Here is a 72,089-nt window from a genome sequence, read left to right on the forward strand (position 1 = left end):
ACTGCCAAATTTTACTGAGCAGAGCCTTCAAAACTGTATAGGGATCCTATATACATCATAGGACCCCGATTTGCATAGATTTACGTGGGCACGTAAGGCCAGAGTTAATCAAATGGCAGTAGAAGGTGTTAAAATCCTCCTATTAACTCACAAACATAACATAAGAACATAAGAAATAGGAGCAGGAGTAGGCCATTTGGCCCCTCAAGCCTGCTCCACCATTCAATAGGATCATGGCTGATCTTCTACCTGATCTCCACTTTCCTGCACTATCCCCATATCCCTTGATCCCCTTAATATCCAAAAATCTATCGAGCTCTGTCTCAATGACTGAGCCTCCACAGCCCTCTGGGGTAGAGAATTCCAAAGATTCACCACCCTCTGAGTGAAGAAATTTCTCCTCATCTCAGTCCTAAATGGCCGACCCCTTATTCTGAGACTGTGACCCCTGGTTCTAGACTCCCCAGCCAGGGGAAACATCCTCCCTGCATCTACCCTGTCAAGCCCTGTAAGAATTTTGCATGTTTCAATGAGATAACCTCTCATTCTTCTAAACTCTAGAGAATATAGGCCTAGTCTACTCAATCTCTCCTCATAAGACAATCCCCCCATCCCAGGAATCAGTCTGGTGAACCTTCGTTGCTCTCCCTCTATGGCAAGTATATCCTTCCTTAGGTAAGGAGACCAAAACTGTACACAATACTCCAGGTGTGGTCTCACCAGGGCCCTATGTAATTGCAGTAAGACGTCTTTACTCTTATACTCAAATCCAGGAGTTAAAATCCTCCTATTAACTCACAAACCAGTTAGGCAATATTCAACATCATTGAATCCTGGAATACAACAAGATTATTGCAGAAAATAAAACCAGTTTCACAACCAAATGCTCCACAGGCCATGACTTTCATGGGCACAATGCATACTTGGTCCTGATATTGAGCTGGTATCGTAACCCAAACACTCCACAACAGATAGCCTTCTACAGTTACTTCATTCTTCATGCAGTAAATGGCTTTCACCTTCACTGTCAGGTCATTCTGATTGGGCTGGCGTTCGGGTGCAAAATGCAAAATTAGTGGCAAAACTTCATTTCTGAGTGCCACTTGGATAATTTCACTTGACATCACCAGCGGTATCTGTAAATGGGTCCGGTATCACTAAGTCAATAGCCTCCATGACACAATTACTACTGTTCTCAGATTTTTCTGCCTCTCAAGGATAACCAAGATAATCTATCAGCGTTAAGATTTTGTTGACTGGATCCATAGCTAATGCAGTCACAATAAACCACCAAATGTACAGCCCAGCTTTGCAGCCTGGAAGTTTCTGAAATGCCTCTTTTTTGGCCCAAGGACCAACATACGTGGCTTATGGTCTGTCATGAAAATAAACTTCTGACCATATAGATATTGGTGGCATTTCTGTAGACAAGTAGTGCTTCGTTTTCAATCTGAGAATAATTTCTTTCTGCCGAGATCAATAACAAATAAGCACTGCTGAAAGTATGGGAAATGGCAGCACCCAATCCATAATACAAACCACCTACTGCCAGAGTAATTGCTTCAGTATAATCATAGTGATCCAGAACATTGGCTGATACGAGAATCTGTTTTAACAGTTGAGAAACAACTTTACACATGCTAGTCCAATTCCAGGGCACATCTGTATAAAGGACTGGCCGTGGTTCAGAAATTAACTTTCTGTAGAAATTCACTAGCCCAAAAAAAGACTAATTCAGTCGCATTTTTAAGTGGATATGTTTCCAAGATAACCTTAACCTTCTTGGGATATGGATAGGAGGCTTTTACTAATAACAATGAATCCCAGAGAGTGAATAGAGGTTTTTTTTTTTTATTCGTTTATGGGATGTGGGCATCGCTGGCAAAGCCAGCATTTATTGCCCATACCTAACTGCCCTTGAGAAGGTGGTGGTGAGCCGCCTTCTTGAACTGCTGCAGTCCATGAGGTGAAGGTACTCCCACAGTGCTGTTAAGTAAGGAGTTCCAGGGTTTTGACCCAGCGACGATGAAGGATCGGCTATATACTTCTAAGTCAGGATGGGGTGTGATTTGGAGGGGAACTTGGAAGTGCTGATGTTCCCATGCGCCTGCTGCCCTTGTCCTTCTAGGTGGAAGAGGTCGCGGGTTTGGGAGGTGCTGCCGAAGAAGCCTTGGCGAGTTTCTGCAGTGCATCTTGTAGATGGTACGCATTGCAACCATGGTACGCTGGTGGTGGAGGGAGTGAATGTTTAAGGTGGTGGATGGGGTGCCAATCAAGCGGGCTGCTTTGTCCTGGATGGTGTCGAGCTTCTTGAGTGTTGTTGGAGCTGCACTCATCCAGGCAAGTGGAGAGTATTCCATCACACTCCTTACTTGTGCCTTGCCTTGTAGATAGTGGAAAGGCTTTGGGGAGTCAGGAGGTGAAACACTCGCCACAGAATACCCAGCCTCTGACCTACTCTTGTTGCCATAAGTGGCTGGTCCAGTTAAGTTTCTGGTCAATGGTGAGTCCCCAGGATGTTGATGGTGGGGGATTCGGTGATGTTAATGCCGTTGAATGTCAAGGGGTGGTGGTTAGACTCTCGCTTGTTGGAAATAGTTATTGCCTGGTGTTAGATCCGTGATTCTGAGAGTATGATGTTTTTTCAATAACTACACGGATGCTGTAACTTAACAATCAACAGGTGTTTACTGGAGTAGGGTAGTCTCAAGACTGGGGGTACAGAGGCATGCTCAAGGCTTATATACAGGTGTGGTCACTGCCGGTACTACAGTATACAGGAGCTGTAAAATAGTTCTCTCTTAAAGGTACATACACTACAATTCCTCCCCTTTTAGATTAGCAGTACCCATAATATTCAAATAACAATTAACACTTTAACATGTACATTAAACAACAATAGTCCATTTATAGATTCAGTCTTTGGGGCGGCTTCCTGATCCTTTTGGGATAGCGCCTTTCCTGAGGTTCTTGTTCTTGGTGCGGAGGCGATTCTGGCCCCTTTTCGTCGGTTAGTTCATCGGTTTCCACTGCTACTGGTTCTGAGGTAGATGCTACCGGTATGTCGGGTTCATCCCCAGGTACGCGAGACATGGGGTTGACTCGTTCCTGTGACGCTAAGATCTGATCGACGTAGCGTCTCACAATGTTCTCCCCGACATCCATTGTGTACATTAATGGCCCCTGCCTTGTGCATATCGTTCCGGGTTGCCATTTCTCTGTTCGGTAGTCACAGGCCAAAACTGGTTGTCCTACGTTGAAGCTCCTGTCGGCTTCTCATTGATGTGCTGGAATTGTTTCTCCTCAACATTTCTTCGCACATTTGGTCTGAGCAAATCCAGATGAGATCTCAACCTTCGGTTAAAGAACATCATGGCCGGGGTCTGGTTGGTAACTGCATGTGTCGCATTTCTGTAGGCTAATAAGAAATTGTCCACCTTATGCTGTAGTGGAATTTCATCGTCACACATGGCCTTTATCACCTTTTTAAAGGTTGGTACGAACTTCTCAGCCAATCCATTTGTGGCTGGATGATACGGGGCGGATGTGGAATGCCTTACCCCATTCCTTCTCATAAATTTCCGAAACTCTTTGGACACAAACTGTGGTCTATTATCAGAGCAAATCTGCTCTGGCAAGCCGTTCCTGGCAAATATGGTCCGTAGGACTGCAATCGTTTTCTCTGTAGTGGTTGAGGACATTTTTATCACCTCAGGCCATTTCGAGTGAGCATCCACTGCTATTAAGAACATTGAGTCCATGAATGGACCAGCAAAATCAATATGCACCCGTTGCCATGGAGAGGAGGGCCACTCCCATGGGTGTAGAGGGGCATGTGGTGGTGCATTTTGGACCTTCTGGCATCCTGAGCAGCTCTTGGTTAGGTCCTCGATTTGTTGATCGATTCCCGGCCACCACACATAAGCCCTAGCAAGGCTTTTCATTTTCACCCCTCCCAGATGACCTTCATGAAGCTCATTTAGCACTCTCTCCCTTAACTTGGGTGGAATCACCACTCTGGATCCACACATCACTGTCCCCTGGCATACTGACAGCTGTTCTCTTCTGGATGAGAATGCTGGCAACAGTGAGTCACCATGTGTTGGCCATCCCCTCACCGTCAAATCATATACCCGAGACAGCGTCGGATCATTGCGGGTCTCCTTCTCTATATCCGCGTTCGTTACTGGCAATCGTTCAATTATTGACGAATAAAATATCTCAATAGGGTCCACTGCTGGTGCTTCCTCCACAGTAGGCAGTGGTAGGCGTGATAGCCCATCAGCATTTCCATGCTGTTTCGTGCCTTTATATTCTATTTCATATTGATTCGCCCCTAGAAACAGGGACCATCTTTGTAACCGTTGTGCAGTCATCACTGGAACGCCCTTCTTTGGATTAAAGATGGAGACAACTGGTTGGTGGTCAGTCAGCAAGGTGAACTTCTGCCCATGCAGATAGTGGTTGAATTTTTTTACTCCCCATACTAGGCTGAGGGCCTCCCTGTCAATCTGGGCATAGTTGCGCTCGGCTGAGGTTAGTGACCGAGACGCAAAGGCTACTGGCCTCTCCAACCTGTCTGGGAATTTGTGCAACAGCACTGCTCCAATACCATAGGGTGATGCATCACATGCCAAACGAATTGGTAGTGCTGGGTTGAAATGGGCCAACACCTCTTTTGATGTGATCAATTCTTTGTACTTCTGGAAAGCTCGTTTACGTTCGTCATTCCCCTTCCATGGTACCCCTGTTTGCAGTAGGGTGTTCAGTGGGTGTAATACCGTAGACAAATTTGGTAAGAACTTATTGTAGTAGTTTACCAGCCCGAGGAACGACCTCAGTTGTGACACATTTTCCGGTGCTGGAGCATTGACTACTGCCTCAATCTTTTCAGGGGACTTATGTAACCCCTCTTCATCGATAACGTGGCCACAATACGAGATCTGCTTCTGGAAAAACTCGCACTTGTGGCGGTTAGCTCGTAGCCCATATTCCTTTAATCTGGTGAGCACCTTCTCCAGGTTGGCGAGGTGATCACTGTCATTTCGCCCGTGACCAGGATGTCGTCCAAATAACACTGGGTCCCTGGAATCCCTTGCAGGACTTGATCCATCGCCCTTTGCCAAATAGCCGGAGCTGATGCTACCCCGAACACCAGCCGGTTGTATTGGTAGAGACTTTTATAAGTGTTGATCGTGAGGTATTGTTTCGAGGCTTCTTCTACCTCCATTTGCATGTACGCCTGGGCTAGATCAATTTTGGTGAAGCGTTTATATCCAGATAGCGAGGCGAAAATATCCTCAATTCGTGGAAGCAGATATTGTACCGTGTGAAGGACTGGGTTCACTGTCACCTTAAAATACCCACAGATGCGGACCTTCTTTGGTTCCCCTGGCGTATTACTCAACGACCTCTTCATTTCAGGAACGATGGGTGTAGCCCACTCGCTCCAGTCTACTTTGGACAGTACTCCTGAATGTTCCAACCCTTCCAGCTCTGCTTCGACGGCTGGTCTGATCACATAAGGCACTGGTCTGGCCGTAAGAAACTTTGGGCTTGCGTTTTCCTCTATTTTAATCATTGCTGTTATGCCTTTTAGTGTTCCGAGTCCCTCCTGGAACACTTCTTTTGCGTCAGTTAGCATTTTTGACAGTCGTCCAGGTGTGACGTCGTCATCCTTTTTGGCCTCAACCTTCAGTGCCTGTGTGGAATGCCAATCTAATTGTATCTTCCGGATCCATTCACGTCCTAGCAGTGGTGGTCCTCCATCTGGCAATACATATAAGTCAATTTTAGGTATTTCCTGGCCTTTGTATATCACTTTCACCCTTATTTTTCCTTTGGGGTAGACTTTTTGCCCCGTGTACGTCTTCAAGACAATCTCTGTAGCTTTCAAGGGTATATGTGAAAATAGCCGCTTGTAGTCCCTTTGGTTTATGACTGTTAGGGCTGATCCTGTGTCCAATTCCATTTTCACTTGGACTCCGTCTATCTTGAGTGTAACCCAGATAGTCTGGTGATCCTCCATTTTGGTTACCTTATGTAGTTTCAGACAACCCAGCTCCTTGCTTCCGGAGTCTGTATCACTTTTCTGTTCGTCTGAACTACTGTCCATCACCTTATGTACCTTTTTGTACTTCTCCTATGGAGATTTCTTGCTGTTGGTTTTCTTCCCAGACCTGCAGACTCTTGCTATGTGTCCTGCTTTCCCACACTGTCTGCACACTTGGTCCTTGAACCAACAATCCTTCTGGTCGTGTGTTGTTCTGCCGCAGCGATAACACTTCCCTGTTCCATAGGACATTTCATTGGTGCCATATTCTTGCGGTCTCCATTGTATCTCTGCTGCGCCCCTTGCGGCTGCTTCGTGTGATACTGCCATGCTGAAAGCCTTGTCCAGCGTAAGATCCTTTTCTGATAGAAGCCGTTTCTGGGTTCCTTCACTTTGAAGCCCACACGCAAACTTGTCCCTTAACGTATCTGCTAGTCCCACTCCAAACTGGCAGTGTTTCGATAGCTTGCGCAGTTCCGTTAAGTACTCAGCATTGCTTTCTTCTTTATGTTGGTTCCTTTTATGGAACTTAAATCTTTCTGCTATCAGCAGTGGTGTGGGGTTTAAGTGGTCCTGTAGGATTTCTACTATGCTTTCAAAATTCTTATTCACAGGCTTCTCTGGGGTTATTAGGTTTCGCAGTAACCCATAAGTTTTTGCACCCATGGAATTTAACAAAACCAGTGCTTTCTTAGCATCTGGCACTTCATTTGCCCTGCAGTACACCTCAATACGTTCCACATATGTCGCCCAATCTTCAACTTCATTGTCGAACGTAGAGATACTGCCACTCTTCGGCATCCCTGGGTGTGATTTAACTGTCAAAAATGGCGTCTCCCGCACTCTCCCTTCTTCTCCGCTGGCACAAAATGGCGTCTCCCGCGCTTTCCTTTCTTCCCACGCTCGCCCTTCTTCTCCGCTGCGGCTTCTAAAAATGGCATCTCCCGCGCTCTTCCTTCTCCGCGGCTCAATGGCGTCTCCCGCGCTCTCCCTTCTTCTCCCCATGGACACTGTTCAGCCCTTGAGCCCTGGCTGTGCTCTGCGCATTTTTTTTTTTCTGTGCGCCTTTCCCGTTTCCGTCGCTCAGTCCTGAACCCGGCTGTTGCTTTACCCTCTCTCTCTCCATTTTGTTTTTCCTCGACGCCGCTCGGTTTTCAACCCCCGGCTGCATGCTGTGCGCTTCACCCTCTCTCTTACCCCGTCGACGCTGCTCGGCTTTTTCTCTGCCGTCGGTCGGCTCCAGCCGCCGCTGTCCGGGAAGGGTCTGCGCTGTACCTGTCGTCAGTCTGTTGCTGATCGTCGTGGCTGGGGAACCAAGCCCGGCTCTCCAAAGCCTCCCCTGCGATGTTCACTCTCTGCTGGATGACTGGGCGGTTGCTCGTGGTCGACGCCCGTGCTTCTGGCCTCGACTTTCTTCCACCGCCCTCCCGGAGCGAATCCTCAACAGGAAATGCAGAGTTGCAGGTAGATTCGAATCGACACTCGTCGCCACTGTTAGATCCATGATTCTGAGAGTATGATGTTTTTTTAATAACTACACGGATGCTGTAACTTAACAATCAACAGGTGTTTACTGGAGTAGGGTAGTCTCAAGACTGGGGGTACAGAGGCATGCTCAAGGCTTATATACAGGTGTGGTCACTGCCGGTACTACAGTATACAGGAGCTGTAAAAGTAGTTCTCTCTTAAAGGTACATACACTACACCTGGCACTTCTGTGGCCCAAATGTTACCTGCTACTTATCAGCCCAAGCCTGAACGTCGTCCAGGTCTTGTTGCATGTGGGCATGGACTGCTTCATTATCTGAGGAGTTGTGAATGGCACTGAACACTGTGCAGTCATCAGCGAACATCCCCATTTCTGACCTTATGTTGGAGGGAAGGTCATTGATGAAGCAGCTGAAGATGGTTGGGCCTAGGACACTGCCCTGAGGAACTCCTGCAGCGATGTCCTGGGGCTGTGATAATTGACCTTCAACCACCACAACCATCTTCCTTTGTGCTAGGTATGACTACAGTAAGTGGAGAGTTTTCCCCCCGATTCCCATTGACTTCAGTTTTACTAGGGCTCATTGATGCTACACTCAGTCAAATGCTGCCTTGATGTCAAGGGCAGTCACTCTCACCTCACCTCTGGAATTTAGCTCCTTTGTCCATGTTTCGACCAAGACTGTAATGAGGTCGGGGGCTGAGTGGTCCTGGCGGAACCCAAACTGGGCATCAGTGAGCAGGTTATTGGTGAGTAAGTGCTGCTTGATAGCACTGTCGATGGCACCGTCCATCACTTTGCTGATGATTGAGAGTAGACTGACGGGGTGGTAATTTGTCGGATTGGATTTGTCCTGCTCTTTGTGGACAGGACATACCTGGGCAGTTTTCCACATTGTCAGATAGATGCCAGTGTTGTTGCTGCACTGGAACAGCTTGGTTAGAGGCACGGCTAGTTCTGGAGCGCAAGTCTTCAGCACGATAGCCGGGATGTTGCCTTTGCTATATCCAGTGCACTCAGCCGTTGCATGAAAGAACACTTTGATCTTTTAAGTGTTAAGTCATAACTGTCTAAACACTGAATAATATCCATTCCTAGCTACATCATCCAGATAACATCCTGCAGGTTCACTTCTGCTGTATTCTGAGAGAACATGACTACAATTTAAAAGGATTACGTCCTGCAGGTAATCCTTTTAAATTGTAGTCATGTTCTCTCAGAATACAGCAGAAGTGAATGCAATACTAAATCTATGCTCCAGCCATTTCTACTTCTCTGCTTCCAGAATTGCCATAAGTTTTGCAATTTAACGATAAAAATATAAAATCAAAATGTTGTATAAAAATAAAGACAAATTATGCCTGCTCCTTCTCGTCCAATTATACCCAGCACTCTAACCCCCATTTCACCTGATGACTCCACTTGGTCTTGACTCCCCATGTGCAAGGTTTAGGCCTAGAAATTGAGTGGACTTAGCGCCCAATTAGTGGCGCTAGAGGGCCTTGCGCCGGACTTATAGCCGTTTTGCAAATTGACTTGGGCCTTACCATCAGCGTTAGCCGGTAGCGCTGCGCCGGCACCGATGACATCATCGGTGTGCGCAGCGTCCCGGTTGCCGTGGTAACCCGGCCCCAAGCCCAAATTCAGTTGCGCCCGCCTCGCCCGTGGCAGGCGCAACTAATGAATGTGAAAAGTGTTCTTACACGCCTTTGCGCCGGCGCATAAAGGTGGAGCGGCGGCCGGCCGCGTTCCCGGCGGCCGCCTGCCCGCACCTCCCTTCCCGGACTCCTGCATCACCCCCCCCCCGTGGCCCTGATGAGTGTGTGCTGCGAGCCCGGCACTTCCCCGAGGTGCGGGCTCAGATGTCGGGGGAATCCGCCGGACAGTTGTCGGCTGCAGGCAGCTCCTCCTTAACAGAAGGAGGAGGCCTGCAGTTCCCCAGCCTGCCGCACCTCATCGGGTGCCGCAGCGGGGGATTAGCGCCGGGAAACCCAATTCAACGCCCGTTTTCAGGCGCTAAAACCCTCCTTTAGCGCCCGCCGCCCTCTGGGGCCGGCGCAACCGAATTTTCGTCGGGCGCTGCCGCATTAACGCTGGCGCAAAATTTCTGGCGCTACAGCCCTGGCGAGCCCACAACCCAATTTCTAGGCCTTAATCTATAAAGTGAATTTTGCAAGCTTGTGCTGCTGCTGTGGATCCTCACTCAGTGGTCAAGGAAATTGGATGCAGAGGTTAATGTCCATCATTTATGCCTCCCTAATTTTCTGCTGAAAATTAGGAGTGCCACGATTCAGTCATTGACCTGTGGGCCTAATTCATCAATCTGGACTTCTGTCCAGTGAGGCTCTGTGTCGACAGTGGTGCCTAAAAAACACGATAATACGCTTCGCATATATTTAATAATATGTCACAAAATTTGCTCTTATGTACCGTATTATGCATTATAGTGATCTTATCATCACTTTTACTTCTTCAATTCAAAATGGTACATGTGGCAGCTAGTTGTTGTTATAAGGAGTATGTGTGCTGCTGGAAGAGCGTATGTTTGAGTTTATTGGACTTGCAACACTCAGGAATTCGGCAGGTGTGGGTGGGGTTGGGGGGTTTATCAAGCACAATCCTGTATGGGTTCAAATAGCAGTAGTGTCTGATCAGAAGACAGCTGATCTACTCAGCCTTCAGAAGCATGCAGGCTCTGTTTCTGCATCAACAGAATTGTTATGACCACAAGTACAGTGGAGCGTGAATGCCACAGATTATTTTTTTCCCTTGTGTTCTGGATACACTGAGTGCAGAAGCCATCAAGGCCTTTTTAATCTCTGGGGGAAAGAGTGGAGAGCCTCAGGGGATTTTAGGAGCTGGTGCAGCCAGAAAGATCCTTGCTAACGAAGACCTAAGCACTGTCTGAGCCCCGTGTCCTCTAGTTTGCAAGGCAGTGCTTGATTACAGGATGTTACAGGAATGTCTAGTTCCTATCCAAAAGACTGAGGTCCACTCAGGCGATCAAATAAACGAGGTTTAATGAAAACTAACAGAGTTTAACGGATAACTACAGGAGAATATCGAATATAGGTCTAGTCAGTTCAGAGGTTCCACGAGGACTGCTTGGGCGGTCCCGTGGCTGACGTCATGACGTCATGACGTTTTTCCCGCCGGTGGGGGATCACGTGATGAACGGCGTGACGTCATCGCGTTTACCCGCGCTATTAAAGTGATCGTGCTCTGTACATGTAAACAGTAAAAACAAAGATAAAGACTCAGGCTGTAGCTAACATATTATTAAAGGGAATTATATACAATTGATCGGAGTCCCTTAGTGGCTCTGCCACATGCGCCCCCCCCCAGAATTGTCTTTAATAGCAAAAGTAAAACGGCGAGGAGGCCTGACAAGCCTGTCAGATCGACTTCTGTAGCCTTGAAGTGGAAGCTGATGGATGGCGGGCGAGCTGGCGGGCGGTTGCATTTGATCTGGCATGGCGACTGTGGGTGGTGGGCCACGTCTCGGCGGTTGTGCAATCTCAACTGGGCGGTCAAGGTCCAAGTGAGCCGGCTTCAACCGGTCAACCGAAATGTGGTCCGGTTTACCTCCGACATCGACCGAAAAAGATTTGTCTCCCGGCTCTATCACGCGGAAAGGACCAGTGTAAGGGGGTTTGAGCGGATCCCAATGAGCGTCGTGGCGGATAAACACATAGTCGGCGTTCTTCAGCTCAGCTGGGACGTGGGAACTCTGCAAGCCGTGATGTGACGTAGGAACTGGAGCGAAACTTCTGGCCGCCTCCTGGTGGCTAATGAGCTGCTGGGATGCAGACCATGGCTCTGTTGGAGTCGGAAGGAAATCCCCTGGTACGCGTAGCGGCTGGCCATATACGAGCTCCGCCAAGGATGATTGAAGATCTTCTTTAGGCGCCGTACGAAGACCCAAGAGGACCCATGGAAGCCTGTCCACCCAGCCCATGCCTTGAAGGCTGGCTCACAGTGCGGCCTTCAGCGACCTGTGGAATCGTTCGCACAGGCCGTTCGCCTGTGGATGGTAGGCAGTGGTGCAATGTAGCTTGATGCCGAGCCCCTGAGCCACAGCGTTCCAGAGCTCAGAAGAAAACTGCGGCCCACGATCAGACGAGATGTCCGCCGGTACCCCAAAACGGGCAACCCAAGAGGAGATGAATGCCCTGGCGACGTCTGCGGAAGTGGTGGATGACAATGGAACCGCCTCCGGCCATCGAGTGGTGCAGTCCACCATTGTAAGAAGATGAGTAAACCCGTGCGAAGGCGGAAGTGGCCCCACCAGGTCCACATGCACATGATCAAACCTACGTTCCGGAACAGCGAAAGTGGCCAATGGAGCCTTGACGTGGCGCTGCACCTTGGCCTTTTGGCAGGCCCAGTCACGAACATCCATGTGCATGCCCCGCCACACGAATTTGGACGACATCAGCCGTTGCGAGGCCTTCATGCCAGGGTGCGAACAACCCATGTATGGCGTCAAAAACTTTTCGGTGCCAGGCGACCAGCACGATAGGGTGAGGATCTCCTACGGAGACGTCGCAGAGTAGCGTAGTGCCCGCGGCATGGAATTTGACGTCGGCCGCTTGGAGGCTAGAGGGGTTGGTTCTGTAAGATTGGACTTCCGGATCCGAGGCTTGATCCGCAGCCATGAGGGCATAGTCGATGCCGAGCTGGACTGCATGAACGGTCGCACGGGAGAGGCAATCCGCCACCAGGTTGTCTTTACCGGACACATGCTGAATGTCAGTGGTGAATTCTGAGATAAATGTCAACTGACGTTGTTGCCGAGCTGACCACGGTTCGGCGGTCTTGGCCATAGCGAACGTTAGTGGCTTATGGTCCACAAAAGCCGTGAACGGACGTCCCTCTAGCAAGTACCGGAAATGGCGGATGGCCAGAAAAAGGGCCAGCAACTCCCGGTCAAACGTGCTGTACATCCATTCGTTTCGCCGTAGTTGACGGCTGAACAATGCCAGCGGTTGCCACGTCCCATGCACCCACTGTTCCTGCACTGCGCCGATGGCGTAGTCTGATGCGCCGGTGGTAAGGGCGATGATGGCACCTGGCAGCGGGTGCGCCAGCATGGTTGCGTTGGCTAAAGCACCTTTTGTGTCGACGAACGCCCGATCCATGTCAACCGTCCAGCTAATCGGATCCTTGCCGGACTTGCCCTTGAGGGCCTCGTACAGGGGCTGCATTAGCAGAGCTGCATTAGGGACGAACCGGTGATAAAAATTTACCATCCCGAGGAACTCCTGCAGGGCCTTGACGATCTGCTGGCGTGGGAACCAAGTAACTGCCTCCGCCTTCGTTTGCAGGGGAATTGCGCCGTCCGATGTGATGCGATGGCCTAAGAAATCAATCTGCTGCAGGCCGAACTGGCACTTGGCCGGGTTGATGATCAAGCCGTGTTGACTGAGGCGTCTAAAGAGGGTGCGCAAATGGCAGATGTGCTCCTCTTTATTAGGGCTGGCGATGAGGATGTTGTCGAGGTAGGCGAATAGAAGCTTGAGATCCTGAAGCACGGAATCCATCAAGCGCTGGAAAGCCTGTGCAGCATTCTTCAATCCAAACGGCATCTGCAGAAATTAAAACAAGCCGAATGGGGTGATGACTGCAGTTTTCGGGACGTCTTGCAAGCGTACGGGGACCTGGTGGTAGCCACGGACAAGGTCGACTTTTGAAAAAATTGTATTTCCCGTCAAATGGGCAGAGAAATCCTGAATATGAGGGATCGGGTACTGATCAGGAGTAGTGGCATCGTACAGGCATCGGTAGTCGCCGCAAGGCCGCCATCCGCCGCCAGGTTTCGGAACAATGTGGAGAGGTGAAGACATGGGGCTATTCGACCGGCGAATAATCCCTAGCCGCTCCATCGTGTCGAACTCCGCTTTCGCAGCTGCGAGCTTGCCAGGTTCGAGGCGCCGGGCCCGTGCGTAGGCCGGGGAGCCAGTAGTGGTGATGTGATGTTCGACACCATGTTTCGTGGCCGTGGAAGAGAAAGTGGGTCTGGTCAGGTCTGGGAAATCTCCGAGGAAGCGAGTGAAGTCATCTGGAAGTGGGAACGCACAGGAGACAGTGCGCGCCACGGTGTTACTGCAGTGGCATGGGATGGAGTGAAAAGTGGCCGCAATGATCAACTGGCGGTGCCATACATCCACCAGGAGGCCGTTGGCGCACAAAAAATCCGCCCCGAGGATGGCTTGAGAGCCTTTGGCCATGATGAAATCCCAGTAAAACCGCTGGCCGCTGAAGCACACCTGGACCCGCCGTCTTCCTAAGGTCCGAATGGCCCCGCCATTAGCCGCCTCGAGGGAGGGGCCATGCCCCCCGGCTTGTAGATCAAGATTTGACGCGGGTAGGATGCTACACTGCGCCCTGGTGTCGCAGAGGAAATGTCGACCAGATAGGGAGTCGGTGATGAAGAGGAGTTTTCCCGAATTACCGATTGCCATTGCAGCCGTGGGGCGCTCGTTATACCCAGTCCTCTTTCGACAGGGTGGCAGCTGTTTTTTTTTGAGCGAAAAGTTGCAGGGAGGGCGGCAGCATCTTGCTTTCGCGCCAAAACGGGCGTGGTAGAAGCAGAACCCTGCAGGTTGAGGAGCTGGAGGAGCGTCTGTGGGGGATGGGCGCCTCGTGGCAGCGCAGTACTGCTGTGTCACCGCGAAGATCTTGTCTGCGCAGTCTGTGACTTCCGACCTGGCTAGGGCAGCCTGAACTTGCTCCGGTAGCTGGCTGAGGAATAGCTCCCTGAAGAGGAAGCATTCCGGTTCGGAGCCCAGGAGCATGAGCATTTGGCTCATGAGCTCGGACGGCTTGGGGTCCCCAAGGCCGGGCATATTGAGCAACCGGCGAGCGCGCTCCGACTTCGTGAGCCCGAAGACCTGTAACAACCGCGCCTTTATCCTTTCATACTGGCGATCTTCTGGTGGATTACCAAGCAGGTTGACGATCCGCGAGGCTGTGGCGCTGTCGTGGGCGGAGACCACGTAATAGTAACGGGTCTGATCAGCAACGATGTTCCTGATTGCGAACTGGGCTTCAGCCTGGATGAACCACGCGGCTGGCTGTTGCTCCCAGAACTGTGGTAGCTTCAAAGCAACGGCGTTCGATTCCATGTTCAGTAACTTCTGCGAAAACCGTTCGCAAAAGTCGGGGTCACCAATGTAGGAATGTTTAGTTCCTATCCAAAAGACTGAGGTCCACTCAGGCGATCAAATAAACGAGGTTTAATGAAAACTAACAGAGTTTAACGGATAACTACAGGAGAACATCGAATATAGGTCTAGTCAGTTCGGAGGCACCACAAGGACTGCTTGGGTGGTCCCGTGGCTGACGTCATGACATCATCACGTTTTTCCCGCTGGTGGGGGATCACGTGATGAACGGCGTGACGTCATCGCGTTTACCCGCGCTATTAAAGTGATCGCGCTCTGTACATGTAAACAGTGAAAACAAAGATACAGACTCAGGCTGTAGCTAACATATTATTAAAGGGAATTATATACAATTGATCGGAGTCCCTTAGTGGCTCCGCCACAATGTCACTGTTGGACACTCTCACTGGTGAGACACCTGTCTGCCCACAGTGTTCTGAGGAAGTGTCTGGTTTGCACAACACTAAATCCTTGCAATGAGGGACAGCATCTCTGACCAGTCCTGGGATAAATGCAAAGCTTTCAAGGTTCTTTACATTCAGAGACATCCAGGGCTGCAAAAATATGGCAGTATCTGTATTCATACTTACTGGTTGGGAAACATTTTGTGGTAGAGGTAAAGACAGGAATGCCTGTAAGAAGTTATACAGGTCACAGAAGGTGAGCACAGATTGATACTTCACATTAAATGCATTTTACCTTGAGCACTTGGTGTCCTTAACACACACTAGTACCTGTATTTCCTCTTTAACCACCATGAATGATAAACTGCATGCTGGTTTCATGGATGAGATAGATAGGGATTCATTGACCCTCACAGTCAGCAAGAAAGATAGCCCTTTACAAGGCAACTAGCAGACAATGAAATCTGTGCCATCCCACAGGAATGTTACCTTTGATTGTTCGTAAGCACCTGGCAGCCATCACCTCCAGTGAAGGACTATAACTTTCCTACAAGCTGTAGGCTTGCAACAGAGAAGCAAAGGGAAAGCAGAAGGGACAGTCACCATTGCCTTTATGACACTTCAGCAGCAACAATATTGAAACCGGCTGAAGAATGTGGCAATTATCTGCTGACACCACTGGCTACCCAATAACAGTGTCTCATCCACAGCAGCCACATCCTTGGGTCCTTCTTTGTGCTGCTCACCCCATGAAGGCTACAGTTGATCAATACCAGACATGCCGATGATTATCTTAATTCCAATAATGTGGAACCTGTAGTGCATCATCACTACCGTGTCATCTTCTCTAACAAGCAGTCTCACTCCACTTCATTATGGCGTCAGTTTGACCCTTTGACACCTGACTTACATGTCACAAATTTGAAGTTCATGCAAACTTGAAGCCACTTTGCATGGACGCTAAACTTGCAGCGTGAATGCACCATATAACAAACAGACCACCGACAATGCACCAACTATTCTACCAACCAATAGGACCAAAGTAAATTTTTAGTAACAGGAAAAGGATACTAGGCTGATAATTCTACCCCTGTGGAATATCAGCCCTCTCTTCTCAATTTCTCATCATATCTCTAGGGCTAGAAATTCGGTACCTTAGTTCCTCCTGTTAGCGCCCACGTGGGGCGCTAATGGGGTGCTAAGGGCTTATCGCCCGGGCGCGGCGATTCCAATGCCGCCTGCAAAATTCAGTCGGCATTTAGCGCCAGCGCTAACACTTAGGGCCTGGCCCTCTAGCACCACTCAGACCGTGAGGTCAATGAGTGTGCAATGCCCCATTAGCGCCCTGGATGCAAAATGCAGTCGCTTCCCCTGACTTACCGCCTGGCGCTGAGAACAACAGAAATAGCAGGCGTTGATACCTGGGATTGCCGCTCCTGGGGCGCTATTTAAAGGGATCACTTACCGGTTCATTTGAAGGACAAGCAGCAATGATCAGAGTGAGGCTGTGCAGCATGATTAAACCTCCCCTTTAAGAACTGGAAGGCACCAGTCTGTCTGACGACTTTCTAATTAACAGCGCCGGAACTTGATTAGCATTCTGAAGGTAGCGCCCCGCTCTCCGACGTTAGCACCCTAAGAGAAGTGTGTAGTGCCCAGGCGATGGTAGCGCCACAAAATGGTCAATACCGAATTTTTCACCCTAAATCTCCTCTCTCTCTCTCACCAGAAACACATAGGGGCCTAAACTCAACATCACTGCACTCATTTTATTTGTGATGTGTAAGCTCCAACTAGTATTTCCAGGTCTTGAGTTGCATTTTTTAAAGTGACTGCTGGAGGCCGATCAAATAAAGTACCAAAAATTTATTTTTTTGTTGAGGAGGAGGAGTGCTTCTCCTGGTTCCACAAAACAACTGCAGGCCGTTGCCCGCCCACCCTCACCCCCCTCCCTATTGCCTCTCCCCCCCCCCCCCCCACCCCGAGATGTACCTGTGGGCCTCAGCTGAAATTGGTTAGGTCCGACAGGCGAGCTCGTTGATGTGCCTGATTTCCGCCCCCTGAGGCCATAGGATGAATTTAGTTCAGCCCTCAGGCCTCTGCGCTGTGGCGCGCTGTCACTGCACACAGCTGGAATCGCATCTGGTTTGGGGCGCGAATAAATTTAAGTTCCGTAGAGTTGCCTCTTGAACCTATTTCTACTGATTGTTACCAAGGACTTCCATTATCTTATTTTTTCAAAGCTATTACTCATCAATGAAAATGTTCCAACTAACTTTCCTTCTTGTTCCTATCTTTCTTTTTTTAACATGCGCCCCTGGTATTCAAACCCTTCACCAAAGAAAATAATTTATCTGATTGACAGTCACACCCACACAATGTACGGCCAGGGTTCGAAGGACAGCCATTGATGTAAATAAGCCTCAAATCCAGTTTCAGGACTGGAGGCATTAAATAGGAAGAGCTTAACAAACCTGCCTTGTTAGTGAGGGGCTTGGAACGGAGATGATATGACACTAATTTCCCACAAAACAAATTATGCACAGAATGCGAGAAATGTCAGTAGTGTCAGTGACTAACCAGCAACAGTTAGAGAGCATGACCAGCCCAGAGCCTGCCTCGAACACAATATCATCACCTCAGAATGATAGCAAAAGTTGTCCGAAAGCTGAGCCTCAGGTTAACAGCTTGCAATTACTCTGAACCATCAGCACCTACACGGGCCATCATCAAGATCTCAAAGGGCACGCGCACAAGCATCTTGCAGAGGAAAATCCTCCAGAAACGGAAATATACCGTTCGGTGTCTGACAGACAGCAAGGCCGATTTTCATCTCCAGATCGGAATCAGTTCGAAATAGGTCTAACGCTGCCCAAACTGTCAAGAGCAAATATCAGGCAGTCACAGCTCCAGGTGTAGGTTCAGATTGAGTGTAGGGAAGTCATTAGGGGATAAATTTTCGTCTTCATTGCATGGGCGGTAATGGGATGGAGTGGATCGGCAGCCCATTGTAAAACCCAGCCGATTATCGTTCCATTGAAATCAATGGAACGGGAATCAGACAGATTCTATAATGGGCGAGCGATTTATTCCACCAGTTTACTGCCTGTGCAGTGAAGACGAAAATTTACCTCTAGCTGTGGGAGAGGAAAATTGCATGTCAGTGAAAATTAAAGGAATGGCGACAATTAAAGGGAGTGTCACAATGAAGGGATAAAAATTCAGCAAGCTTTTGCAGAGCCTTAAAGGGCATCTTTACCCATCAAAAGTCTTTACCAAGATTGAAGGGGGCAAAGGATTAAGAAGCGGCAGGCACAAATGAAGGGAAAGGGTGCCCTAGGTACAGAGCAAGAGACTGCAGAGAAGTGACTGAACAGTCCAAAGCCCAGCCCCGTGTTTGACTACGTTAAAGACGCTATATAAATGCAATTTGTTGTTGTTGATGGCTGCTGATGACTGCATGAGGTGCTTGTAAGGAGAGTTGCCCTCTGCCACCCCATAGATTAATATTGTAGCATGCCTACAAGGAGGTGAAGCCAATTTTCAGGCCACAACCAGTTACTGTCGTTGCATGCTCCAGCCCTCTGCTGCACGGTAGTCGCAGATGTCCTTGAAACAGATGGGATTGCTCAACATTGGCATTTCTGTTGACCCACACCCCGAGAAGACAACCCCCATGGTCACTGGAGAGTGGGTGTGCTTGGGCCTACAGAAATGTTTAGTGGCATCAGCCGGCACAAAGGCTCATGAAGATCAGCAGGAAATAAATAAAAAGAAATAACAAGAAGGACCCAGACATGGCCAAAAAACACTTATTTGAATTGCTGTCGACCTTTTAAAAGTACTCCCACCAGAAAGTTCTGTCTGAGGCCCTCTTCCCACCAAGTTTCCTGGACGTGCTCGGAACATTGGGGGGGGGGGTCAATTTCCGTGGGGGCTCTCCCACTCATCTGCTGTAACTTCAGTGGAAGAGGTTCAGAAACCCTGGGAAAAGGGTACGATGAGCAGAAGAATCCTCCTGGAAATTGATGTCCAGCATGCCCACCAGCCACAAAGTGAAGCAACGCCCTTCCCTGCCCCATTTTGTTTTACTGTTCACTGCCTTCTGAGCCGGCATTAATAAGGATTTACCATTTAGGTTTGAGTTACTCTGTCCAATATCACTGTGCTCTATGGTCCTACAAGTCCCAACTTCCATGGTGCACTCTACACGCAGCTTGCACCCACTCAATCTAATGTAATCCCTTTATGACCTGTGTTGTCCCAAATGCCTGACATGCATTCTTTATCCTATACTGCTTGCCTGCTCTTGGTGAGTTTTACGCTGTTTTCAAATCTACCGTCAAATCTAGTTTTAGAAAATAAATTCGAATTCCCAGAAGCAAGACGTGTGTAATGGAAATCACTTGATCCAATAATTACATACAAACACCATTCACTGGCTTGATATTAACCCTTGAGGCACTCCACACAATATGTTGTCTTCTTTCTTAAGGCAACACTCAGGAGTTCTGCTGTTTGCTAATAGATGGTGATTGGTGCAGTGAAATGTTTGGAGTCAGTACCAAAGTTTTCCTCCAGAGGCCCAGAGACAAGAACACACGGAGTTTGAAAACAATTCTTTTACAATAAAAACAGGAATATTGAAAGGCTCCAGCTGCAGGTGACTGAGTGCCCGTGCTGGACAGAGTGGGTAAAGAGGCTGGAATTTCTGTCATACGCACACTATAGTCATCCAGTAATGGAAGTAGAACTTCATTCAACCATTCATTTCTATGTTTAACCAGTCATTGTCTGCAGGTGCAGCAGAGCTCTGTTGGTCCAGAGAGGACGGCAGGTTTGTACTGAATATTAATTGTGGCTATCACTGTGGTTACTTTTTAATGACACTTGTGGCCCAGAAATTCGGGTCTCCATGGGTGAGTACGCACAGGGTACTCGCCTGTAGGCCCAATGGAAGTGCCGGTTTCATGCATGCACTGCGCATGCGCGGGAAACCGGAACTTCCGTTTCCTTGAAAGAAGGGGTTCAGAGGTCGAACGCATGCGCCGGAGAGACAGCGCGTGCGCATTGAACTTACGTTTTTTTTCCAGGTTTTTCCGGGAGGGTAAGTCTCCAGGAGTTACACATATAAAAAGCAGGCGCAAGGCCTGCTTTTAACAAGGTCAGTGGTGAATTAATTAAAATTAAAACATTTTTTCCACAGGTTTATTATTTTTAAATACTTTAAAGAAAGGTAAGTTTATTTTTAGCTCCGTTAGAAAATGGAATTAATTTTTCAAAAATTTAAATTATTGTTTAAAATAGTTATTTTGTATAATTTATAGTTATTTTAAAAATGTGACTTTTTAAAAATTTATTTGAAGTTTTAGTGATGTTTTGGGGCTTACAGTATTTATGGTTTTGACAGCTCTTCCTGTCAATTTTATGAATGGGCATTCCCTGCTACCATTGGCTCTCCATGGCCTACGTGATCCCAGGGGACGCATCGAACTAACTGCACCCCTGGGATACACAAGCACTGCGCGCCGGCAGTTGGAGCAGGCCCAGGATCGGAATCCCACGCGGGCCCACAGCTCAACGGCTGGCGTGCTAGGTAAGTGCAGGTCGGAGGCTTGCACCCGCGGGAAGCCTCCGACCCGAATTTCTGGGCCATTGAGTGTCAGCCGTGGCTCAGTGGGCAGCACTCTTGCCTCTGAATCAGAATGGTTGTAGGTTCAAGTCCCACTCCAGGGACTTGAGCACAAAAATCTAGGCTGACACTCCTGTGCAGTGCTGAGGGAGTGCTGCACCGTCAGAGGTGCCATCTTTCAGCTGAGACGTTAAACCGAGGCCCTGTCTGCCCTCTCAAGTAGATGTAAAAGATCCCATGACACTATTTCAAAGAAGAGCAGGGGAGTTATCCCTGGTGTCCTGGCCATTATTATCCCTCAATCAACATCACTAAAACAGATTTTCTGGTCATTTTCACATTTCTGTTTGTGGGAGCTTGCTGTGCACAAACTGGCTGCCACGTTTCCTACATTACAACAGTGACTACACTCCAAAAAAGTATTTCATTGGCTGTAAAGCGCTTCGGGACATCCGGTGGTCATGAAAGGCGCTATATAAATGCAAGTTTGTGGCAGAACCACGAAGGGACTCGGATCAACTGTATGTAATTCCCTTTAACAATGTGTTAGCTACAGCCTGAATCTGTATCTTTGTATATACTGTTTGCATGCACAGAGCGCGGTCCCTTTAAGAGCGCGGGCAAACACGATGACGTCACGCCATTCATCACATGATCCCCAATGGCGGGAAAAATGTGATGACGTCATGACGCCAGCCACGGGACTGCCCAAGCAGTCCTCTTGGAGCCTCCGAACTGACTAGACCTGTATTCGTAGTTCTCGTGCTTTTGTTTGTTAAACTCAGTTAGTTTTACATTAAACATCTTTTGATTGATCGCCTGAGTCGACCTCAGTCTTTTGATAGGAATTAGGCATTCCTACAAGTCTTTCTTTTTTTCTTTCAGCAAAATTCTTTAGTCATCCTTTTTGCACACAGCAGGCCATACAGATATGAGGTGGTACTGTTTGAACTTGACCACGGCAATTGTCAAAATGTAAATAACCAGCAGAGCAAGTAAAACTTGACACACTTGCCCATAGTACAATGGTGTAGGAAGCAAGTACCCAGTCCATACTATATATCCAGGTACTGCAGAGACCAAGCAGCTCAGGTCTGCACCATCAGTCTATACTATATGCACAGGTACTGCAGAGACCAAACAGGCCATTCGGCCCATCCAGTCCATGCTGGCGTTTTTGCTCCACGTGAGCCTCCTCCCGTCCTTCCTCATCTAACTCTAGCAGCATAACCCTCTGTACCCATAGTTTCAGAATAAAGGGTCACCCTTTTAGAACTGAGATGAGGAGGAATTTCTTCTATCAGAGGGTCGTAAATCTGTGGAATTCTCTGTCCCAGAGAGCCGTGGAGGCTGGGTCATTAAATACATTTAAGGTGGAGATAGACAGATTTTTACAAGATAAGGGAGTGAAAGGTTATGGGGAGCGGGCAGGGAAGTGGCTTTGAGCCCAAGATCAGCCATGATCTTATTGAATGGCAGAGCAGGCTGGAGGGGCCAAGTGGCCTATTCCTGCTCCTATTTCTTATGTTCTTCTGAATTCCCTATTGGATTTCTTGGTGACTATCTTATATTGATGGCCTCCAGTCTAGCTCTTCCCCACAAGTGCACACAGATCTGGAGGTTATATCCCTTGTGTCTACTCTATCAAAACCTTTCATAATTTTAAAGACCTCTATTAGGCCACCCCTCAGCTTTGCTTTTCAAGAGAAAAGGGACCCAGCCTGTTGATCCTTTCCTGATAAGTATAACCTCGCAGTTCTGGTATCATCCTTGTAAATCTTTTTTGCACCGTGTCCAATGCCTCTATAAACTTTTTATGATATGGCGACCAGAACTGTACACAGTGGTCCAAGTGTGGTCTAACCAAGGTTTGATACAAGTATAGCATAATTTCTCAACATTTCAATTCTATCCCTCTAGAAATAAACCCTAATGCTTGTTTTTCTTTTTTATGGCCTTATTAACCTATGTCACTACTTTTAGTGATTTGTGTATTTGTACTCCCAGATCCCTTTGCTTCTCTAGCCCATTTATATACTTACTTTCCAAGTAATATGTAACCTCACACTTATCTTTGTTGAAATTAATTTGTCAATTATATGCCCATTCTGCAAGCTTATTAATGTCTTCTTGTAATTTGTTGCAGTTCTCCTCAGTGTTGACTATCCCTACCAATTTGGTGTCATCCGCAAACTTAAAAAGTTGATTCCAAAATCTAAATCATTAAATTGTGAACAACAGTGGTCCCAGCACTGATCCTTGTGGGACCCCACTTTCCACCTTTTGTCACTCTGAATAGCTACCCTTTACCCCTACTCTCTGCTTCCTGTCTTGTAGCCAGCTAGCTACCCATTCTACTGCTTGTCCCCTGACCCCGCATGCTCTGACCTTATTTATTAGTCTATTATGTGGCATCTTATCGAAGGCCTTTTGGAAACCTAGATAAATTACATATACTTCATTACCCTTGTCTACTCTCTCATTTACCTCTTCAAAGATTTCAATGATTGGGGCAGATTTTCCTCGCGAGTTCTGTTTGGGCAGCTGACCAGCAGAGGGCAGCAATAACAACAGAAAATGCTGGAAAAACTCAGCAGGCCAGGCAGCATCTGTGGAGAGAGAAACAGAGTTAACATTTCAGGTCGATGACCCTTCGTCAGAACTGGAAAAAAGCAGGAAATGGAAAGCAAGTTTAGGGGCTGGGAAAGGGGGGAGGGGATGAAAGAACAAAAGGGAAGGTCAGTGATAGGATAGAAAGCAGGAGAGATTAAGAGACATTGAGAGACATTAAGAGATATTCAAGGCAAGAGGAGGTGGTAACGGGACAGGTTAAGGAACAAAGGATGGCTCTAGATGAGGTGTGAATTGCGCTGGCAGAATGAAGGACAGCTGCCCTGTGGGAGGGAAGGAAAAACGGCCAAACAAAAAGTGTGGCTAAAAAAACAAAGAAGAAAATATATATATGTGATGGGGCCGAGGTTATGATCTGAAATTGTTGAACTCTGTTGAGTCCGGAAGGCTGTAAAGTGCCTAATCGGAAGATGAGGCGCTGTTCCTCGAACTTACGTTGAGCTTCCGTGGAACAATGCAAGCGGCTGAGGACAGTGAGGTCTGAGTGGGAATGGAGTGGTGAATTAAAGTGACAGGTGGCCGGAAGCTCGGGGTCCCCCTTACGGACTGAACGGAGGTGTTCCGCAAAGCAGTCACCCAATCTGCGTTTGATCTCCCCAATGTAAAGGAGACCACATCGTGAGCAGCGAATACAGTATACTAAATTGCAAGAAGTACAAGTAAATCGCTATTTCACCTGGAAGGGGTGTTTGGGGCCCTGGACAGTGGAAAGGGGGAAGGTATAAGGGCAGGTGTTGCATCTCCTGCGCTTGCATGGGAAGGTGCCAGGCGAAGGGGAAGGGGTGCTGGGGTGGTAGAGGAGTGGACCAGGGTGTCGCAGAGGGAGCAGTCCCTACAGAATGCTGAAAGGGGAGGTGAGGGAATGATGAGTTTGGTGGTGGGATCACGCCGGAGGTGGCGGAAATGGCGGAGGATGATCCGTTGAATGTGGAGGCTGGTGGGGTGAAAGGTGAGGACAAGGGGCACTCTATCGTGGTTCCGGGAGGGAGGGGCAGGGGTGAGGGCAGAAGTGCGGGAGATAGAATGGACACGGTCGAGGCCCGTGTCAACCACAGTAGAGGGGAATCCTCGGTTGAGGAAAAAGGAAGGCATGTCGGGAGCACTGGTATGGAAGGTGGCATCGTCGGAGCAGATGCGGCGGAGACGGAGAAACTGGGAGAATGGAATAGAGTCCTTACAGGAGGCAGGGTGGGAGGAAGTGTAGTCCAGGTAGCTGTGGGAGTCAGTGGGCTTGTAGCGAATGTTTGTCAATAACCTATCCCCAGAGATGGAGAGGGCAGCAATAGCCACCCGATAGCCTTGACAGGATGCCGGGTCCATTTTGAGGACTGGGTCTCGTTAGCATAGGGACGGCGGGCTGCCAGGGGAAAACAAGCGCACTGGGGCAGCCTACCGCTCCGGCTGGCACAATATCAGGCATCCCAGCATTATCTCCTGAGCTCCTCTTCGGCTGGACCACCAGGTGAAACAGTGCGGAGTGAGCATGGCGCCCGGTCTGCCCAGTGCAGTCCTAAAATGGAAATCAATGGACCCCAATTGCACATTAAAAGGGCCCACCGCCTGACTCAGGTGAGCGCTTTGGACTCACAATGGTAGGCCCCGGGGGAACAGAGTGGTTCGCCAGAGGTAGGTTTTACTCTCCATTCATGGGGTCGGGAGTGCTCCTCCAAGCTCCAAGAAAGCAGCCTGGGCTGCTGCCGCACTGGGTGCCTGACCTCCCGTGATCAGACTCTTCCAGGGGCCTACCTTATGGAAGTCGGCTAGGCCACCCAATATGGCGGTGGCCTGGAGCCGGTGGGCACTCTTTTTCCCCCCACAGCCCACCGGACGGGTTTTCAATGAGGCCTGGCTCGCAAAATGGACTGGGCCTCCCCCCCAACGCCCCAGGACTATCAGCAGATGACGCAGGCGCTGTTCAGTATCCACCAGCTCTGCGCCCAACGTCTGCACTGGGTGGGAAAATCTACCCCGGATTTGTTAAGGATCTAATGTAGTATAATAATAACAAATATAGGCCAGTCAGCCCCCTGCCTCTGTTCCGCATTCAGGAGCTGCTTGTTGCCTCAGGCACCCTCGGATTCTCAGCTTCAGTCAGTAATGTAGACATGTGTTGATTTTTGGCTTTTAATGCCACACATTCTTCGACTACAAGCAGAGAAATTAGCAAGAGAGTCACACACTAAAAGAGCTAAAGGGCCGTGCAGTGTTGTGTTGAAATGTTACGTAAATTATATTTACTATTTACATCTACACAGGGAGAGCACTACTATCTGGAGGACGTTTAGTTGCAATTGATGTCTCGATAGCCTTGCGTTAGTGAAAAGCTGGGGGCCAAATTCTACTCCCATATACTGCTGAGGCAGATGCACACTGGTTGTTGATGGGGCAAGACACTGGGGGCAGAGACTTTGCACTTGGCATCCCACTTGCTCCATGGCTCAAGCCTCATTGCAGCTTTTCATTTTATTTGTATGGGGCCGTATCCTTATTGTGCTTCAATTTCCAACACCTCTCATCAATAGGGAGACATCGGCCCCGATATTTACAGTGAGGCGGGGAAGGTGTGGGGGAGGCCAAAGAACCTGGTAAAGCCGGGGGCACGGAGGTCCTGCCGAACTAAAGGGCAGGACCTCATTATCATGCTTGGGATCCACTTCCTGCCTGCCAGACGGCCAAGCTGACAGCCTGGCCGGTGGTCAAGAGGGGACACCGTGGCAGGAGGCCCTACCCTAGGGGATGGTCCCCCGCAAGCGGGAGAGAGAGGCCGTGATCGTGAAAGGGTAAAGAGCCCATGATTGGGAGGGGAGAGAGAGCCCACGATCGGGAGAGGGGGAGAGAGCCCGTGATCGGGAGAGGGGAGAGAGCCCATGATCGGGAGAGGGGAGTGTTGTGTATGTACCTTTAAGGGAATAACTGGTTTTAGACTGCAGTACCGGCAGTGACCACCCCTGTATAAAAGGCCCTAGCAGGCTTCTGTATTTCAGTCTGACATTGCCTCCTGTTCAGTAAAGTACCTGTTAAACTGTTCTCCCGACGTCCGTGTATTATTGAGGCGCGGACTTTACAGTGGCGACGAGTAAGTTCGAACTCACCGGCAGTGTGGCATCATCTCACGGGGATCTCGCCCTGAGAGGAGGGTTCTTGGAGGTCGTAGTCTGAGCAACGGGCGTCGACCGAGGGCAACCGCCCAAAGAATTCATCGGTGTTCGGAGAATTGCGGGAGAGACTGTGGAGAGCTGTGCTTGGCTCCCCAGTTAAGGTGTTCCAGCAAATCATGCTGGTAGCAGGTAGCGCGCTGACCCTTCCGGACTGCGGCGGGCTCAAGCTCGATCGAGCGGCTCTACAAAACGGGCCACGCAGCGTCGCCGGGAAAAGAAAACAAGAGAGAGAGAGGGTGGAGCGCACAGGGCGCAGTCGGTGCTCAAGAACAGGGCAGCAGAGAGAAAATAAACGGGGGGGAAGGAAAGCGAGACGCGCCAAAGCTGCGGGTCGCCGCCATTACCCTGTAGAACGCTAGGAGCAGCGTGGCAGCAAGGGGAAGAAGCAAAAGCGCGGGGGGCGCCATTTTATTCTGTTGGGGAAGAAGCAAAAGCGCGAGATGCGCCATTTAAAATCACCCAAGATGCCGAAAAGTGGCAGTATCACTGCTTTCGACAACGAGGTAGAAGACTGGACCACGTATGTGGAAAGAATTGAAGTGTACTGCAAGGCAAATGAGGTGGCCGATGGAAAGAGGGCGTCGGTATTATTAAATCTGATGGGTGCGAGTACGTATGGCCTATTGCGGAATTTAATTACCCCAGCTAAACCAATGGAGAAAAGTTTTGAGGAGATTGTTCATATCTTACAGGAACACCTAAGTCCTACACCACTGCTGATAGCAGAAAGATTCAAGTTCCATAAAAGAAACCAGCACAAAGATGAGAGCAATGCTGACTATCTTACGGAACTACGCAAGTTATCGAAGCACTGCCAGTTCGGAGCAGGACTGGCAGACACCTTACGGGATAAGTTTGTCTGCGGGCTCCAGAGTGAAGGAACCCAGAAACGACTACTTTCAAAAAAGGACCTGACGCTAGAACAGGCTTTCAGCGTGGCAGTATCCTACGAAGCAGCAGCACGGGGAGCTGCGGAAATACAACAGAAACCACAAGAATACAGCGCTAACAAAATGGAGTATGGAGCAGAAAAGTGCTATCGCTGCGGCAGAACAACCCATGAGCAGCGACGGGTTTAAACTGCTGGTTTAAAGACAAAATATGCAGGCAATGCGGAAAAATGGGACATATAGCAAGAGTCTGCAGGTCGGGAAAGAAAACCAACATGACAAGAACTACTAAGGAACAGTACAGGAAAGTAAAGAAACTGACAGACAGTAGTTCGGAAGATCAGGAGAGTGATAAGGACTCCGGGAGCAGGAGACTTTAAAGTTACACAACGTGATCGCAAAGGAAGATCACCGAACCATTTGGGTCACCCTCATGATAGCAGGGTCCCCAGTAAAGATGGAATTGGACACAGGATCAGCCCTAACTGTCATGAATCGACGAGACTATGAGCGGCTATTCTCACACATACCCTTAAAGGACACGTCCATTGTATTGAAGACAAACACGGGGCAAAAGGTCTACCCCAGAGGAAAAATAAGGGTGCCAGTTAAATATAATGGCAAGGAAACACAGAAACTATATATGTATATACTATGAGATGGAGGACCACCATTATTGGGACGTGAATGGATCCGAAAGATACAATTGGATTGGCATTCCATTCTGGCGCTAACTGTGACTGACAAAAAGGATGATGACGTCGCACCTGGACGTCTGTCACAAATTCTATCTGACGCGGAAGGGGTGTTCCAACAAGGACTTGGACTCTAAAAGGAGTAAAGGCAGCCATAAAGATTGAGGATAACGCAAACCCAAAATTTTTCAAGGCCAGACCGGTGCCATACGCGATCCACCCAGCCGTTGAAGCTGAACTGGAGAGTATGGAGCGTTCAGGTGTGCTGTCCAAGGTGAACTGGAGCGAGTGGGCCACACCCATCGTTCCTGTAATGAAGAAAGCATTGAGCAGCACGCCTGGGGAGCCAAGGAAGGTTCGCATCTGTGGGGACTTCAAGGTGACTGTGAACCCAGTCCTGCACACAGTACAGTATCCACTTCCGCGGATAGAAGATATTTTTGCCTCACTATCTGGAGGGAAACGTTTTACAAAGATTGATCTGGCTCAAGCGTATCTACAGATGGAGGTGGAAGAAGCATCTAGGAAATACCTCACGATAAACACTCACAAAGGCCTTCACCAGTACAATCGACTGGTATTCGGGGTAGCATCGGCCCCGGTTATTTGGCAGAGGGCAATGGAACAAGTCCTGCAAGGGATCCCGGGGACCCAGTGTTATTTGGACGACATCCTGGTTACGGGCGAAGATGACAATGAACACCTTGCCAACCTGGAGCAGGTGCTCACGAGATTGCAGGAATATGGGCTACGAGCCAACCGCCCCAAATGCGAGTTCTTCAGGAGACAAATCACGTATTGTGGCCACATGATTGATGAGGAAGGGTTGCATAAAGCGCCGGACAAGATTGAGGCTGCAGTCAAGGCTCCAGCACCGGAAAATGTGTCGCAACTGAGGTCGTTCCTCGGGTTGGTGAACTACTACCATAAGTTCTTGCCGAATTTATCTACAATTCTGCACCCACTGAACGCTCTGCTTCAAACTGGAGTAACATGGAAATGGAGTGATGAGTGTAAGCGTGCCTTTCAGGAATGTAAATGCCTAATCACTTCAAAAGAAGTATTGGCCCACTACAACCCAACACTACTGATTCGGTTGGCATGTGATGCGTCACCTTACGGCATTGGAGTGGTGCTGTCACACAAATTCCATGACGGTTCAGAGAGGCCAATAGCCTTTGCATCGCGCTCGCTAACCTCAGCCGAGCGTAACTACGCCCAGATTGACAGGGAGGCCCTCAGCCTGGTGTGGGGGGTGAAGAAGTTCAACCACTATCTGCACGGGCAGAAATTCACCCTACTGACTGATCATCAGCCCCTGGTCTCCATTTTTAACCCAAAGAAGGGCGTTCCGGTGATGATGGTGCAACGGCTGCAAAGATGGTCACTTTTCCTAGGGGCACATCAGTACGACATAGAGTACAAGGGTACGAAACAGCATGGGAACGCTGATGGCCTGTCGCGCCTACCGTTGCCTACGGCGGAAGAAGCACCTGCAGTGGACCCTGTGGAGATATTCCATGCGACCATAGTCGAATGTTTGCCTGTTACAAACGCAAGTATTGAGAAGGAAATCCGAAATGACCCAACACTCTCTCGGGTCTATGATTTGACGGTGAAGGGATGGCCAGCATATGGCGACTCACTGTTGCCAGCATTCTCGCCAAGCAGAGAACAACTGTCAGTGTGCCGGGGGACCTTGATGTGTGGATCCCGAGTGGTAATTCCACCCAAGTTGAGAGATAGAGTGCTCAATGAGCTTCATGAGGGTCATCTGGGAGGGGTAAAAATGAAGAGCCTAGCCAGGGCGTTTGTGTGGTGGCCGGGAATCGATAAAGAAATCGAGGATATGACCAAGAGATGCACAGGATGCCAGAAGGTCCAAAACGCTCCACCACAGGCCCCGCTACATCCATGGGAGTGGCCCTCATCTCCATGGCAATGGGTACACATTGATTTTGCTGGTCCATTTATGGACTCAATGTTTCTAATCGCTGTGGACGCCCATTCGAAATGGCCAGAGGTCATCAAAATGTCCTCCACCACCACGGAGAAAACTATTGCAGTCCTAAGGACCATCTTCGCCAGGAATGGGTTGCCAGAACAGATTTGCTCCGACAATGGGCCACAGTTTGTGTCTGAGGATTTCCGGAGGTTCCTGAAGAATAATGGGGTGAAACATTACACATCTGCCCCATATCATCCAGCCACAAATGGATTGGCTGAGAGGTTTGTTCAGACCTTTAAAAAGGCCATAAAGGCAATGTATAATGACGACATACCACTACAACACAAGGTGGATAATTTCTTGTTTGCTTACCGGAATGCGACACATGCAGTAACCAACCAAACTCCAGCCGTACTGTTTTTCAACCGAAGGCTAAGATGTCGCTTGGATTTGCTCAAACCAAACATAAGACGAGATGTTGAGGATAAGCAGTTCCAGCACATAAATGAGAAGCCAACCAGGAGTTTCAAGATAGGGCAACCAGTCTTGGCCCACGACTACTGAACAGAAAAATGGCAGCCAGGAACGATATGCACACAGCAGGGACCACTAATGTACACAGTGGATGTTGGCGAGAGCATCGTGAGACGCCATGCTGACCAGATTCTAGAGTCACAGGAACAAGCCAAACCTATACCACAAGCATGTGCACCTGGTAATGAGCCCGAAGTACAGATGTCGTCTACCTCAGAAGCAGTGGTATTGGAAGCTGACGAACCAACCAATGACAATGAGCCTGAATCAACTCCACCGCAAGAACAGGATACTCGAGAAAGGCGCTATCCAGTCAGGATCAGGAAGCCTCCTCAAAGACTGAACTTATAAATGATTATTTCGGTTGATGTATATAGTACCGAGAAAATTGTAATTGTAATTAGTTATTATTTAGTTGTTAAATGAATGTTATGTACTGTTTATCTAAAAGGGGAGGAATTGTTGTGTATGTACCTTTAAGGGAATAACTGGTTTTAGACTGCAGTACCGGCAGTGACCACCCCTGTATAAAAGGCCCTAGCAGGCTTCTGTATTTCAGTCTGACGTTGCCTCCTGTTCAGTAAAGTACCTGTTAATCTGTTTTCCCGAAGTCCGTGTACTATTGAGGTGCAGACTTTGCAGGGAGAGAGCCCGCGATCGGGTGGGTGGAGAGAGCCCATGATCGGGAGAGGGGAGAGAGCCCATGATCGGGAGAGGGGAGAGAGCCTGTGATCAGGAGGGGGTAGAGAGCCCGTGATCAGGACAGGGGAGAGAGCCCGTGATCGGGAGAGAGGAGAGAGCCCGCGATTGGGAGAGGGGGGAGAGCCGATGATCGGGAGAGGGGAGAGAGCCTGTGATCGGGAGGGGGTAGAGAGCCCGTGATCGGGACAGGGGAGAGAGCCCGTGATCGGAAGAGGGGGGAGAGAGCCCATGATCGGGAGAGGGGAGAGAGCCTGTGATCGGGAGAGGAGAGCGAGCCCATGATCGGGACAGGGGAGAGAGCCCGTGATCGGGAGAGGGGGGAGAGAGCCCATGATCGGGAGAGGGGAGAGAGCCCGTGATCGGGACAGGGGAGAGAGCCCGTGATCGGGAGAGGGGAGCGAGCTCGCGATCGGGAGAGGGGAGAGAGCTTGCGATCGGGAGAGGGGAGAGAGCCAGCGATTGGGAGAGGGGGGAGCCCATGATTGGGAGAGGGGGGAGAGCCCGTGATCGGGAGAGGGGAGGGAGCTTGCAATTGGGAGAGGGGAGAGAGCCCGTGATCGGGAGAGGGGGAGAGAGCCCACGATTGGGAGAGGGGGGAGAGCCCACGATTGGGAAAGAGGGGAGAGAGCCCGTGATCGGGAGAGGGGGAGAGAGCCCACGATTGGGAGAGGGGGGAGAGCCCATTATTGGGAAAGAGGGGAGAGAGCCCATGATCGGGAGAGGGGGAGAGAGCCCGTGATCGGGAGAGGTGAGATAGCCCACGATCGGGAGAGGGGGCGAGCCCGTGATTGGGAGAGGGGAGAGAGCCTGTGATCGGGAGAGGGGAGAGAGCCCATGATTGGGAGAGGGGAGAGAGCCCATGATTGGGAGAGGGGAGAGAGCCCGTGATTGGGAGAGGGGAGAGAGCCCGTGAACGGGAGAGGGGAGAAAGCCCGCGATTGGGAGAGGGGGGAGAGCCCGTGATTGGGAGAGGGGAGAGAGCCCATGATCGGGAGAGGGGGGAGAGCCCGTGATCGGGAGAGGGGAGAGCCCGTGATCGGGAGGGGGTAGAGGTCATCAATCAGAAGGGCTAGTGGTAGAGTCTAGCGATTGGGGCTGAGCACGGGAGGCTGGTGATCGGGGTTGAGGGAGACCAAAAGATTCCTTGTGGAGCGTGGGGGAAGCATTCCTCCTGGCCCACAAGGAGTACTGAAAAAGGCACTTACTTGTGGATCTGGTGGCTCCCATCTCCCTTTCACTACCGGGTTTCCCGACCCCTGGGAAACCCATGCAGCAATAGTCAAATTTACATCGGGCTCCCAATTGCACTGTGGAAGCCCCATTTAAATATGCTAATTAAGTGTCCCACCTCTCCACAGCGGGACATTTGGACGCCTCGATTTCCGTTGCCATAAAAAACGCAGCGGGTGTGTGCACAGTGTGTTGGGGATGCATTCCCATACAAATAAAATGAAAAGCTGCAATGAGCATGAAGTCACCTATAGCTCACCGTCTTCAGCTCATACTACAGTATTGAGGTACATGGAGGGTCAAGGGAATGGAGGCAACAATTCTGATCCATCTACAAAATAAATAATTCCAAACACACGCAAACTCTCAATCTGATGTAATAATGAATATGATTTGCAGCAAAATTACAAATTTATCCTGTCTACAATAAATGGAAGACCGCCCACAAAATTCAAATGCAGTAATTTCTGTCCACTAGTTTTCTTCCCTCTATTCCTGCCTCTCTTTCTATGATACAGTTCCATGGCCCTTAAATACCTCAAGAAACTGACCATTCTTCATGCATGAGTCAAGACATCAGCAGTCTGTTCATCCATGAGGTTAATACAGATGAGCCCATTCATGCTCTTACTGAACATCCAGACACGAACACTTTTCAACGGGGGTTACTGGATAATGATCAGGTGCGTGAACCTGGCCGATCCACATCTTCGTAATCCAAGGTCACTGAGACCAATTATAACAGCCTAACGGTGTCGTGGGAGAATGATAGAGGGCAGCACTTTCAGTCGTGTGATTGCAGCCGCAGTGAACGGTGAGCAGCCTACGTCAAGCATTACAGGGTGGAGACAAAGACCAGAAAATAGTGAGAGCCATACAAGGTGGAATTATAGTGAGAAACACACAGTCCTAGCATCTGTCAAAATCCAAACCTGTTCTTTGTGACTGCACACTTGTTTTTTGTCATTCATCCAGATAGCCCTCAAATATAAATTCCTTGTTATTAATTCATGAATCCGGGTATCAAGTGCCTGGCAGTAATTCATTAATGCAGGAACCCCTTCCTGTGTCCTATCCCCCTGCATTAATTCATTAACCCAGAGACCACTGCAGTATCATAAGCCTGGCAACAACCCATTGTAATCAATCTATCTACTTTGTAAAAACTAGTCTGAAAACTGATGCTGTCCATTAATCAGGAGCAGCAAAATTAAGTGATATGAGTGATTGCTAGCTCCCTCTGAGATCACAGCTCCTATTGTATCATTGAGTGATAATGTCATATTTGCAGTTACACGAGATAGATACAGATGAACGAGGCCATTCAGCCCATTTTGGCTCATTCATCCAGAAAGATCCGACTGTAGGAATCAACGGATTCCTATCTAAATCACTGAGGTCGAGGCAGTTCAGTAAATTAACCGAATTTAATTAAACTGGTGAACAAAACAAAAACATGCAGGAGCAACAGCAAACAGGTCTACACAGTAACTAGTTCCACGAGGTCTGAACTCAGAACCTCCCACCTCTGAGGTCATGACGTCATCACGTTTCCCGCCACTCGGGGCACCACGTGACCAACGTGATGATGTCATCGCGTTGTTTCAGGGTTTTTACAGAAAGCTTGTTTACAATCAGCAAACGGACATAGGTGCTGTAACATTGCTTTAAGGACAGTTATTCATTTGTACAGGAGTTCATTGGCGGTTTTACCACACTACAGTCCATCTATCACAGCTGTTTCTTAAATTATTCCAGTGTTTTCATCTTCACTATCCTATCCAAAGGTCCACTACATTTGCTGATCACTCGCTCCCTGACTCCAATACTAAATTTGCCTTTACGAGTTTGAACCTATGTCTAGAACTTATTCCAACTGAAGCTTAACCAAGGTCTTGTAGAAGGACAAAATGGCATTTTGTTTTGTAGTGAATTTTCCTGTGAATACAACCTAGAACCCTGTTTGTTTTAACAATACCTTCACAGCACTCATCATGAACCTTTAGAAAGTGATGCACTATAACTTTGGTATTTATTATTCACTTTGGTAGGAAGAAGAGATAAGCAGAATATTTTTTAAATGGTGAGAAACTTTCAAATGTTGGTGTTCAGAATGATTTGGGTGTCCTCGTGTAAGAAACACAGAAAGCTAGCATGCAGGTACATAAGCAATAAGGAAGGCAAATGGCATGTTGGCCTTTATTGCAAGGGGGTTGGAGTATAAGGGTAAGGAAGTCTTGCTACAATTGTACAGGGCCTAGGTGAGACCACACCTGGAGTACTGTGCAGAGTTTTGGTTAATTTCACATAGGCAAAGAGGCCTTTTAACCGATTTGAGCTTTTTGCATTTTAATGAGTGTTCTGGCCCATAAAGATTCCTCAGTTTCATTGAGGGGAGATTTGAAAGTGCAATATTTGGATCCTTTCATGGGGTCTCTACTGGCACTGGACCTCGCGCTCCAGCATTAACGTCGGAGGTGACTGAGGCACCAAGAAAGAGTGCAAAATGTGGCCAGGGGTAGGAGGGCCAACAGGGCTCTCAACAGGAGGCCTTACTCACCCAGGGTATTCCGGCAGCAGTTCTCCTACATGAATTTCACTGAGGACCAGTGTGTTAGAAGGCCCTGCTTCAACAAGGACGTGGTCACAGGGCTCTGCCACCTCCTGCAGCCAGACCTCGAGCCTCAGACCAGGACCACCACGGCTCTCTCAGTGGCAGTCAAGGTCACAGTCGCCCTCAATTTCTACGCCAGCGGATCATTCCCATGTGCGACAGGTGACATCTCCAACTTCTCTCAGTTTGCAGCCCATTGCTCCATACTCCAGATCACAGATGCTCTGTACAGGAGGAGAAGGGATTACATTTCCTTCTCTGTGACCAGAGAGAAGCAGCATGAACGTGCATGTGGCTTTGCCAGGATCGCACCATTGCAGGGCACCATTGACTGCACCCACGTCGCTTTGAGGGCACCTCATAACAATCCTGAGGTATTCCGTAACCGCAAAGACTACCACTCACTTAATGTACAGTTGCTGTGCGACCACACATGGCGAATCCTGACCGTCAATGTCCGCTATCCTGGCAGCAGCCATGATGCCTTCATCCTGCACCAGACCAGTGTGCCAGCTCTATTCCAGCCACCACTGAAGCTTGTGGCTGGCTGCTGGGAGACAAGGGCTATCTGCTCTCCACCTGGCTAATTATGCCCCTCCGCAACCCCAGCACTCGTGCCCAGCACTCATATAATGAGAGCCATGCTGCCACCAGGAACATCATTGAGCAGACCATCGGAGTGCTCAAGCGACAGTTCTGCTGCCTTGACCACTCAGGAGGAGCCCCCCAGTACTCGGCTGAGCGGGTGTCACTTTTTGTCGTCATCTGCTGCATGCTGCACAAATTGGCCATTGTGAAGGCCCAGCCATTGCCACCAGGCTTAGCCGTGCCACCTCAGGAGGAGGAGGAGGTCGAGGAGGAGGAGGAGGAGGATGAGGAAGAAGAGGAGCAGGAGGACGAACAACAGCGACGGAGGAGGCAGCCACTCAATCGGTGTTCTGCAAGTTCGGTCCGTGACCGCCTCATCAGAATTCGTTTCCAGTGACTTCAAGTTCGCGTTCCGGTTGCTGAGCACGTCGCCATCATTCCATCACTTTGTCATTCCATACCACACCCCAGAACTGAAATGAGACACAGCACCAAATCTGCAACATTCCAGTAATAAATTTATCAAAAAACATTAACCACATTTATACAACAACAATATTGACTAATCACCCTTGTGCAAACCCTTGCCTCCCCTCTTTACAGTCCCCTTTCCTAATCTAGTGCTCCTACGTAGTGTCTCCCCAGTGGCTGCAGCAGGGCTGGAGGAATGATTACATAGGATTATACAGGATATACAGCACAGAAACAGGCCATTCGGCCGAACCAGTCCATGCCGGCGTTTATGCTCCACTCGAGCCTCCTCCCATCTTTCCTCACTGGGCCCTCACAATGGCCAATTTGTGCAGCATGCAGCAGATGACGACAAGAAGGAGGTTATTCGGCCCATCAAGTCTGTGCCAGCTCTCTGTAGAGCAATCCAGTCAATTCCACTCCCATGCTCTATCCCCGTAGCCCTGCAAGTTTATTTCCCTCATCTAAATCTATCAGCTTAACCCTCTATTCCCTTCTCCCTCATATTCTTGTCCAACCTCCCCTTAAATGCATCTACATTTTTCGCTTCAACCACTCCCTGTCGTAGCGAGTTCCACATTCTCACCACTCTTTGGGTAAAGAAGTTTCTTCTGAATCCCTATTGGATTTCTTGGTGACTATCTTATATTGATGGCCTCTAGTTATGCTCTTCCCCACAAGTGGAAACATTCTCTCTGCATCCACTCTATCAAAACCTTTCATAATTTTGAAGACCTCTATTAGGTCACCCTCAGCTGCTGAGTGTCAGTGCCAGAGACTACAGATGGCCTTGCAGGACGCCCTCGAACAGCTCTGGGCCTGGAAGGCCCAGCTGTACACTGCGCCACCTCAGGCTGGGCGGCGGCAGTCTGGGCTGGCTGGATGACAGGCAGCGACAAGTGCAATGGCGGAGTGGCAGTGGTGGGATCAGGAATGCTGTCATCCTGAGAGAGGACAGCAGGTTCCCGCTCCACTGACCCACTGCCACTCCCCCGGGCCAGTACCTCAGCATCCCTACCAATCGGCTGGAGCACAGATTGCTGAGCTGCTGCGACACCGTGAGATACCCGATGGACTGTGGTGGACCCAGCGATGATGGCAGCAGTCAGAGCTTTCATGACATCAAGCTGAGACTGCAGGAGAGCAGTCTGAGACTCGATGGTAGCAACCACTACATTACAGCACTAAGATGTTGCGTCGCATCCGCCTGTGCTGCAATGGAAGCTGCCACATTGCCCATCACACACGACATGAGGTCTGAATCCACACGGTCTCTCTGGGAGTCCACTATCCTATCCACTGGAAATGATGGGCTCCATGGTGTGCGCAAAGCTCTGTGCAATGTTGGAGGTGGACTCCTCCATGCTCCTTACCATTGCCAAGAGGCTCTGGGGCACCCTTGCCACTGCACCTATTGACGTAAGAAAACTACTAGGCACTTGGTCTAAGCGTTAAACAAAGCTTTAATCAACTGTTTTACAACATGGAGGTCTAGTTGTGTCCTTCACTAGTTCCTGTTAAGAATGTCCTGCGCAAGCTGGGCCCATGCCCGAGTATTTATACGCTCCCTGGACAGCGCCACCCGCAGGCTGCTCAGTATTATTTCATAAGCCTTTCTTTCATGAATGACTGATTCATGTCACCTATCATCTCGTTGTGCATGGCCATCACCCTTCTTGTGAACACCTCCCCATTGAGATCCTCATCTGAGTTCTGTGCAGCAGAACTCGCGTGCTAACTCGCCTTCTGGGGAGCTGGCTCCTGAGTTACCCTTTCCCCCTGGCCTTGCTGCAGCCCATTCATCACCGGTACATCACCCAGTGCAGACCTCTACTAAACTTGCCTCTAAAGATTGCGTAGTGCCAGTATCTGAGGTGGTGCCTGCGGGTGAGAGATGCAGTGACGCGGTGCTTTGCTCCTCCTCCTCTTCTCCTTCCTCACTCTCAGTGGGAGGCTCAGAGACAGGCTGGTCATCTGGTTGCTAATTCTCTGAAAGCATAAAGGCACAAGACTCGCGTTAAGTTGAGGGCAGGGGGCAGGACTGGAGCAAGGAATGCAGACCTTCCCAGGAGGTGGAAGGTGAGAAAGGTTTGTGGTGTGAGGGGGAAGTGGGATGAGAGAAGGAGAGGGGCTGAAGATACCGTTTTTGCCCCCAATGGGGTCGACGTCGCCAACGGCCACGGCGCCCACCACCTGCTGCTCAATGAGTCACAGCACTCGCTCCTCAAGGTCCGAGACCTGCTGGAGCTGCGCATCATCCCCGCCTGTTCTCTGCTGCTCCCTCCTATTGTGGGCCATCCTGGCCTGCATGAGAGACAAATGTGTTTGAGTCAGAGTCCAGCTATGTGTTTGGGAGATATGCCTGCCGTCGTTGAATAGCTGTGATTGTACGCAAGGCGTGAGATGTGGATGTGAGTTTGAGTAGGTGAAGATGTTTGGTGGGTGAGTGGTGGCGGTGTGGTTGTTTGCGCAGTGTGCACAGACTGAGGTTCAGATGCTGGTATGTAGGAGCTGTTGAAGCATGTACTCACCTTGACCACCCAACTGAGGTCATTGAATTTCTTGCAACACTGTGTCAGGCCGCGTTCCACCACACTACTGGCCGAGACCTCCTGGGCCACTTCCCCCCACATTGCCCTGAACACTTGAGGTGATGGCCTCCTTCTAGTGGCCAAGAACAGCATTGCCCTCCTTCGCTCCACTCCAGCCACCAATGCCTTCAATGTCACGTCTGTGAACTGACGAGCTCTCTCCCTGGGAGTGGGAACAGCCGTAGCCATCAGGGGATTCACTCGCTCACAGGTCGCCTCAAAGCCAGCAATGCTGAAAATGAGCATCTGCACAATGATGCAACCTCCCCTTGAAGAGCTGGAAGGAACCAGTGTGAAGGATCATTGCTGAATGCATTGCACCTGAAATTCATTAGCGCTCTACTGGTAGCGCCCCTGTAGCACCCCACTGAGGTCATTAGCGCTTGATTTAGCGCCCCACTTCCTTCCTGGGGCGCTAACACCCAATTTAGTAGAAATTCAGGATCCTTAGCGCCTGGCGCTAAATTTCCAAAATTTCAAAAGTTAGCACCCCAAATGAGGCGATATCCAATTTCACCCCTTTAATCTTGTGGGGTAGCCTCTTATCTAAAGGTACGATGTTGTTGAGGAAGATGTTGGCCCAGAAATTCGGGTCCCAACGTGTGAGTACGCACAGGGTACTCATGCGTGGACCCGATGGAAGTGCCGGTTTCTTGCATGCACTGCGCATGTGCAGGAAACCGGCACTTCCGTTCCTCTGAACGAAGGGGTTCAGAAGTCGAACGCGTGCGCGCGGGAGTCTGCGTGTGCGCTTTGAACTTACGTTTTTTTTACCGGTTTTTCCGTGAGGGTAAGTCTTTAGATTTTAGAAATGTAAAAAGCAGGCGTAAGGCCTGCATTTTAAAAGGTAAGTGGTCAATTAATTAAAATGAAAACATTTTTTCCACAGGTTTATTATTTTTAAATACTTTAAAGCAAGGTAAGTTTATTTTTAGCCCCATTTTTTCATAAAATTATTTTTTTCAAAAATTTTAATTATTGTTTAAAATAGTTATTTAATGTAATTTATAGTTTTTTTTAAAAGTGTGATTTAAAAAAAAACTTATTTGAAGGTTTACTGTTATTTTGGGGCCCGTATATTCATAAGTTTAGACAGGTCTTCCTGTCAATCTTATGAATGGGCTTTTCCCTCTTCTGATTGGCTGCCCATGGTTCACGTGATCCCAGGGGACGCATCGCACTAATTACGCCCCTGGGACACGCAAGCACAGCGCACCAGGAGTTGGAGCAGGCCCCGGAGCGGAATTCCATGGGAGCCCAGAGCTCAACTGCCGGCACGCAAGGTAAGTGCAGGTCGGGGGCTTGCACCCGCGGGAAGCCCCCGACCCGAATTTCTGTGCCGTTATTTTTCAGGTAGCTTGCAGCTTATTTTTCACTTTTAGTTGCGTCCTCTGGCTTTAACAAAATTCCTCTCCAGCCGTTTTATTTACTCCCTTCATTAATTTGAAATTTTGAATCCGATTTCATGCTCCCTGATCTTCTTTCTTGCAAAGACATTAGATTCCATGTTCTCAGCCTCTCTTCCTAGATCAATGAGCTAAAACCTGGATTCATCATTGGCGCTCTTCTCAGCCTCGTTTCTGTTGCTTCTATTTTCAGCCCACATCATTGCTTCTGTATACAGTCTTTCCAACAACAGGTTACAACCAATTATTCTACTCAGTCTCACATTACCATCAGTAAGTGCTGCACCATTCCAGACAACATTCATTTTGCAATTCTATTTTGCAACCTCTGAACCATTTATATTTTTAGGACCTCAGGCTGCCTGTCATCAGTGCCATTCATCTCAAAACAGAAGGAACTCGTACAGGCTTCAGTTCCCTTCAACAAATGGTCTTTGCTCAATATTGCGTGACTCACTTTAGCCCCTGGTGAGTACAAAACCACACAAGTTAGCTCATCTGCTCTATTTATCTCTCTGTCCTCACACCTAATTATTGAATGCCCCACAGTCACCAGTCTCTCAATAACTTCTGCCAATCCCCACTCACTCAGAACATTTTTCTCTATGCTGCCTTCTCTTCTTTTATCATTCCCACCCGTCGTTGCTCAGATATCCCAAAACCTTCCAAAACCTTGATCCATTTTCATTTCCATTTCCCCGCATAACTCACAAATACTGTAGTTACTTTTTCAATGAAATGTGCAAGGGTGCTTATTTTTAAAGAAAGAAAGGCTTGCATTTATATAGCGCCTTTCACGACCACTGGACATCCCAAAGTGCTTTACAGCCAATGAAGTACTTTTGAAGTGTAGTCACTGTTGTAATCCAGGGCCTATACTCTCTGGAGTTTGGAAGAATGAGAGGTGATCTCATTGAAACATACAAGATTCTGAAGGGGTTTGACAGGGTAGATGCTGAGAGGTTGTTTCCCCTGGCTGGAATGTCTAGAACTAGGGGGCATAGTCTCAGGATAAGGGGTAGGCCATTTAAACATAGAAACATAGAAACATAGAAGATAGGAGCAGGAGTAGGCCATTCGGCCCCTCGAGCCTGCTCCGCCATTCAATGCGATCATGGCTGATCATCCAAATTCAGTACCCGGTCTCTGCTTTCTCCCCATACCCCTTGATCCCTTTAGCCTTAAGAAATATATCCAACTCCTTCTTGAATATATTTAATGAACTAGCCTCCACCGCCTTCTGTGGTAGAGAGTTCCACAGGTTCACCACTCTCTGGGTGAAGAAACTCCTCCTCATTTCTGCCCTAAATGGCCTACCCTTTATCCTTAGACTGTGTCCCCTGGTTCTGGACTCCCCGACCATCGGGAACATCCTTCCTGCATCTAGTCTGTCCAGTCCTGTCAGAATTTTATAAGTTTCAATGAGATCACCTCTCATTCTTCTAAACTCCAGCGAGTACAAGCCCAATCGACCCAATCTCTCCTCATACATCATTCCTGCCATCCCAGGTGTCAGCCTGGTGAATCTTTGCTGAACTCCTTCCATGGCAAGAACATCCTTCCTCAGATAAGGCGACCAAAACTGCACACAATACTCAAGATGTGGTCTCACCAAGGCCCTGTATAACTGCAGCAAGACATTCTTGTTCCTGTACTCAAACCCTATTGCTACAAAGGCCAACATACCATTTGCCTTCTTAAACGCCTGCTGCATCTGCATGCTTACCTTCAGCGACTGGTGCACAAGGACACCCAGGTCTCGTTGCACTTCCCCTTCTCCCAATCTATTGCCATTTAGATAATAATCTGCCTTCCTGTTTTTGCCACTAAAGTGGATAACCTCACATTTATCCACGTTTTATTGCATCTGCCATGTTTCTGCCCAATCACCCAACATGTCCAAATCATCCTGGAGCTCCTCGACATCCTCCTCACAGCACACACGCCCACCCAGCTTTGTGTCATCTGCAAATTTGGAGATATTACATCTAGTTCCCTTGTCCAGATCATTTATATATATTGTAGGAATGTCTAGTTCCTATCCAAAAGACTGAGGTCCACTCAGGCGATCAAACAAACGAGGTTTAATGAAAACTAACAGAGCTTAGCGGATAACTACAGGAGAACATCGAATATAGGTCTAGTCAGTTCGGAGGCTCCACGAGGACTGCTTGGGCGGTCCCGTGGTTGACGTCATGATGTCATCACATTTTTCCCGCCGGTGGGGGATCACGTGATGAACGCGTGACGTCATTGCGTTTACCCGCGCTATTAAAGTGATCGCGCTCTGTACATGTAAACAGTGAAAACAAAGATACAGACTCAGGCTGTAGCTAACATATTATTAAAGGGAATTATATACAATTGATCAGAGTCCCTTAGTGGCTCCGCCACATGCACCCCCGCAGAATTGTCTTTAATAACAAAAGTAAAACGGCGAGGAGGCCTAACAAGCCTGTCAGATCAACTTCTGTAGCCTTGAAGTGGAAGCTGATGGACGGCGGGCGAGCTGGTGGGCAGTTGCGTTTGATCTGGCACGGCGACTGTGGGCGGTCAGCCACGTTTCGGCGGTTGTGCGATCTCGACTGGGCGGTCAAGGTCCAAGTGAGCCGGTTTCAACCGGTCAACCGAAATGTGGTCTGGTTTACCTCCGATATCGACCGAAAAAGTTTTGTCTCCCGGCTCTATCACGCGGAAAGGACCAGTGTAAGGGGGTATGAGCGGATCCCGATGAACGCCGTGGCGGATAAACACATAGTCGGCGTTCTTCAGCTCAGCTGGGACGTGGGAGCTCTGCAAGCCGTGATGCGACGTAGGCACTGGACCGAAACTTCTGGCCGCCTCCTGGTGGCTGATGAGCTGCTGGGATGCGGACCATGGCTCTGTTGGAGTCGGAAGGAAATCCCCTGGTACGCTTAGTGGCTGACCATATACGAGCTCCGCCGAGGACGATTGAAGATCTACTTTAGGCGCCGTACGAAGACCCAAAAAGGACCCATGGAAACCTGTCCACCCAGCCCACGCCTTGAAGGCTGCCTCGCAGTGCGGCTTTGAGCGACCTGTGGAATCGTTCGCACAGGCCGTTCGCCTGTGGATGGTAGGCAGTGGTGCGATGTAGCTTGACGCCGAGCCCCTGAGCCACAGCGTTCCAGAGCTCAGAAGAAACTGCGGCCCACGATCAGATGAGATGTCCACCGGTTCCCCGAAACGGGCGACCCAAGAGGAGATCAATGCCCTGGCGACGTCTGCAGAAGTGGTGGATGACAAAGGAACCGCCTCCGGCCATCGAGTGGTGTGGTCCACCATTGTAAGAAGATGAGTAAACCCGTGCGAAGGTGGAAGTGGCCCCACCAGATCCACATGCACATGATCAAACCTACGTTCCGGAACAGCGAAAGTGGCCAATGGAGCCTTGACGTGACGCTGCAACTTGGCCTTTTGGCAGACCACGCAGGTTTTGGCCCAGTCGCAAACATCCACGTGCACGCCCCGCCACACGAATTTGGACGACATCAGCCGTTGCGAGGCCTTCATGCCAGGGTGCGACAACCCGTGTATGGCGTCAAAAACTTTTCGGCGCCAGGCGACCGGCACGATAGGGCGAGGATCTCCTATGGAGACGTCGCAGAGTAGCGTAGTGCCCGCGGCATGGAATTTGACGTCGGCCGCTTGGAGGCTAGAGGGGTTGGTTCTGTAAGATTGGACTTCCGGATCCGAGGCATGATCCGCAGCCATGAGGGCATAGTCGATGTCAAGCTGGACTGCATGAACGGTCGCGCGGGAGAGGCAATCCGCCACCAGGTTGTCTTTACCGGACACATGCTGAATGTCAGTGGTGAATTCTGAGATAAATGTCAACTGACGTTGTTGCCGAGCTGACCATGGTTCGGCGGTCTTGGCCATAGCGAACGTTAGTGGCTTATGCTCCACAAAAGCCGTGAATGGACGTCCCTCTAGCAAGAACCGGAAATGGCGGATGGCCAGAAAAAGGGCCAGCAACTGCCGGTCGATCGTGCTGTACTTCCGTTCGTTTCGCCGTAGTTGACGGCTGAAAAACGCCAGCGGTTGCCACGTCCCATGCACCTACTGTTCCTGCACTGCGCCGATGGCGTAGTCTGATGCATCGGTGGTAAGGGCGATGGTGGCACCTGGGAGCGGGTGCGTCAGCATGGTTGCGTTGGCTAAGGCGCCTTTTGTGTCGACGAACGCCCGGTCCATGTCGACCGTCCAGCTAATCGGATCCTTGCCGGACTTGCCCTTGAGGGCCTCATACAGGGGCTGCATGAGCAGAGCTGCATTAGGGACGAACCGGTGATAAAAGTTTACCATCCCGAGGAACTCCTGCAGGGCCATGACGGTCTGCGGGCGCAGGAACGAAGTAACTGCCTCCACCTTCATTTGCAGGGGAATTGCGCCGTCCGATGTGATGCGATGGCCTAAGAAATCAATCTGCTGCAGGCCGAACTGGCACTTGGCCAGATTGATGATCAAGCCATGTTGACTGAGGCGTCTAAAGAGGGTGCGTAAATGGCAGATGTGCTCCTCTTTATTAGGGCTGGCGATGAGGATGTCGTCGAGGTAGGCGAATAGAAGCTTGAGGTCCTGAAGCACGGAATCCATCAAGCGCTGGAAAGCCTGTGCAGCGTTCTTCAATCCAAACGGCATTCGCAGAAATTCAAACAGGCCGAATGGGGTGATGACTGCAGTTTTCGGATGTCTTGCGGGTGTACGGGGACCTGGTGGTAGCCACGGACAAGGTCGACTTTTGAAAAAAATGGTATTTCCCGCCAAATGGGCAGAGAAATCCTGAATATGAGGGATCGGGTACCGATCAGGAGTAGTGGTGTCGTTCAGGCGTCGGTAGTCGCCGCAAGGCCGCCGTCCGCCGCCAGGTTTCGGAACAATGTGGTGAGACAAAGACCAGGGACTATTCGACCGGCGAATAATCCCTAGCCGCTCCATCGTGTCGAACTCCGCTTTCGCAGCCGCGAGCTTGCCAGGTTCGAGGCGCGTAGACCGGGGAGCCAGTAGTGGTGATGTGATGTTCTACACCATGTTTCGTGGCCATGGAAGAGAAAGTGGGTCTGGTCAGGTCTGGGAAATCTCCGAGGAGGCGAGTGACGTCATCCGGAGGTGGGAATGCACAGGAGACAGTGCGCGACACGGCGTTACCGCGGTGGCACGGGATGGAGTGAAAAGTGGCCGCATTGATCAACCGGTGGTGCCGTACATCCACCAGGAGGCCGTTGGCGCACAAAAAATCCACCCCGAGGATGGCTTGAGAGACTTTGGCCGTGATGAAATCCCAGTAAAACCGTTGGCCGCCAAAGCACACCTGGACCCGCCGTCTTCCGAAGGTCCGAATGGCCCCACCATTAGCCGCCTCGAGGGAGGGGCCGTGCCCCCCGGCTTGTAGATCAAGATTTGATGCGGGTAGGATGCTACACTGCGCCCCGGTGTCGCAGAGGAAACGTCGACTAGATAGGGAGTCGGTGATGAAGAGTTTTGCCGCATTACCGATTGCCATCGCAGCCACGGGGCACTTGTTATAACCGATCCTCTTTCGACAGGGTTGCTGCTGGGTTTTTTTGAGCGAAAAACTGCAGGGAGGGTGGCAGCATCTTGCTTTTGCGCCAAAACGGGCGTGATAGTAGCACAACCCCGCAGGTTGAGGGGCTGGAGCAGCGTCTGTGGGGGATGGGCGCCTCGTGGCAGCGCAGTACTGCTGTGTCACTGCGAAGATCTTGTCCGCTTCGGCAGCCAGCTCTGCGCAGTCGGTGACTTCCGACCTGGCTAGGGCAGCCTGAACTTGCTCCGGTGGCTGGCTGAGGAATAGCTCCCTGAAGAGGAAGCATTCCGGTTCGGAGCCCAGGAGCGTGAGCATTTGGCTCATGAGCTCGGACGGCTTGGAGTCCCTGAGGCCAGGCACAGCGAGCAGCCGGCGGGCGCGCTCCGACTTCATGAGCCCAAAGACCTGTAACAACGGCGCCTTTATCATTTCATACTTGCGATCTTCAGGTGGATTACCAAGCAGGCTGACGATCCGCGAGGCTGTGGCGCTGTCGAGGGCGGAGACCACGTAATAGTAACGGGTCTGATCCGCAACGATGTTCCTGATTGCGAACTGGGCTTCAGCCTGGATGAACCACGTGGCTGGCTGTTGCTCCCAGAACTGTGGTAGCTTCAAAGCAACGGCATTCGATTCCATGTTCAGTAACTTCTGCGGAAACCGTTCGCAAAAGTCGGGGTCACCAATGTAGGAATGTCTAGTTCCTATCCAAATGACTGAGGTCCACTCAGGCGATCAAATAAATGAGGTTTAATGAAAACTAACAGAGTTTAATGGATAACTACAGGAGAACATCGAATATAGGTCTAGTCAGTTCGGAGGCTCCACGAGGACTGTTTGGGCGGTCTCGTGGCTGACATCATGATGTCATCACGTTTTTCCCACCGGTGGGGGAATCACGTGATGAACGGCGTGACATCACTGCGTTTACCCACGCTATTAAAGTGATCACGCTCCGTACATGTAAACAGTGAAAACAAAGATACAGACTCAGGCTGTAGCTAACATACTATTAAAGGGAATTATATACAATTGATCGGAGTCCCTTAGTGGCTCCGCCACAATATTGTGAATAGCTGGGGTCCAAGGACCGATCCCTGCGGTACCCCACTAGTCACTGCCTGCCATTCGGAAAAAGACCCGTTTATTCCAACTCTTTGCTTTCTGTCTGCCAACCACTTCTCTATCCAAGTCAATACCTTGCCCCCAATCCCATGTGCCTTAACTTTACACGCTAATCTCTTATGCGGGACCTTATCGAAGGCCTTCTGAAAGTCCAGATACACCACATCCACTGGTTCTCCCTTATCTATTTTACCAGTTACATCCTCAAAAAATTCCAGTAGATTAGTCAAGCATGATTTACCTTTTGTGAATCCATGTTGACTTTGTCCGATCCTGTCACTGTTTTCCAAGTGCTCTGCTATTACATCTTTTATAATGGACTCTAGCATTTTCCCCACTACCGATGTCAGGCTTACCGGTCTGTAATTCCCCATTTTCTCTCTACCACCTTTTTTGAATAAAGACTGAGATGAGGAGGAATTTCTTCACTCAGAGGGTTGTGAATCTTTGGAATTCTCTGCCCCAGAGGGCTGTGAATGCTGAGTCTTTGAGTATATTCAAGGCTGAGATAGATAGATTTTTGGACTCTAGGGGAATCAAGGGATATGGAGATCGGGCGGGAAAGTGGAGTTGAGGGCGATGATCAGCCATGATCTTATTGAATGGTGGAGCAGGCTCAAGGGGCTGTATGGCCTATGCCTGCTCTGATTTCTTATGTTCTTATGTAATGTAGGAAACGCGGCAGGCAATTTGCACACAGCAAGCTCCCAGAAACAGCAATGTGCTATTGATCAGATAATCTGTTTTTTAATAATGTTGATTGAGGGATAAATATTGGCCTGGACACCAGGGATAACTCCCTTGCTCTTGTTTGAAATAGTGCCATGGGATCTTTTGCGTCCACCTGAGAGAGCAGACGGAGCCTTGGGTTAGCATTTCATCTGAAAGACGGAAACTCTGACAGTGCAGCACTCCCTCAGTGTCTTTGTGCTCAAGTCTCTGGATTGAGAATTGAACCCACAACCTTCTGACTCAGAGGCGAGAGTGCTACCAACTGAACCACGCCTGATAACGTATCATTAATTGTGGAGAAAATCAGTGTATCTCACGATTTCCACCACTAATTTCTGTGGGGATTCGCCCAATCTCCCATCATAACTTCAGTGAGAGATCATTGGGTCCCCCGGAGAAATGGTGTAATTGGCTGTTTCCACCTCTTCCAAGGTTTCTGCTGATCATCCAACTGCATTACAGTGGGAGACAAGAGCCTCTTGAGAATGAGATTGCCATTGTTTCTCAGCATCTAAGATGGACCAGTGACAGGATCCATCACTTCTGCAGTTGTGGGTGCAGCCTGATCCTGTGCATTTTCTTCACATGTGCAGCCATCAGAGAGGGCTGCCAGAAAGGTGAGTCTTTAGAGATAGCACCATCTTCTGTGCTCATTCGAGCCATGCCCTTGCTGTTAGGCACTGCTTCACCACGGCCACTAATCAGTATGACAGCAGGTCTGATGGCACCAATGAACTCAAGGAAAGCCCATCCCCACGTATGTCAAAGTTGGAAGTAGTCTAAGCATTTGGGGAGATACACCATTTAGTCTTAGTGCCTCTGCCATTCGAAGCTCACCAGATATTCCTTGAGTTGCTAAAATTTCCATGGGAGACTACAATATTGCAAAACCATCCTGCAAGGCTTTGTAAATGCAGCTAATAAACTCCTGCACATGGATCATTATTTCTGTCATATTACTTGGCATGGCAGCCAATGATTTCATCAATATATGATGCTTAGAAAGTATCCTTCTTTTGAAAAAGATTCCATATGTCCTATTCCCTGGGCTCATAAACTGAGGCAGGCTGCAGACTGATCTTCCAGATAATAAGTTCCTGCTCCTTCTCTGGCACCACTACCTGCTCCTACTCACTCATACTCTGTGCCTCACCCAGTGCACACCTCTCTAGCTCAATCTCACTCTAAGTTTCCGACTGTGAATATATCTGAGCTGATGCTTTGGAGGAGCTGTGAAATGCTATTGTACCTTGTGGCACTGACTCAACTTCTTCATCCACACCTACAGAAAGAAAGGAAAGTGGGTGACAAATGTATCCTTATGAGCAGCCTTCATGTATAAGTTTCAGCAGGAGTAACATGGTAAAGATCTTCAATATATAAATTCAGTAAGTGACTGAATGAAAGAATAGAATGAAAAGAAAGAGCCTTGAGCTGGGGCAGTCCTTCATCTTCCTTATCCCCCATTATTGCCTTTCTTCCCTGTAGTTGTAGGGCTTCTTATATTCATTACAACAGTGACTGCACTTCAGAAGTAATTCATTGATTGTGAAGTGCTTTTGGACATCCTGAGGTCATGAAAAATGCTATATAAAATGCAAGTTCTTTCTTTCTTATGGGGTAACAGCGAGAATGCTAGGCAGCTTTCATCTTGTATGTGTTCTCTCTCTTTTCTTATAGGCTGTCTTCTTCAGCAACCAGCTAAGAATAAGTGAGGATTTCCAACTGTTCTGATAACATGCAATGATACCCTAAGTGTCAATATGCAGCCCTTAGTGAGTGTGATGATATCTACATGCATCAGTCATGTAATGTATGTACTTTTAAGGGGGGAACTACTTTTTACAGCTCATGTATACTGTAGTACCGGCAGTGACCACACCTGTATATAACGCTGAGTAGTAATCTGTACAGATCAGTTGCAGTCTGAGCCACGTTGAGTAAACACCTATTGTACCGTTCGCCGCAGTCTGTGTCTTCTTATACACGGACATAACAAGTCAGCCATATTAGATGGGAGGAATATTTTGGTGTGAATGCATATAAAGATGTGAGTGAAGAAACACTTTCAAGTAAATGCTGGGGGTGCAATGTATACCCTGCGACAATAATGGTTATCCATGGTAAGCAGTGCAAGGGATTGTAAGTGCCACACTTGCTTGGAAGGTAATCCTAACTTGACAAGGTTATTAAACATTTTCCATGTTGTTTGAAGTGCACCATATGGTTGAGCTGGGCTCCACGGTAGCCACCACATTTATCCTTTATCCCTGTACTGTTCTTCATGGGGTCATGCAGTGCTCATTGTTGAGAAGGGCCCTCTCTTCTACCTCGCTTCCTCCAAAAAAATTCAAATGACCTCATCAGAGGTTGATAAATTATTTCCAGACATTCTGTCATTAAAGAAGTTGGCTGTTTTGAATATTGACTCAACGCCTACCCTTTTAAGTTGCTGCAGGTTTTTAAGTCTTGCAACTGCATCAGATTTCCTGCCTACCACTGGCAGTGATCTCTCTATGACAGGCATTTTAAATGTTGGGAGCTCTCCTAAATTATTTTAAAAGAGCTGACCCTGAAAATACATGCAGGATCAGGTAGTTTTCTAGTTGAGTATAAGCCCAATCGTAAAATCTATGCGATGTTGAGGTTGTATTTTTTATGAAGCAGAAATAAGGAAACCGCTGGATGGAAAAGAAGCTATGTTGTGAATTGGAGACATCATTACATGGCGCCTAAAGTGTTTCAAAATGGCTGATTGAAGTTGATGAGAAGAAACAAATGCATGTCAAAGTGAATACACAAGGAATACTTGAGTAATCACAATTGCTAACTGTTGCCGAACTGGAAGAAGTTTAAGCAAAGGTTGGTGAATTATGAGCTGGCTATGAAGTTGTTTTGCTGTCTAAAATGTTGGCATAGGATACTGTGGGGGATGAGAAGAAAGTGAAGTAAGTTATGGGGAAGTTTGAAGCTAAGGAAGAGGTGTGTTTAATTTAAGCCGTCAGCAGAGTGCGGAGCTGATTGATCACTATTTACTGTACTGAAGAACTTTGCGGACTTGATGTTGGTTAACTGAAGAAGTCACTGATTCATGATAGAATTGTGCTTGGTGTCAAATGAGAGGAAACTTCTGAGAGAGCCAAACGTCAACCTTAAGAAAGCATTAGAAATATAAGCAGCAATTGGAGGAGTGGAAAAGTTGCTTATAACAATAGGGTTCAATGACAATATAGATGTTACATTTCATAGAAACATAGAAAAATAGGAGCAGGAGTAGGCCATTCAGCCCTTCGAGCCTGCTCCGCCATTCAATATGATCATGGCTGATCCTCTATCTCAATACCATATCCCCGCTCTCTCCCCATACCCCTTTGATGCCTTTTGTGTCTAGAAATCTATCTATCTCCTTCTTAAATATATTCAGTGAATTGCTTCTGTGGTAGAGAATTCCACAGGTTCACCACCCTCTGAGTGAAGAAATTTCTCCTCACTTCAGTCATAAATGTCCTACCCCGTATCCTGAGACTGTGACCCTTCAATGAGTCTGTGGAGCTACAATCTACTCCTTCTTAGAGTGAACACAAATGCTGTGGAAAATCCAAACAAGCTCCATCTCCAGAGGAGTGAAACTAATCTAAAATTGGGTACTGCATTTTTGATATGTGCAAAAGGCAAATGTAAATGGAGCTGCACTAGAAATGGCCTTATACATGATCTTGAGGTGAGGTGAGAGTGACTGCTCTTGATATTAAGGCAGCATTTGACCGAGTCTGGCATCAAGGAGCCCTAGTAACACTGACGCCAATGGGCATCAGAGGGAAAACACACCACTGGCTGGAGTCATACCTAACACAAAGGAAGATGGTTGTGGTGGTTGAAAGTCAATCATCACAGCCCCAGGACATCGCTGCAGGAGTTCCGGCCCAACCATCTTCAACTGCTTCATCAATGACCTTCCCTCCAACATAAGGTCAGAAATGGGGATGTTTGCTGATGACTGCACAGTGTTCAAAGCCATTCACAACTCCACAGATAGTGAAGCAGTCCATGCCCACATGTAACAAGACCTGGACGACATTCAGGCTTGGGCTGATAAGTGGCAGGTAACATTTGCGCCACAGAAGTGCCAGGCAATGACTATTTCCAACAAGCGAGAGTCTAACCACCTCCCCTTGATGTTCAATGGCATTACCATTGCCAAATCCCCCACTATCAACATCCTGGGGGTCACCATTAACCAGAAACTTAACTGGACCAGCCACATAAATACAGTGGCAACAAGAGCAGGCCAGAGGCTAGGTATTCTGTGGCGAGTGTCTCACCTCCTGACTCCTGAAAGCCTTTCCACCATCTACAAGGCACAAGTAAGGACTGTGATGGAATACTCTCCACTTGCCTGGATGAGTGCAGCTCCAACAACACTCAAGAAGCTCGACACCATCCAGGACAAAGCAGCCCGCTTGATTAGCACCCCATCCACCACCTTAAACATTCACTCCCTCCACCACCAGCGTACTGTGGCTGCAGTGTGTGCCATCTGTAGAAACGGGGGGGGGTGGTGGTTACTGGGGTTATTCTCTCTGGCCAGTCAGAAGTATCTGAGCTGCACCAGAGTCCCGTGTGGTTTTGAATCGCTTCCCTTTTCTGGTTCTGATCGCCGGACTTATTTCAGTTGCGATGTAGACAAAACGAGACTCGTGGTTGGGTGCAAAGAAGACGAGTATTTATTGAAAATAAGAATAAATTGAAAATAAGGATGAGTACAGCACTCTTTTACTTAATACAGCACACCTTTGCTTAATACAGTACACCTTTGCTTAATACAGCACACTTTTGCTTAATACAGCACACCTTTGCTTAATACAGCACACCTTTGCTTAATATAGCACACCTTTGCTTAATACAGCACACTTTTGCTTAATACAGCAAACCTTTGCTTAGTACAGCACACCTTTGCTTAATACAGCACACCTTTGCTTAATACAGCACACCTTTTCTTAATACAGCACTTTTACTTAAACGGGGAGGAGAAACGGGCACAACGAGGGAAAATTGACTAAAATAACAATTTTAACAAAATTCCCCTTTAAGTCCCACCCCTAATACCTATCTAGGTTGCCTTGAAATGGGCCAGAAAGTTTTATGCTCACCAGTGAATGCCTGCTCCATGCCCTTGCGGTCTGTCTTAGATTCTTCACCGCCCCGAAGTAGAGATACCCCAGTAATTCAAAGTAACTGCTGGTATTTCACTTCTTCAGGCTGCTGAGCTGTTCCTCTGTAGGCAGGGCACGGAGGCAAGGCGGCAGAGAGAGAGAGGGAGAATGGCTTCCCGAGAGGCTATCTTTATACCCCATTGGGAGCCGTTGTCTTCGCGCCCAAATCTGGATGTATCTGGGCTATACAAAAGGGATCGATCTGTCCCCATTGACTGTAATGGGTTTGAATGTGTTACCCATTCATTTTAACTGGTTTGTGCTTAATACAAAATGTCTCAGGCATCCTTAAGCGTTCAGTCAACATCACTCAAGTGCTTTGTAAACAAACCATTGTCCTGAAGTCACAGTCCAACCGCAATTGATTGACAGCTTTAAGTACTTAAGCCTTTGAGTCAACATTGTAGAGAGTTCTGTAAACAAACATCCTTTGTCCTGTGGGTGAAACTTCCTAAACTGCAGTTGATTAACAGTTTCAAGTACTTCATGCATTCACACAGGCTGGTATTTTCAAATCCTTTTGTCAGCCTGCGATGGGAGATGCTCTCTTTGTCTTCTGCCACAAGGCCTGACAGCCATTTTGATGCCTGGGTTTTTAAGGTATATTCCACCCAGGTTTTCTTTAATCAAAAAATAATCTTCGGGGCTGTAGAAATATTCCGAAATTCTTGCGAACCTTACAGTCCCCCATTGGATATTAAACTTGCTTGTAGTATCCTGCTCAAAGGTGAGCAATAATTTCTGACCCCCAACAAACAACCTTCCCTTATACTTATCTATATCTATCTTTGATCCCCCGACACCTCCATCTCTTTACCCAGAGAGAATTGCAGTACACGGTAGGCATCTATCGACAGAAAAACATGATTAGTTACAATAATTCAAACACGGAGGGGGTCCAATGCCCCTGCACCACTGAGTACTTACAATAATTCAAGCATGGAGGGGGTCCAATGCCCCTGCACCACTGAGTAATTACAATAATTCAAGTATGGAGGGGGCGAATGCCCCTGCACCACTTGTGACATAGTTTTAACATGATACAACATCTTTAATGGGATTACCACCAAGCCAAAACATATCTGTTAAAAATACAAATGGAAGAAAACAAGTGTTGAATCCGTGTGTTAATGGAGACATGGAATGCAGGAGTTGATTTAACAAGTGTTTACTGAACAAAGTCTGGAGGTGAACTAACTATACAAGACGCTATACAGGCTTATGTACCCGAGTGGTCACTACCGGTACTACAGTACACAGGGGCTTCAAAAAAACATAGTTCCTCTTAAAGGTACATACACAACAATTCATCCCATTTTAGATAAATAGTACATAACATTTTTATAAGAACAATAATCTACACATTTGCTGAAGTTAATCAATTACAAATTCAGTCTCTCTGGAGGCTTCCTGACTCGGTCCGGATAACGCCTCGGTGGTGTAGTAGGTTTCGGTGGTGTAGTAGGTTCTTTTGGCAAGGTCAATTCGGCTTGAATGCCAGTGTCGGGTTCATCTGGTTCCAGTATCACCGGATCGGAGGTAGATACTATGGGTATATCTGCTTCATCACTAGGCGTATAGAGTTGTGGTGTAGGTTGTCCCTTTTCGGATGACTCTATGATCTGGTCAGCATGGCGCCTTATTATGCTTTCTCCAATGTCCACGGTATACATCAGCGGTCCTAGTCGTGTGCAAATAGTTCCAGCCTGCCATTTCTCGGTACGGTAGTCCCGGGCCAAAACGTGTTGACCTATCTGGAAGGTTCTAGTTGGCCTTTCATTTATGCTTTGAAATTGCCAGTTCTCTACGTCCCTTCTGATGTTTGGCTTGATCAAATCCAGCCGGCATCTTAGTCTTCTATTGAAAAACATCATGGCGGGGGTTTGGTTTGTAACCACATGTGTTGCATTCCTGTACGCAAACAAGAAGTTATCTACCTTATGTTGTAGATTTATGTCTTCATTACCCATGGCCTTTATGGCCTTCTTGAAGGTCTGGACAAACCTTTCAGCTAATCCATTGGTGGCGGGATGGTATGGGGCGGACATGTACTGCTTAACCCCATTGTTTTTTAAGAACTTCCTGAATTCTTCGGATACAAATTGCGGTCCATTATCAGAACAGATCTGTTCAGGCAGCCCATTCCTGGCGAATATGGTCCTTAATACTGTGATGGTTTTTTCCGTGGTGGTGGAGGACATCTTTATTACCTCCGGCCACTTGGAGTGTGCATCCACCGCGATTAAGAACATTGAGTCCATAAATGGACCAGCAAAGTCGATATGTACCCTTTGCCATGTAGATGAGGGCCACTCCCATGGATGTAGAGGGGCTTGTGGTGGGGCGTTTTGGACCTTCTGGCATCCTAGACAGCTCTTGGTCATTTCTTCGATGTCTCCATCAATACCTGGCCACCACACAAACGCTCTGGCTAAGTTCTTCATTTTCACTCCATCCAGATGCCCCTCGTGAAGCTCCTTTAGCACTTTATCCTGGAGTTTGGGTGGAATCACCACTCTGGATCCACACATCAAGGTTCCTCGGCACACTGACAGCTGTTCTCTTCTTTGCAAGAATGCTGGCAACAGTGGTTCGCCATGTGCTGGCCATCCCTTCACCGTTAAATCGTAGACTCGTGAGAGAGTCGGGTCATTTCTCGTTTCCCTTTCAATGGTAGAATTTGTCAATGGTAGACATTCCACTATGGTCGAGTGGAACATCTCCACTGGGTCCACTGTAGGCGCCTCTTCTACCGTTGGCAACGGTAGGCGCGATAACCCGTCAGCATTCCCATCTGTTTTGTTCCTTTGTATTCTATGTCATATTGGTGTGCCCCTAGGAAAAGGGACCACCTCTGTAGCCTTTGCGCTGTCATAATGGGAACGCCCTTTTTAGGGTTGAATATGGAGACGAGGGGTTGATGGTCAGTCAACAAGGTAAATTTTTGCCCGTGTAGGTAATGGTTGAATTTCTTCACCCCCCACACCAGGCTGAGTGCCTCCCTGTCAATCTGGGCATAGTTACGCTCAGCTGAGTTCAATGAGCGTTACGCAAAAGCTATCGGCCGCTCCGAGCCATCAGGGAATCTATGCGATAATACCGCTCCCACGCCGTAAGGGGATGCATCGCACGCCAGTCTGATTGGCAGTGATGGGTTGTAATGAGCCAACACTTCCTTGGACGTGATCAAGCCTTCGCATTTATGGAAGGCACGCTTACAGTCTTCGCTCCATTTCCAAATTACTCCCGTTTGTAGCAGTGCGTTAAGAGGGTGCAGAACCGTTGACAAGTTCGGTAAAAATTTATGATAGTAATTTATTCATCCCAGGAACGACCTTAATTGTGAGACATTTTCAGGCGCGGGGGCTTTTACGACCGCTTCAATTTTTTCAGGTGACTTATGCAACCCTTCTTCGTTAATGACATGGCCTCAATATGATATTTGTTTCTGGAAAAATTCGCACTTCGGGAGATTTGCTCGTAGGCCCCGTTCTCTCAGCCTCATGAGCACCTGCTCCAAATTGGCAAGGTGCTGGTTGTCGTTTTCTCCTGTTACAAGGATGTCGTCTAGGTAGCATTGAGTCCCCGGAATCCCTTGCAGGACTTGCTCCATAGCTCTTTGCCAGATAGCTGGAGCTGATGCTACTCCGAAAACCAGTCGATTGTACTGGTACAGGCCTTTGTGTGTGTTTATCGTGAGATACTTTTTAGAGGCCTCCTCAACCTCCATCTGTAGATATGCCTGTGCCAAGTCAATTTTGGTGAAACGTTTCCCTCCGGATAGTGAGGCGAAAATATCTTCTATCCTCGGAAGAGGATACTGTACCATGTGAAGAACCGGGTTTACAGTCACCTTGAAGTCCACACAGATGCGAATTTTTCTCTGTTCTTCAGATTTATCATTATTCAACATTTTCTTCATGACCGGGACGATGGGTGTTGCCCACTCGCTCCAATCTACCTTGGATAACACGCCTGCTTTTTCCAAATTCTCCAGCTCTGCCTCGACTGCTGGACGAATTGCGTATGGCTCCGGCCTTGCCTTAAAAAACTTGGGAATTGCCGCATCTTCCACTTTTATTGAGGCGGTGGCGCCTTTCAGGGTTCCTAGTTCCTGTTGAAACACTTCTTTGGCGTTAGCCAAGATTTCTTTTAATCGTCCAGGTATGACGTCATCATCATTTCTTTTTTCTTACTGGTCACCGTCAGTGCCTGAATGGAGTGCCAGTCTAAACGTATCTTTCTGATTCTTTCATGTCCCAACAACGGTGGACCACCATCTTGCAGAACGTATAAATACAACTTCTGTATTTCCTTGCCATTGTATACAACAGGCACCCTTATTTTCCCTCTGGGGTATACTTTCTGCCCCGTATATGTCTTCAAGATAATGGATGTGTCTTTCAAAGGTATATGCGGAAATAGCCGCTCGTAATCCCGTCGACTTATGATGGTCAGAGCTGATCCTGTATCTAGCTCCATTTTAACTGGGGACCCCGCTATCGTGAGGGTAACCCAAATGGTCTGGTAATCTTCTTTGGCAATTACATTATGTAATTTGAGACAGCTTAGTCTCTTGTTTCCGGAGTCGCTATCGCTCTTCTGGTCTTCGGAGCTACTGTCCGTCATCATTTGTACCTTTCTGTACTTTTCCTTATTGACCTATTTACTGTCAGCGGATTTCTTTCCAGATCTGCATACACGTGCAATGTGTCCCATCTTTCCGCATTGCCTGCATGCTTTGTCCTTGAACCAGCAGTCCCTCTGGTCATGGGTGGATCTGCCGCAGTGATAACATCTCTCGAAACCTCGTGTCATTTCATGGGTGCCGAAGTCCTGTGGCTTTTGCTGTATCTCTGCAGCTCCTCTTGCTGCTGCTTTGTATGATACAGCCACACCGAAAGCCTTGTCCAGTGTCGAATCTGCCAGTCCTGCCCCGAATTGGCAGTGCTTTGACAGCTTTCGTAATTCGGTGAGGTAATCAGCGTTACTTTCATTCTTGTGCTGATTCCTCCTGAAGAATTTGAATCGTTCCGCTATCAGCAGCGGTGTTGGGTTTAAGTGCTCCTGTAGGGTATCAACAATCTCCTTAAAATTCTTGTCCATCGGTTTGGCTGGAGTGATCAAGTTTCGTAACAGCCCGTATGTCCTTGCGCCCATCGGATTGAGAAGTACCGATGCCTTTTTATCATCCGCTACTTCATTCGCCTTGCAATATACCTCCACTCTTTCCACACATGTGGTCCAATCCTCTATATCACGATCGAAAGCAGTAATATTGCCAGTCTTAGGCATCCTGAAAATCAAAAATGGCACCTCCCGTGCTTTTCCTTCTTCCCTGCCGAGTCAAGATGGCGCCTCCCGCGCTTTCCCGCTGCTGCCGCTGCTGCCAACGCTGTTCTCCGCGGTTCCCGTTGCGACCTGCAGCTTTTCGCGGTATTTCTATTTTTTTATTTTTTTTAATTTGCACATATATTTTAAACAGTTTCTCCGTCACTTGGAGAATCGTTCCCATCGGACCCTCTGGGACTTTCCCCTCCCTCTGCTCGGTCCGAACGCCAACCTGCTTTGCAGCGCCGACCGTCTCCTGAGTGCTCCACCCTCTGACTCTGTTTGCTTCTGCTTTCCGACTCGCTGCCCGGCCCCGCTGCAGAGCCATCCGATCGAGCCCCAGCCCGCCGCCCAGGAAGGATCAGTGCACTACCTGCCACCAGCCCGTTTAGCTGGTGAAACCAGTTTTTTTTTTTTTCTACCTTCGTCTGAGGAATCGATCTCCTTGAGGTGCTGCCGAATTGCAGGTAAGTTCGTTTCTAACTCGTCGCCACTGTTGAATCCGTGTGTTAATGGAGACACGGAATGCAGGAGTTGATTTAACACGTGTTTACTGAACAAAGTCTGGAGGTGAACTAACTATACAAGATGCTATACAGGCTTATATACCCGAGTGGTCACTACCGGTACTACAGTACACAGGGGCTTCAAAAAAATATAGTTCCTCTTAAAGGTACATACACTACAATTAGCTTCCTTTTCTTTTTTTTTTATAATGCAATTGCCTGACACTTTAATAAATGGCACCATTCTCCAGCCATAAATGTATTTCAAATTTCCACAATCTGCAAACACTACAATTCACAGGCATATGCAATTTGTTCAATTGACTCTAAACAAGTAGTACAATCTCACAGTTAGGAACTAAATTCACACATTATTTCCTTTGGAGTTGGGACCAGTACATAATACAAAATATAAAATAATTAACAAGCTTTTTGTAAACTCTTAATCTTAATCGGGATTTCCAATTACAGTTTATATGCTGTGGGCATCTGCCTCCTGCAGACCCCTCTCTTCGTGGGCTAGGGGTGCTCCTTTCCCCGAGCATCCAAAGACACGATGGTCCTCTGCACCTTCCGAAACTCTGAAAAAGACTTAAAAAAAGAACATCTAGCCAGGTTCCCTGGCTCGGGGGAATGTGATCGGGTCCCGCGACCTTGGCTCACATAGACAACACTCTGGAACGGTACCATGCTTAAAACTTATACTCTAATAATTAGCACTACCGAATTGCAATAATAGATTAAAATTAACACATTCTAACTTAATCCTCTATACACGTTACTTGAACAAAGCTATGTACAAGCGCTGCCCATCTCTGGGTGGCCAGCCTAATCCCTGTTTGGACTGTTGCAGGCTACTCCCTGCGGCGTGGCTGGACTGGTCTCAACTTCTTGTCCCTTGCAGCTTATGACTGCTGGTTGGGGACTTCTGTCTTTTGGCTTCTCCCTGACTCGGGAGTCCACCCTTTTCCACTGGAAAGCTGGTGACCATACATTCTTGGGCTGGGGTACCCAAAGAGACCTCCTAGGGAGTGTCGCTGGTGGGGCTGCCCTGGCGAGCGGACCCTTAGCTCGGGTCACAGTCCTTGCTGGCTGGGGACCTTCTCCCTTGGGTCCCTCCCTTCCCAAACCTGGGCTGGGGACAGGTAATCCCTTGCCACCGGCTGCCGGTGGCTGAGAGTCTTCCCCTTCAGGTCTAAAACCTGGTTCAGGCTCCTCCCCGGAGTTCCACAAGAGAGGGGGAATCACTCGGGCCAAGTGCTGGGGAACTTTTCCTCTCACGCACGCGACTGCGCCTGCGTGTGCAGTCTGTGTGAGTGTACGCGCTGCAGGCTGAGGATTTCTGATCTCAGGTTCAATCCCAGCTGCCCGTTTCCCTGTGGGTCCCATAAAGCTAAATGGGACCTTGTTAGACCGGGGTGAATTGGTCAGGTCTTCCGAGTGGACCACCGTGCTGGAAGCTCCAGTGTCCACCGAATATCTCCCCTGCACCGTCTTTACCCCCATCGTATCATAGGGCCTGCTCCCTTCAGCATTTTCGTGGGGACACAGGTCGACAGGCTGTGCTGGCTCTAGTCATAGTGGGGCGGCAGAGGGGGCCGAGGGAACTACAGCACCGGTGGTGACAGCTATTTTTCCCTGGCTGACCAGGAGGAGAGATCGTAGGGACTGTAAAAATGACTCAATCGCTGCGGGAGGGATATCTGGCCCTGCCTTTTGGGCTGGGGCTGTGGGATCCTTTCCCTAGTTATCTTTCCAGGGATTCCTACAGTCTTTTCTCCAGTGACCGTCTTTCCCGCACCCATAACAATTTAACCTAGCCTGGGAGGGATGGTTCCCCTCCTGGTGCCACTCTTTCTTGCTCTGGCTCCCAGGTTTAACCTCATGGACTTTTCCCTTGGGTTGGGGCGCCTCGATACACCTCATGTTTCTCGGAGCTGTGGGTGGCAGTCGTGGGACCTCTGATTCCCTGACCAACCTTGTTCTGTGTGTTGCCTATGGGACGATTCTATTTGGGTTGCCGGTAAAGTCCGACTGGCCTATCTTCGGGCTGATAAGGCATATCATCCCCTTTGCCCTCTTTAAAGCCATATTCAAGCTTTCTATCTCTTCCCTACAGGGGCCATGAGCTGCTTCCTCAAACCCTTGGTCGCAGGCCAGCTTATACGCTGCCTTTACCTCCCTAACCTTTTCCTCCTGCTCTTTTACTTCATGTATGAGGCGGGCGTTCTCCTCCCGCACCCTCATCTCATTGCTCTTGGCCTCTGCAACTAGGCACTTCAGGTACTCTAATTCGTACCTCGTGTGGCTTTTGCCCTCACTAAACTGGACCACCAGGCGCTCTATCTTGGCCTGGTATTCTTCAATCTCCCTTTCCTTATCCCAACTCTCTGCTCTAACTTCCCTAAGCCTGCGGGAACCTAACCACAAACAGATCAGTGGGATAAAAAGAAACCCAATAACTGCTGCTCTCTCCAGACCCAAACAATCGCCTGCTACATCGCATACTGTTGCCGACGCTCCTGCCGCGGTCGCCATTTTATAGAAACGGGGGGGTGGTTTCTGGGGTTATTGTCTCTGGCCAGTCAGAAGTATCTGAGCTGCTCCAGAGCCCCGTGCGGTTTTGAATCGCTCCCCTTTTCTGGTTCTGACCACCGGACTTATTTCAGTAGCGATGTAGACAAAACGAGACTCGTGGTTGGGTGCAAAGAAGACCAGTATTTATTGAAAATAAGAATAAATTGAAAATAATGATGAGTACTTAATACAGCACACCTTTGCTTAATACAGCACACGTTTGCTTAATACAGCACACCTTTGCTTAATGCAGCATACCTTTGCTTAATACAGCACACCTTTGCTTAATACAGCACTTTTACTTAAATAGGGAGGAGAAACAGACACAACGAGGGAAAATTGACTAAAATTACAATTTTAACAAAATTCCCCTTTAATTCCCACCCCTAATACCTATCTAGGTTGCCTTGAAATGGGCCAGAAAGTTTTATGTGCACCAGTGAACACCTGCACCGTGCCCTTGCGGTCTGTCTTAGATTCTTCACCGCCCCGAAGTAGAGATACCCCAGTAATTCAAAGTAACTACTGGTATTCCACTTCTTTGGGCTGCTGAGCTGTTCCTCTGTAGGCAGGGCACGGAGGCAAGGCGGCAGAGAGAGAGAGAGAATGGCTTCCCGAGAGGCTATCTTTATACCCCATTGGGAGCCGTTGTCTTCACACCCAAATCTGGATGTATCTGGGCTATACAAAAGGGATCGATCTGTCCCCATTGACTGTAATGGGTTTGAATGTGTTACCCATTCATTTTAACTGGTTTGTGCTTAATACAAAATGTCTCAGGCATCCTTAAGTGTTCAGTCAACATCACTCAAGTGCTTTGTAAACAAACCATTGTCCTGCGGTCGCAGTCCAACCACAATTGATTGACAACTTTAAGTACTTAAGCCTTTGAGTCAACATTGTAGAGAGTTCTGTAAACAAACATCCTTTGTCCTGTGGGTGAAACTTCCTAAACTGCAGTTGATTGACAGTTTCAAGTACTTCATGCATTCACACAGGCTGGTGTTTTCAAATCCTTTTGTCAGCCTGCAATGGGAGAGGCTGTCTTTGTCTTCTGCCACAAGGCCTGACAGCCATTTTGATACCCTGGGTTTTTAAGGTATATTCCACCCAGGTTTTCTTTAACCAAAAATGATCTTCGGGGCTGTAGAAATTTTCCAAAATTCTTGCGAACCTTACACATCTAAAAGATGCACTGCAGCAACTCGCCAAGGCTTCTTTGGCAGCACCTCCCAAACCTGCAACCTCTTCCACCTAGAAGGACAAGGGCAGCAGGCACATGGGAACACCACTACCTCCAAGTTCCCCTCCAAGTCACACACTATCCTGACTTAGAAGTATATCGCCGATCCTTCATCATCGCTGGGTCAAAATCCTGGAACTCCCTACCTAACAGCACTGTGGGAGTACCATCACCACACGGACTACAGCACTTCAAGAAGGCGGCTCACCACTACCTTCTCAAGGGCAACTAATGCTGGCATTGCCAGTGACGCGCGGATCCCATAAATGAATTAAAAAAAATAATTCCAATTTTTAGATAAATATGTTGTATCATTGTTGAATGCAAAACCATGTCTGAAGCCTTGAACATGCAGGTAGCTGATACACCATGTCATTATATAAATACTGTAGACAACAAGACAACTACAGCTATACAAAGCCCTGGCTAGACCACATCTGGAGTACTGTGTACAGTTCTGGGCACCACACCTTAGAAAAGATGCATTGGCCTTGGAAGGAGTGCAGCACAGATTCACCAGAATGTTACGAGGGCTCCAAGGGTTAGATTATGAGCAGTCATTACATAAACCATGCTTGTATTCCCTGGTATATAGAAGGTTATGGGGAGGTTTTTAGGATCTTGAAAGGAATTGATAGGGTAGAAACTTTTTCTGGTGGTGGGGGAGTCTAGGCCAAGGAGACATAACCTTAAAATCAGTGCCAGGCCATTCAGGAGGGAAGTCAGGAAACATTTCTTCATGCAAGTGTGGAACTTGTTCCCACAAAAAGCAGTAGGTGCTAGCTCAATTAATCATTTTAAATCTGATATCGATAATTTTTTGCTAGCCAAGGGTATTAAAGGATATGGAGCCAAAACAGGTGGATGGAGTTAGGATACAGCTCAGCCATGATCTCATTGAATGGCAGAACAGGCTCGAGGGGCAGAATGGCCTACTCCTAATCCTGTTCTCATGTGCCCAACTGACCAAATGTCAAGTTATAAGAAAATTCAGGATGTTTTTGAAAGCCTGGATTAGCTACAAGGAATATATCACATTGGAATAGACCAAAGTGTGAAACTGGTAGTGTATTCTCCACACCAAATTTCTGTTGTGCTTAAAGAACCTCAGAAGAAAACAACTGATGAACTAGTTTAACAGAGATGCTTGCGCTTGTGAATGAAATCACAGAGCATTGCAGGCAATTGTGAAGCTGAATAAGATGATAATCTGCATTGATCCTAAGCATTTAAACTGAGCATTAAGAGATCTCACTAACCACAAGGAACAGTTGAAAAGATTGCTATAAAGCCAGCAAAATTAAGGTTTTTGGCGTACAACGGTGGATTCTGGCAAATTTAATTAGATAAAGAATGAAGTTTAATGATGACCTTCAAATATTCTTTTTGGGGTATTAGTGGCTGCGTGTGACATTTGGTATTGTCTCAGCTCCAGTGGACATCCAAAGGTTAATGCGTGAAACGCTTGAGGATTTTTGGGGGATAGAAGATGACATTTTAACTTATGGAAAAGGAGCTCATTTTAAGAGCGCCACAAAAACTATGATAAGAAACCCAAAACCTGCCATACATAGGTCAGTTGTTAACTGCTGATGGGCTGAAACCAAATCCAGAGAATGTTGAAGTCATCCAGTAGATGACTAACTTATTGCCCAGAAATTCGGGTCGGAGGCTTCCCACAGGTGCAAGCCTCCGACCTGTACTTACCTAGCACACCGGCCGTTGTGCTGTGGGCCCGCGTGGGATTCCGATCCTGGGCCTCCTCCAACTGCCGGCGCGCAGTGCTTGCGTATCCCAGGGGCGCAGTTAGTTCGAAGCGTCCCCTGGGATCACATGGGCCACGGAAAGCCAATGGTAGCAGGGAATGCCCATTCATAAATTTGACAGGAAGAGCTTTCAAAACTATAAATACAAATCAGCCCCAAAACATAACTAAAACTTCAAATACATTTTTTTTAATCACATTTTTAAAATAACTATAAATTACATAAAATAACTATTTTAAACAATAATTTAAATTTTTGAAAAAGTTAATTACCATTTTTAATGGGGCTAAAAATAAACTTACCTTTCTTTAAAGTATTTAAAAATAATAAACCTGTGGAAAAAATGTTTAAATTTTACTTAATTCACCACTCACCTTGTTAAAAGCAGGCCTTGCGACTGCTTTTTAAAAATGTAACACCTGGAGACTTACCCTCCCGGAGAAAGCTGCAAAAAAACCTAAGTTCCAGGTGCACGCGCTGCCTCTCCGGCGCATGCGTTCGACCTGTGAACCCCTTCCTTTAAGGGAACGGAAGTTCCTGTTTCCTGCGCATGCGCAGTGCATGCATGAAACCAGCATTTTCGTTGGGCCTACGCGTGAGTACCCTGCGCGTACTCACCCATGGGGACCTGAATTTCTGGGCCAATAGGAGCGGTAAACTATTTGTTTTTCACAATTTCTCCCCCATTTGTAAATAGTAACTGAGTCACTGAGGCACCTGGAAAACAAAAGTGTAAAATGACACATGACTATGTTATAACTGAAGTCAAAAAGCTAGCGTGACATTACGTTTTTGGGCACTACCATGTGAAGAATGAGTGATGTTTCAGAATCAAAAAATGTTGTAGCTTTGATGCAAGAAGGATAGCTAGTGGCATAAGCATCAAGATCTCTCACTGCAACAGAAAGGAACTATGTACAAATTGAGCAAAAGATGCTCACTATAGTGTAGGGATGTGAGCAGTTTGAGCAATCTGCATATGAAAGAGAAGTTATGATTGAACCTGACTAAGTCCTCTTAGGGTATTATTAAGAAACCTCTCTTATCTATATCCAAATAATTACAAATGCTACAACTTGCATTTATATAGAGCTTTTAATGTAGGAAATGCCCCAAGGCACTTTACACAGGGTGAGGGGAAGGGGAATATATAATATAATTAGGAATGGATGCCAATTCATGGGGGGGGGAGGGGCGGAGGGAGTTTAGGTTGAGTGACTGAAAGCATGACAGGAGAGATGGGTTTTCAAAGGTGAAGAGAGAAGTAGAGAGGCAGTGGGGATTGGTAAGGACTAGGGAGGAAATGCCACAGTGATGGGCCAAGGCAGCTGAAGACTCTGAATTTTATGTAAGTTGGAGTTTGTGGAGGATGGGAAGCCAGCAAGGACTTGGAGAAATCAGGTGGTGAAATTGGTCTTCACAAGTAGCACGAAAAGTGCTCACAACAAATTGGCAACTGTTTTACAAGGCGCCCGATTTTTTTCCATTGAAATCAGTGGGAAAAAAATCGAGCGCAATGTAAAATGACCGACCGATTCACTATCAGCCCCATTGGCATAGGCCACTTCACCACCCCCATCAATTCTAAAACATCATTGAAAGATTTCCGCCACTGCAGCCTGGTCCTCCTGACGATGTCGCTGCTTGTACCCTCCTCTGCAATGTGCAACCAGGCTGCGTTGATCTCCTTGGGAGGTCTCTTCTGCCCATGGGAAGGGAAGAGGACCTCCCTGCGTGCTGTGACTCCCTCCATAAGCATATGGAGGGAGTCATGGGAGAGCCTGGGTGCAGCCCTGCCCCACCATGCAGTGCTTGTCAGTGTTTGCAGCACCTCAATGCTGTAGGACACTGACAGCACAAATGTCAAAATAAATTTGGGCATGGTCCCTTCAAGGAAAATGGCTGATGACACATCATCAAATGACATCACCAGGCCCACCTCCTCTAATTGGCCAGCAAACGCGCTGGGCGGGCTTAACAAGCTCAATCTAGAGAAATTCATTTCAGAGTTCGGGATGAAGACAGCAGCAGGGTCAGGACCCGCCACCGACGTCACCCGCCACAGACCCACCAAGGTCAGCAAAATCACGGCCAATGGCTTTGGTCTTCCCCATGTTCAGCTGGAGGAAATTTTGACACCCATGACGACACAGAAGTGATCATGGAATTAAGCAAAATGGTGGAGTGGGAAAGCTGGGTGTCATCAGCGTATGAAAGCTGATCCTGTGTCTGCAGATGATGTCCCCAAGGAGCACCATGTAGATGAGGAAAAGGAGGACACCAAGGAAAGATCTGTGGGGGACTCCAGACGTGCCAATGCATGGGCAGAAGAGAGACCATTGATGGAGTTGCGCTGGCTGCCTTCGGGATGTAGGAGTGGAACCGCATAAAGGGAGTTCCACAGATCTTTGCAGTGGAGGAGGGGCTATGGAGCAGGATGACATAGTCAACTGTATTAAATGCTGTAGGGAGGTCAAGGAGGCATTACAGTCACAGTAACAGAGGTTGTCATTCATAACTTTTGATGTAAGAAAACCACTAAGCACTTGGTTTGAGTATAAAACAAGGCTTTAATCAACTGTTTTACAACCATGAGTTCTAGTTACATCACTAGTTCCTGGTTACAAAAATGTCCTGAGCAAGCTGGGCCCACGCCCAAGTATTTATATTTTCCTTCGACGGCGCCACCAGCTGGCCGCCCAGTGTTATCTCATGAGTCATTTCTACATGAATGGTAAGATTCATGACAACTTTGGCCAGGGCAGTCTCATTGCTATGAGAAAGACAGAAATTGGACTGACGGAATTTGAAAAGGGAGCTTAGGGAGAGATGGGCTGGGAGATGTTTGAGAGCCTTAGAGAGGGAGTTAAGAGATGGGGCGATAGTTGAAGAGGAAAGATGGGCTGAGAGTATTTGTATTTTTAAAGGGGGGCAATGATAGCAGTTTTGAAAGGAAGGAGGATTGTGCTTGAGGAAGGGAGCGTTTGACAATATTGGCGAGCATGGAAGATCAAGAGATCAGTTGGTGGGTCTAATGGGAAGAGATGAGAGAAAAATTCCAAAGTGGTGGCATGCCAGGACTAGAGTTGCTGGGAGGGTGGCTCAGAGCAAGGGAAGAAGGGAAGGTGCATGGATGGCATCTGTCTTAGTGAAGTCCCTGAGCTCTTCACACTTTGCATTGAGATCATCAGACGTTTGCATAAAAACACACTGAAAGTGAAGTGTAATATAATGAAAAAATATGCACATTGCTGACAATTTGATTAGACCCTACTTGTCTTTAAATTGTGATATATGTCAAGAAGATTCATCAGGGAATGTTTATTTTTATTTTCCTTGTTATATTGAATTCAGTTCGGAGTAAATCAAATTGAACTATAGTTAAGCAAACAGTGGAGCCTTCCACTTGTGAATATATTACACAGCAGAGAAATCATTCATTTAAAATGTTTAATGTTGGAATGCAGAGAGTTATTTTATGGTTGGCAACATGTTAGTTCTATAAATAATGTCATGATAAATTGCAACCTATCAGGCAGTGATCTCAAATTATTTGCTTATGATTTTGTATTGTGCTGCAGAATATTCTCATCACTTTCTTCTTCTTCGTTCCAATTCGTATGTATGTCTCCTATTTTCCTTGGTTGTGGTGGTTGAACCGCATTACGGCCTTGGTCCAAACATGGACAATGGAGCTAAATTCCAGAGGTGAGAGTGACTGCCCTTGACATCAAGGCAGCAGTTGACCGAGTGGAGCATCAAGGAGCCCTAGTAAAACTGAAGTCAATGGGAATCGGGGGGGAAACTCTCCACTGGCTGGAGTCATATCTAGCACAAAGGAAGATGGTTGTGGTGGTTGAAGGTCAATCATCACAGTCCCAGGACATCGCTGCAGGAGTTCCTCAGGGCAGTGTCCTAGGCCCAACCATCTTCAGCTGCTTCATCAATGACCTTCCCTCCAACATAAGGTCAGAAATGGGGATGTTCGTTGATGACTGCACAGTGTTCAGTGCCATTCACAACTCCTCAGATAATGAAGCAGTCCATGCCTGCATGCAACAAGACCTGAACGACGTTCAGGCTTGGGCTGATAAGTAGCAGGTAACATTCGCGCCACACAAGTGCCAGGCAATGGCTATCTCCAATAAGCGAGAGTCTAACCATCGCCCCTTGACATTCAACGGCATTACCATCGCCAAGTCCCCCACCATCAACATCCTGGGGGTCACCATTGACCATAACTTAACTGGACCAGCCACATAAATACTGTGGCAACAAGAGCAGGTCAGAGGCTAGGTATTCTGTGGCAAGTGTCTCACCTCCTGACTCCCCAAAGCCTTTCCACCATCTATAAGGCACAAGGAAGGAATGTGCACCAGTCGCTGAAGGTAAGCATGCAGGTGCAGCAGGCGGTTAAGAAGGCAAATGGTGTGTTGGCCTTCATAGCGAGAGGATTCGAGTACAGGAGCAAGGATGTCTTGCTGCTGTTGTACAGGGCCTTGGTGAGACCACACCTTGAGTATTGTGTGCAGTTTTGGGCGCCTTATCTGAGGAAGGATGTTCTTGCCATGGGATGGCAGGAATGACGTATGAGGAGAGATTGGGGCAATTGGGCTTATATTTGCTATAGAGTTTAGAAGAATGAGAGGGGATCTCATTGAACCTTATAAAGTTCTAACAGGACTAGACAGACTAGATGCAGGAAGGATGTTCCCGATGGTGGGGGAGTCCAGAACCAGGGGTCATAGTCTAAGGATAAGGGTTAAGCCATTTAGGACTGAGATGAGGAGGAATTTCTTCACCCAGAGAGTGGTGAACCTGTAGAATTCTCTACCACATTAGGCAGTTGAGGCCAATTCATTAAATATATTCAAGAAGGAGTTAGATATATTTCTTAAGGCTAAAGGGATCAAGGGATATGGGGAGAAAGCAGGGACAGGGTACTGAATTTGGATGATCAGCCATGATCTCATTAAATGGCGGAGCAGGCTCGAGGGGCTGAATGGCCTACTCCTGCTCCTATCTTCTATGTTTCTATGTTTCTATGTCCACAAAAAGCAGGACAAATCCAATCCGGTCAATTCCCACCCCATCAGCCTACTCTCAATCATCAGACAGTGATGGAATGTATTTTAGACAGTGCTATCAAGCGGCACTTAATCCTGCCTTCCATCCTATCACAGACCTTCCCTTTTGTTCTTTCCTCCCCTCCCCACTTTCCCTGCCCCTGCACTTGCTTAAAAACCTGTTCCATCTTCAGCTTTTTCCAGTTCTGTTGAAGGGTCATCCACCTGAAACATTAACTCTGTTTCTCTCTCCACAGGTGCTGCCTGACCTGCTGAGTATTTCCAGCATTTTCTGTTTTTATTTCACCAGAATGATACTGGGGCTTAAAGGGTTAAATTACAAGGACAGATTGAATAAACTTGGCTTGTATTCTCCTGAGTATAGAAGGTTGAGGGGTGATCTAATTGAGGAGGTGTTTAAAATGACAAATGTATTGGATTACAGAGGATATACGGGACAGAAACAGCCCATTCGGCCCAGCCAGTCCATGCTGGCGTTTATGCTCCACTCGAGCCTCCTCCCGTCTTTCCTCATCTAAATTTATCAGCATAACCCTCTATTCCCTTCTCCCTCATATACTTGTCTAGCTTCCCCTTAAATGCATCTATACTATTCACTTCAACCATTCCCTGTGATAGCGAGTTTCACATTCTCACCACTCTTTGGGTAAAGAAGTTTCTTCTGAATTCCTATTGGATTTCTTGGTGCCTATCTTATATTGATGGCCTCTAGTTATGCTCTTCCCCACAAGTGGAAACACTCTCTCTGTATCCACGCTATCAAAATTTTTCATAATTTTAAAGACTTCTATTAGGTCACCCCTCAGCCTTTATTTTTCAAGAGAAAAGAGACCCAGAATGTTCATCCTTTCCTGATATGTATACTCTTGCATTTCTGGTATGTAGGGGGTTTTTGGTGTGTGCCCAGTCAGCTCTGCCCCTGACTGTCTCTGAGCGGTTCGAATCGCTCCCACACCCCCTGGGTTCTAGACACCGGACTTAGGTACAGGCGGCGATACAGAAAAATGAGTAGGCAAGTGGTTCGGTGCAAGAAAACGTAATTTTTATTAAAGGCAAAACAAGATCACAATACTGAGAATTACTAAGATGATTACAGGCATATAAAAAATAATACTTATTTGGGAATGGGGAACACACGGCACATCAAGGGAACAAGCACATTAAAATCCCCTTATCCTTATCCCACCCCCTATACCTAACTAGATTAAGCTATGAGGGGCCAGGGATTTATGCTCACCAATTCGAAACCTGTTGACTTTAACGGTTGTGAGTTTGGGGTCCGCTCTTGCTGTCCTTTGGGGTACTTCGTCACCACGTGGTCACAGGGCGCGGCAATGGAGTTGTTTATGCGAAGCACCCTCCTTTTCCTCAGTTAACGTCTTCGTCGAGTCGCGATGGGTCTTCTTCTTCTTCCTCGGGCGGTTTGGTCGCTGACAGGTTTTATAACAGTTGGGGCTCGGTTGGCGGTTTATATTGTCAATATGCTTTTACTATCCATGCTTCGAACGCCAGTTTATTCAACAAACGCCAGCTTATAACTAGGCCGTTTGTCCTGATTTCACTGTCCATGCATCAAACGCCAGCTTATAACTAGGCCGTTTGTCCCCCAACGCGTCTTTCGGCTGCCCTTCTCTGCCTTTACCGGATTACCGTTTTCTTCATCTCGTCTCGTCTCGTCTGTTCGTGGCCCCGTGTGTCCTGTGTGTTTACAATTCGGGTCTTCTTCTTCCTCGGGCGGTTTAGTCGCTGACGGGTTTTATAACAGTTGGGGCTCGGTTAGTGGTTTATATTGTCAATATGCTTTTACTACCCATGCTTTGAACACCAACTTATTCTTCATGGACGCTGCTATCCATGCTTCCAATGCCAACTTATTCATCAAACGCCAGCTTATAACTAGGCTGTTTGTCCCCCAACGCGTCTTTCCGCTGCCCTTCTCTGCCTTTACCGGTTTACCGTTTTCTTCATCTCGTCTCGTCTCATCTGCCCGTTTGTGGCCCGTATGTCCTGTGTCTTTTCGAATCGGGTTTCGTTCTCTGCCCGCGTTCGGCCCTCGGTGTAGTAATGGGCGTCCTTGGTGTTGAGCGGCGCAGGGAGCGAGAAGAGAGCCCGCCACGAGGTCAGGGCACGAGAGTCGAGAAGCAAGCCAGAGGGGCGAGAGAGAGAGAGCGAGAGAGGCTACCAGTGGGCCTACAATTATACCCAGTTCTTCATCCCTTATCTGCACGCCAAATCAGGTCAGTCTGACTTTTGGCGGGCTCGTCCAAAATGATTACAGCCATTTACTTTAACGGCTTTTGGGTGGTTGTCTCCTGGTTTAATGGCTTCGATGTCCTGGCTGTTTGTTATTTATGAAATGTAATTGTCCTTATCCTAGCTTGATGGCTACTGTGAGCTGTTACCGATTATGTATGCAGAAACTTAATGGCCTCGATTAGGCCCATTCTGTCTTGGTCTGTTCCAAGGTGAATGAATGCATATTCTGTGTTTACCTAGCTGTCTGGCTTCACAAAGTCTTTCACAGATTCATGCATTTTAGGTTTCGTTTCAGGTTTTGAAAAGTGCCTGCCTTTTTGCAGGGCCTTGCTTTTAAAATCCTGTACTTTTGGTCACGAGGTTGCAGAAGCCACTTTGGGTACCCTTTTGGGGAGTGTGGGAATTTTGAGAACCCTACAAGTATTATCCTTGTAAATCTTCTCTGTACCCTCTCCAGTGCCTCTATATCCTTTTTATAATATG

This window comes from Somniosus microcephalus, chromosome 19 (assembly GCF_052327205.1).
Source record: "Somniosus microcephalus isolate GS21.2 chromosome 19, FLI_Smic_1.0, whole genome shotgun sequence".
Classification (NCBI taxonomy): Eukaryota; Metazoa; Chordata; class Chondrichthyes; order Squaliformes; family Somniosidae; genus Somniosus; species Somniosus microcephalus.